Genomic DNA, 72,089 nt, shown 5'->3' with positions numbered 1-72,089 from the left:
GCTGCATTCTCCCACAGGGAAGACAGTTTTCCTAACAGGGGTCTGTCTTCAAACAGCAGCAATCTGCTCACACTCCACCTACCACCTCCTACTGCTCTCACCAGCCCCTCGTTACATAGGCTGTGTGCACCTGGGCACCCACCCTGCTGGCTGTCCACAACCGGGACACAGGGTTGGAGATCCCGTGCCACCCAAGACTCTTAGGCCTTGTACACACGAGCAGACATGTCCGAAGGAAACGGTCCGCGGACCGTTTTCATCGGACATGTCTGCTGGGATCTTTTGGTCTGATGTGTGTACACACCATCAGACCAAAATCCCCGCGGACAGAGAACGCGGTGACGTAGAAGACACCGACGTTCTCTGACACAGGAGTTCAATGCTTCCACGCATGCGTCTAATCAATTCGACGCATGCGTGGGATTTCGGGCCAGCGGACATGTCCGATGAGTTGTACTAACCATCGGACATGTCCGACGGACAGGCTTCCAGCGGACAAGTTTCTTAGCATGCTAAGAAACTTTTGTCCGCTGGAAACCTGTCCACTAGGCCGGAAAACTGTCCGGTAGGCCCTACACACAGTCGGACATGTCCGCGGAAACTGGTCCGACAGACCAGTTTCAGCGGACATGTTTGGTCGTGTGTACAAGGCCTTAGGCAACTTTCACACTGAAAGTGCCCAGCGTTAGCGGTAAAGCGCTGCTAGTTTTAGCGATGCTTTACCGTCGTTTTAGCAGCGCTTTGCAGCTGTTAGTGGGGCACTTTTAACCCCTGCTAGTGGCTGAAGAAAGGATTAAAATTGCCCATGTTGTGGCGCTGCCGAAACGCTTTGCTGGCGCTTCAGCAATGCTGCCCATTCATTTTAATGGGCAGGGCGTTTTGGGAGCGGTGTATACACCGCTCCCACACCTCCCCAAAGATGCTGCTTGCAGGAGTTTTCAGAACGTCCTGCAAGCACATCGCCCCACTGTGAAAGCACTCAGCTTTGTGAATCGGCTGTAAACCTGCGGCGGTGTAACGTAAATGGGATACGTTACGCTGCCGCGGAGTAACGTAATTGTCTCTGAATCTGGCCCATAGCGTCTACAAATAGGGGATAGATTTATGGCATTTTTATTAATATTTTTTATTTTTACTAGTAATGGCGGAAATCTGCAATTTTTATCGTGACTGTGACTTTATGGCGTACACATCGGACACTTTTGACGCTATTTTGGGACCATTGTCATTTATACAGCGATCAGTGCTATTAAAATGCACTGATTACTGTGTAAATGACACTGGCAGGGAAGGGGTTAACCACTAGGGGGCCAGGAATGGTTTAAGTGTGTCCTAGGGAGTGATTCTAACTGTGTGGGGGCTGGGCTACCAGTGACACAACATTGATCACTGCTCCCAATGACAGGGAGCAGTAGACTGCCACTGTCCAGACACAAGGCAGAACAGGGAAATGCCTTTTTACACAGGCATCTCCCTGTTCTGCAGCTCCGTGGCATGATTGCGGGACACCGAGTCCGCGGGTCCCAGGGGCACGGTCACGGAGCTCGTGGCAGGGTCACGCGTGCCCGCACAGTGGAAAATTCAAAGCAACATACCTGTACATTGCTTTGCGTAGCTGTGCTATTCTGCCGACGTATATGTGCAGGAGGCGGTCGGCAAGCGGTAAGATATTTGTAATGAAATTTAAAAAAAACACTCAATAAAAATTGACAGAGATGGAGGGGTCTGCACGGAGCTGAAAGTTTTTCCATTATAAGTGCCGTTACATGAAAGAGGAAAAGATGCAATTTTTCCTAGATAAACACATTACAAATTTCATGCCTAGATATTTGAAATCTATTCAAAATGGTGATTTTATTTTAAAAGTTATGCAGTGAGACTAAAAAAAATAAAACAGAGTATAAAACATTAGGAAATCTTAAAGGAGTTCTCCAAGCTAAAACTTTTAACCCCCGCTGTGCCCGGGCTGTAAAACTATACAAAATAAACTTTCACTTACCTGCCTACGATCCCCCGTTGTTCCGATATCGCCGTCCCGTTCTCCGGTCCCGGTCTGTTCCACTTCCTGCGGGTCGGTGACTCACAGTGCGCTCAGCCTATCAGCGGCCGCAGCAATGTCCCGTCGCGGCCGCTGATAGGCTGAGCGCACTGTGAGTCACCGACCCGCAGGAAGTGGAACAGACCGGGACCGGAGAACGGGACGGCGATATCGGAACAACGGGGGATCGTAGGCAGGTAAGTGAAAGTTTATTTTGTATAGTTTTACAGCCCGGGCACAGCGGGGGTTAAAAGTTTTAGCTTGGAGAACTCCTTTAATAGCAGCTATCACAACTATAAACACATTTTTAGTTCAAAATATATAAAGTAAAACCTTGGTTTGAGAGTAAAGCCCTGTACACACGATTGGTCCATCCGATGAGAACGGTCTGATGGACCGTTTTCCTCGGTTAACCAATGAAGCTGACTGATGGTCCGTCGCGCCCACACACCATCGGTTAAAAAAACGATCGTGTCAGAACGCGGTGACGTAAAATACAACGACGTGCTGAAAAAAACGAAGTTCAATGCTTCCAAGCATGCGTCGACTTGATTCTGAGCATGCGTGAATTTTTAACCGATGGTCGTGCCTACTAACGATCATTTTTTAACTATCGGTGAGGAATTCATCGGTTAAATTTATTGCTACACTAATGCCTCGTACACACGGACAAACATGTACGATGAAAACGGTCTGCCGGACCGTTTTCAGCGGACATGCCCGCCCGAGGATTTCTGTATGATGGCTGTACACACCATCATACAGAAATGAGAGACAATCCGCGCGGACAGACAGCGCGGCGACGTGCGCGACGCTGAAAGGTCAATGCTTCCATGCATGCGTCGAAGTCATTCGACGCATGCGAGGGATGTCGGCCGCTCGGACATGTACGGTAAGTCTGTACAGACGACCGAACATGTCCGACGGACAGGATTCCAGTGGGCATGTTTCTAAGCAAGTTTAGAAACTTTTGCCCGCTCGAAAACGGTCTGGCGGGCAAATGTACGCTGGAATCCTGTCCGATCGGCCGTACACACGACCAAACATGTCTGCTGAAACTGGTCCGCGGACCAGTTTCAGCAGACATGTTCGGTCGTGTGTATGGGGCCTTAGAGGTTCCTCTCTTCACTTCTATACCCTGTAAAAAAAAATGCTTTGATATACAAGTGCTTTGGATTACAAGCATGTTTCTGGAACAAATTATGCTTGCAAACCAAGGTTTTACTGTAATTGACTTTGGTGATACATCAGGGTTGCTTTCACTCTCCCCTTTTTACCACTGTTTTATGCTTATATAATGAGGAAAAGCTTCAACGCTGGATATACGGCATGTAAAATGGTTACACATAAAAATACAGGCTGTAGGCGATTAGAAAACATTTTTATGTTGCTCAGTCCTGGTAGCTGGCTTTATATTGCCCTGGAGACCACTAGCAATGTATCACAGTTTATAGAAGCAAGCGGTTTCTGGCACTTTAATGTTAAGCTTAGCGTTTTCTTAGAAAGTCAGCAATAGTGCTTACATAAGATTCATCTATCAGCAGTGTTTGCCCACGACCCATGAAGAGTCATAAAGTCTGACACCAGGGAGATCGGGACTGAAATTGTTTTTTTTTTACAGTGTCTTATTCACCGTGCTGGAAAGGTGTTCATAACTTTGTGCAACCAAACATGTCTCAGCTTTTATTAATCTGTCCTGGACTGTGCTCTAAATGGTTAAATTCTGACTGGTTATTTGAACATTTTATGCTTTGTTGCTATACACACTGACTCACCCTATTATCATGTACCACAATGCTGTACAACAGGGATGTCCAATCTATGGCCCACAGGCCGCATGTGGACCAAGATGGCTATGATTGCAGCCCAACACAAAATCATAAACTTACATAAAAATGTTTTTTTTTTGTAAAAATGTGTTTACACTTAGCGAACACATGCAGCCGAATTAAAATTTGACAGTGTAAATTTACTAGATTTGTATCAGTTATATCTTCCCAAAGAAAAATGTCCCACTCTTCACAATCACACCTTATTCATCTCATGTGTTTTTGCTAGTACCTATACAGTAAAACCTTGGTTTGAGGGTAACTTGGTTTGAGAGCGTTTTGCAGGACGGGCAGCTTTTTTTTATAAATTTTGTCTTGATATACAAGCGATGTCTTGATATACAAGTAGCGTCATGTCACAACCGAGTATGAAAGAGAAGAGAGAAGCCTCTAAGTGTAGCAATATGGTTACATTTAATGAAGGTACAACATTTAGCAACATATTGCTACACTTAGGCCTCGTACACACCACCCAACATGTCCGATGAAAACGGTCCGCGGACCGTATTCATCGGACATGTCCGCTGGGATCATTTGGTCTGATGTGTGTACACACCATCAGACCAAATTCCCCGCGGACAGAATACGCAGTGACGTGGCGGCGACGATGACGCCGCGACGTGCGCGCACCAGGAAGTTCAATGCTTCCACGCATGCGTTGAATCACTTCGACGCATGCGTGGGATTTCAGGCCAGCGGACATGTCCGATGAGTCGTACTGACCATCGGACATGTCCGACGGACAGGCTTCCAGCGGACAAATTTCTTAGCATGCTAAGAAACTTTTGTCCACTGGGAACCTGTCCGCTAGGCCGGGAAACTGTCCTGTCGGCCCTACACACGACCGAACATATCCGGGGAAACTGGTCCGACGGACCAGTTTCAGCGGACATGTTCAGTCGTGTGTACAAGGCCTGAGAGGCGCCTCTCTTCTCTTTTAGGGCCCTTTCACACGTACGGACCGTATGTCCGCATTTTCATCCGTCCGTTGTGGATGAAAACGGGACATACATGGGTCCCTATGTGATTACGGGTGTCAGCGGATGACCATCCACTGACACCCGTAATTTGTCCGCCTCGGCAAAGATCCGCATTTTCGGACGGAAGAAAACCCTATTTTTCTTCCATCTGCCGGATCAGATGAACACGGACATATGGGGAAATTTGCTTTGATATAATGCCTTGGAACGATACATGCTCTCAATCCAAGGTTTTACTGTATTTGTGAGCAACTATTTTCAAGAATGAAGCACATGAAGAGCAAAATTAGAACCAAAATATCTGATGAGCAGCTTGAGAATTCATTGAGAATTGCTACTACATCGATTGAACCACTCACATAGCAAGGCTAACTTGCCACAAATTTGTTGCAGTATTAAATTGCAAGTCTGTTAACTTGCTGCACATTTTCACAGGCAAGTTGTACACTTGCAGAGCACTTGAAGCACAAGTTCTAGTTGACACTTCCAATTTGTAGCAAATTTGCATGGCAAGTCTCTAGCAAGAGCAAAGTTGCAGTGGTGAGTCTGCATCAAGAGCTCTGCAGGTCTACAGCATGAAAATTGAGAAACAGTGACCCCTGTGGTGGGATGACTATTGCACAAAATAACTGAACCAGAACTTGCAGCAGACACGCATAATTTTTGCAAGGAAAGTTGACCTGGAGTCATCGAATGCAGACCTGCTGCAATTGTGCAACAAACTTGTGAAGCCTGGCAAGTCTAGCAATAGCTTAGCACGGGGATATGCAATTAGCGGACCTCCAGCTGTTGCAGAACTACGATTCCCATGAGGCATAGCAAGACTCAGCCACAAGCATAACACCCAGAGTCAGAGGCATGATGGGACTTGTAGTTTTGCAACAGCTGGAGGTCCGCTAATTGCATATCCCTGGCTTAGAAAGGCTTTTTCAAACTTGCAGCACAATTGCTTGCTATCTGGGCAGACACGGATGTATTCGTTTATCAAAAACCGTGTCAAATATTGCACTATTTTAATGCTGCTCTCTTTTACTTTTATAATTAAATATATATATATATAAAAAAAAAAGTTTTATTACTCAGATAGGTACATTATCTATATTAGTAATTGTTAACTTGTGATCTGCTCGACTTTTTCTACTCATTAGCTATCCTTATTATTAGTGTATTTTATGTGGCCCAAGACCATTCCTCTTTTTCCAATGTGGCCCAGGAAGGTCAAAAGTTTGGACACCCTTGCTGTACAGCTTTGCACCCCTTGAAGGAAAAGACTGTGCTCCTTTCTGTAATGTAACTAGCAACATAAAACGTTTTAATGTGCTTGACAAAGGAAACCTACCTCTGAGCAGACTATTACAGACTTAAAAAGTTAGGGTACTTCTATGTTTTGCTTCTATTTTTAATTATCTTGCAAAAGCAAACAAAAAAATTATGACAGATTCAATATTTCATGGTACTACCAGTGCTTTAAGTGGGCCGGAACGCGGCGGTACTCAGTACCGCCACTTCCAAAAATGGCCCTGGAGAGTACCAGCACCTCTCTGTGCGCCCAGTACGTGGGTTTCCGGTACCGGAACGCAGCGGAGAGCTAGCTATAGCATTGTAGTCAGGGCGTCTCCAGGGTGGGGCCTGAGCGGGCCACGTCCCCCCCAATTTTACTGTGTGCCCCCCAAGTAATTTTGTCTGTCTGCATTGCAGACAGACCGCGAAACAATAGCCGCCGCGGCTGTCCGCGATCCGTCTGCGGCGCTGAATGACGGAATCATGACTGTTATTGTCATGTGACGTCGCCACAGTGACGCTAATTATCATGGGAGTTGTAGTCTCTGCGGCCGTGCGGGCGGCATCGGCTACGTGCTTGAGTCAAGCTCAGCCTGCTCCCGGGGGGTGGAGACGAGTCAGTCAGTTACTGTGAGAGCAGCGGAGCCAGGCCGCGTGGTAGACCAGACCTCCCATTTGCCCGCCGACTTCAGTGCCTGCCTCGCTCTGCTGCCACAAGGTAGGTCAGGAAAAAACGTAATTTGATGGCAATTGGAAATACCATTTTATTGGTGGTGATGGACAATTTTCATTTCTGTTAGCTCCCTCCCTCCATGTTACCTCCATGAGAGCTCATTATATATATATATATATATCAGTATTGGGGGGGGGGAGCACCGGCGCCTAATAGAGTACCGACACCTCTTTTGGCCCACTTAAAGCACTGGGTACTACTTTATGTATTTGTACACTAAATGAAGTTGATGATAAAAACATTTTTTTATATAGGGCATCACAAAATAAGCAAATTAAATTGACCCTACTTGTATTCTTCATCCCCTGTTATCTAATTAGTATGACACTCCAATGTGTCTATTACGATTTGTTTTTGCACCCCGTGTCCCTGCTGCTGCTCTGCCCTTTTCCCTTAGAGGGGATTTCTTGAGCATACTGTAACTTCCAACTAGAAGATCAAGCCCAAACATTCACTTGAAATGGCCATTCCCATAAAGTAATAATACATTAGTCTTCATAGTTTTTAGTGAAGTAGTCAAGTTTTTTTTTCCATTTCCAGGAACATTATCAATCTTGTAAATCTCTAAAACAAGATCTATCCCTGAAAATCAGAGGCACCTAGACATCTTTCTGCTTGGTATGTTCCAAATTCCACCAGAGAATAATGTGTAAATCTGATACATTCTTAGGGGTAACAATTTGTCATTTTAAGGACAAGTTCAGAAAGAAAAGCAGGAAAGAAAAAAAAAAAAAGGGGTAAGAGAATGATTCTGAGAAAACAGTGACTAAGTAATTCTCAATACTTATGAAAATCTGCTATTGCATAGCATTCAATCAATGGTGCCCATATCTTTCTAAAAGCCAAAATGTACATTCCCCTTCCCTCCCATGCCAATGCATGGGCCTGGCAAATGGCTGATTAGGACACTAAATGCAGATTTTTAAGTAAGGTCAAGAGTGCCCCATACTTGGACTTATTTTTTACTCTGAATAATTCTTGGGGCTCCAACAGAAAATTGGGCCAACAGGAAATGTACGAAAAGTAGGGTTGGTACTTGCTATGCAACAAAACTGTTGCTTTGTTTAGTATGGACAATGTACACATTTGTGTATGGGTGCCCAAAGACACTATCAGGTCATCAGATAGGGAGGCATAACTGGATTGCAGTCTGGCACTTGGTGGAATCATAAGCATAACTGCCCAGTTTGGCAAAGCATTTATGTTTTTTGTCATGGATGGGAAAGCAGCAACAAAATGTCATCAAGAAACAAATACAAATAGTTAAAGTATATGAAAATACTATATTTGTACTTTTATGAAAGAATATGGTAAATTACAGAATTCTCATTGCAGGAATATGAAATCATCAGCAATAGCGCAACAAAGGTGCCCCTAACAAATAACTTTGTGGAGCTGAAACACATGGAACTGTTTTACTTGCCAAATGGTATTGAAAGAATTGATGTTGTCTTATGCCCTGTACACATGATCGGTTAGTCTGATGAAAACAAACCGATGGATTTTTTTCATCAGATATCCGATGAAGCTGACTTTGTGATGTCAGACTGTAAATCTCGCCCCTACATGTTTTGTCATCCACCAGACGTCCTCAGGAAGCAAATTTTTAGCCATGCATCTCTACTATTTAGATCTTTATTCTTAATTTGGTGGGTTTTCTTTTAGAGTTCTATAAATACATAAAAAGTGAAGTTCATGCACTAAAAAATATTAGTATTGGTTATATACACTTGAAATTATTCCCTCTAAACTCCTATTGATTAAAGCGGTTGTATACTCCACTTTCACATTTTTACCTACAGGTAAGCATGTATAGGAGTGGCGCCATTGCGGCTCCGGCCACTTACAGAAACACAGAGGATATATGTCAGCTTCCTCAGTGGTGACCGGGAGGCGATGCCGGTGCTTTGTTCTAAGGTATTTTTTTTTTGTTTAGTTTTTTGGGTATACAACTGCTTTAAAACACCCTTATCCTTGGTCTCTAGTGACCGGAGCCATTATAGATATTTACTATAGGCTTCGGAAAAAAAGTTCCTATGACATCTAGTGGTCAATTCCTAAAGGTTTATACTGTACTATACTAAATCCAATTTAAAACTATAGGTTATTAGTAAAATGACCTTTAAACTGATGAATATTTATACAAACTCACTCTGTATATGCCTGCTGTTTTTGATTCATTTGGATAAACAAAGGGGAACTGAAAATTTGGATAAGCAAAGGGGGAACTAAAAATTTGCAATGAAACAATTTCGATTCATTTTGCATATTTATTCCTTGTAGTTGTTTCATTGCAAATTTTTCGTTCCCCTTTGCTTATCCAAATATTATTTCCCCCTTTTTATCCAAATGTTATCTTAATTTTCCGCTTCTGGTGGACATTTGGTGAATGACAAAATGCGTAGGAGTTGTCCGGTCTGATGTCACCTGCGCTGTTTGGAGCGCACGCTGGTTCCAGGAAGAGAGGGGAGCTACCACATTTACACTCGGGTGGCTGGTTTAACCAGTGCTGGTTTAGGCACATATAATGTAAGTGCATTTTGTTTTCTTATAGGCATAGGTTTCAATAAAGGGTTACGTGATGATGTCATTTCTGGCTTGTGTTTCCTACAACTCCTGAACAATCGATAGGCATTAAAAGCCCACTGGGGGGCATAGATTCAAGTTTCCTGTGGCAAGTGGAGGAGGATCCTGGAGAAACTTGTTCTATTATAAAGCATGGATGACTTTCTTTTTAAATTATAACAGGTAAAAAAAAATAGTTGAGTGAACACTTTGAGGGGCGAGCAGGAGCATGTGTGCAGTGCTAAATAATTGAATACGGTTTTTGATCACAAGAAGTGAATGCCTATGTCAAGGGTGTCAAACTCAATTTCATTGTGGGCCACATCAGAGAGAGAGAGAGAGAGAGACGTGTAAAGCGCAACACATGCGAACTGAATCGCCTCTGGGCGCTGTATCCATTTCATGGGTAAGGAACCCCTTGACCTCAGAAGAGATGGGTTTTAATCTTTCTCCTGAAGGCCAAGTGGTCCGACTCCAGTCGGATGGTGGTTGGTAGTGCATTCCACAGGCGAGGTCCCGTACTGCAAATCTTCGATCTCCTTTGGAATTGTATCTGGCTTTGGGTATCTGGAGGAGGTTTTGATTGGTGGATCGCAGAATCCGATTGGGTTTATGGGCTTTTATTTTTTCACATAGATATTGGGGGGCGTTGCCTTGAATACACTTATGTATTAGGCAGAGTGCCTTGAAAGTGATTCTGTCTTTTACTGGCAACCAATGAAGGGATCTCAGTGAAGGTGAGATTGATTCCCATGTTTTTTTCCCAGTCACTAGTCGAGCGGCCGTATTTCGAACGACTTGCAGACGAGTGATTTGGTATTTGGGGAGTCCTAGATAGAGGGCATTTGCGTAGTCGAGTCAGCATTATGATTGCCCTCAAAAGGGTCGGTTGTATCTGTAAAGCCTCGTACACACGCTCGGTTTACTTGCCAAGAACCAGCAAGAAAACTGCTGGCAGAGCTTTCTTGCCGAGTATACCGTGCATGTGTACAAGGCTTTTAGGTTTCTCGTGAAGAAAACTGCCTATAATCTCGACGAGAAAAATAGAGAACATGTTTTCTATTTTCTCGTCTTGATTCTCGGCAGTGTTTTCCTGCCAAGAAACCAGAGAGTGTGTATACTTACCTGTTGCCGTGGAAACCTGTGCATGCTCAAAATGACTTTGACGCATGCGCCGTAGCTTCCTAGGCATAGGTAGGGTGCAGCAAGATGGCGGCGATGGCATTGAATGATTGAATGTAACGAGCACATGCTTACGTACGTGATGATGTCACCGCGTTCTTGCAGAGTGTCTGTACACTCGGGCAGCAACAACGTTTTTTTCCTGACGAGATTCTGGCCCATGTGTACAGGGCTTTAGATTAGATGTCCAGCGCATCCCCTCCCCTTACATTAGATGTCAAGAGCCACCCCACCATCATAAGTTGAGTCTCCCACTCTCCCTTACATCACAGTGCACCCCCTTACCTTATGCTGCTGCTGGGAAGAAGCTGGATGCATTGCTTGAAAGCAAAAAGTTAGGGCCTGGAAGAGGACCAGAGGAGGGCTGGAGCTGCAAAAGAGGTGCGAGGGCCACATGAAATGGCCTGGAGGGCCGGATTCGGCCCGCGGGCCTTGTGTTTGACACCTGTGGCCTATGTTGCCACTTTGAATGTGGACATTGTGGAAACTTGTGTTTTTAACAGTGTATATAATCATTTTCATGCGCACAGTATAATATTGAAATTTGTTTGCGTTTTGGTGAAGCACTTTTTATGTAAATATATGTATATCTGACTACAGATGTTGCTTTGATTACTTGTATGGCACATTGATGTGTTTTAACACCAAAGAGAATAGCTCAAGCACTTTTCTTATCTTTAGAAAAAAACATTAAAAAAATTGCCAGGACTTCTCCCTCTGTCATCTTACTGCAATACTAGTGTTTACAACCACACTGGTGATGCCAACCCTGAGTTCTTGCCCTCCTGCAACCCACCATGACCTGAGTTTAACCACTCGCCGACTGCTTCACGACTATATACGTCGGCAGAATGGCACGGGCAGGCAAAGCAACGTACCTGTACATTGCTTTGAATCTGTCGCCTAGCAGGCGTGCGGGCGCCACCGCAAACTATGTAACTGTGCCCGCGGGACCTGCAGACGCGATGTCTGCCGGTGTTCCGCGATCGTGTCATGGAGCTGCAGCAGTGATCACTGTCGTGTCACTTGTAGCCCAACCCCCTCACAGTTAGAATCACTCCCTAGGGCACACTTAACCCCTTCATCGCCCCTTAGTGTTTAATCCCTTCCCTGCCAGTGTCATTTACACAGTAATCAGTGCATTTTTATAGCACTGATCACTGCATAAATGACAATGGTTTCAAAATAGTGTGTGATGTGTCCGCCACAATATCGCAGTCACGATAAAATTTGCAGATCTCCGCCATTACTAGTAATAATTTATAATAAAAATGCCATAAAACTATCCCTTATTTTGTAGACAATATTAGCTAGATTCAGGTAGCCGGGCGCATCTTTGAGGCGGCGTAGCATATCATATTTACGCTACGCCGCAGTAAGTCAGAGAGGCAAGTACTGTATTCACAAAGCACTTGCCTCCTAAGTTACGGCGGCGTAGCGTAAATGGGGCCGGCGTAAGCGCGCCTAATTCAAATGAGGATGAGGGGGGCGTGTTTTATGTAAATGATTGGTGACCCGCCGTCCGTGTACATATCCCAGTGTGCATTGCTCCAAAGTACGCCGCAAGGACGTATTGGTTTCGACGTGAACGTAAATTACGTCCAGCCCCATTCACGGACGACTTACGCAAACAACGTAAAACTTACGACGGTGTAGATTCAGAGTTACGTCGGCGTATCTACTGATACGCCGGCGTAAAGCTATCTGAATCTAGCTATAAAACTTTTGCGCAAACCAATCAATATATACGCTTATTGTGATTTTTTTTACCAAATATATGTAGAAGAATACATATCAGCCTAAACCGAGGAATTTTTATATATATTGGGGATATTATAGCAAAAAGTAAAAAATATTGCTTTTTTTTTTTCAAATTTACGCTTTTTTTGTTTACAGCGCAAAAAATAAAAACCGCAGAGGTGATCAAATACCACCAAAAGAAAGCTCTATTTGTGGGGAAAAAGGACGTCAATTTTGTTTGGGTGCAACATCGCACGACCGCGCAATTGTCAGTTAAAGCGACGCAGTGCCAAATTGCAAAAAATGGCCCAGCCATTAGGCAGCCAATTCCTTCTGGGGCTGAAGTGGTTAAAACGTTCTTCTTAGTATGACGACAGAACTACGGTAATACCACTGATTGAGTTGAAAAAATTATTTTAGAACTTATTTCATAAAAGCCACATCTTAAGGCATACATAAGTACACCAGTGACTGTGTTTTTTTCTTTTAAAATCCCCAGCTTACTTTCAATTTTGTCACTCCTGGGATCAATATTACTTAATAATTATGTCCCCAGCATTATTACATACGAAAAGTGACTGTGGTGGAGCTGTGTCTGCACAAACCTCTTTCAAGTTTCTACTGACCAGCTTCAAAGTAAAGCTGCTGTCTTTGAGTGAAGAGAATGTGAAATCAATAGCTGCCTTCAAGTTGTAAAATCCTCTGCGACTACTACTGCAACATTGTCCCTCCGATAAGGAAGTTTTAGCACAGTATATTTCATAGCATGGTTTTATATCAAGGCTTTATGTTCCCTGGCTGATTATTAAAGCTGAACAGCTAAATACACAAATGAAATACACATGGGTAGATTCACGTAGGGGCGCCTAAAATTAGGACGGCCTAGCCTACTCTTTTTAGGCTACACCGCCGTAAATTATTTAGGTTAGAAGTGATTCTCAAACCACTTACCTTCAAATTTTTGGCGGCGTAGCCTAAAACGAGCAGGCGTAAGCGCACCTAATTCAAATGACTGGGAGGGGGGCGTGTAGTATGGAAATGAGGCTTGACCTCACGTTTTTTGACATTTTTTACACTGCGCATGCGCCGGGCGACTACATTTCCCAGTGCGCATTGCGGCTAAGTAGGCCGTACGGGCCTATTGATTTCGATGCGTACGTAAACGACGTAAATCCCGATTCGCGGACGACTTGCGCAAACGACATAAAAAATTCGAACCTCGCCACGGGAACGGCGGCCATACTTAACATTGTTATTCCACCTCATAGGTGGAATAACTTTAGGCGGCCTATCGCGTACGGAAACAACGTAATGCGACGGTGTAGGCCCGCGTACGCTCGTGAATCGTCGTGAATCGTCGTATCCCCTCATTTCCATAATCTAGGCCGGCCGCAATGTAAGCTCCACCTATCGGCCAAAAGAAACATTGCAACCTAAGATAGAATGGCGCAAGCCAGCCTATCTTAGATATGTTTAAGTGTATCTCTGTTTGAGAATACACTTAAACATAGGCCGGCTTAGATTCAGAGTTAGGTCGGCTTATCTGTAGATCTCCTCTCTGCTACAACCCAGTGACTGGACAGCGAAAGGAAAAGCAAGAGAATCTACTCTCTCCTTCTATCAACATGCTCCTAGCACTGCAGAGCACCTGACTGGCTTATTGTACTGTTTCTTCCTCCCACAGGGGTGATACCAGGTCAAATTCAGACACTTCTTGTAATAAAAAAAAAAAAAAGCATTCCATTATGTATTTATGAATGCAGGTCTGAATTATCAGGCAGGTCTAAACCTGCCCGAAGATTCGCTTTAAAGAGGAATACCCTAGAAATCAGTGCGCATGTTGTAAAGCGCTGCGCAGACTGTTGGTGCTATAAAAGTCCTGTATAATAATAATATTAATAGAAAGACAAAAAAAAAAAAAAAAAAGCTAAAGGACTATCAGCTTCCTGATGACGCACTAGTTGTGAAATGCATAGAGGCTGCAGCACCATTGTCAGCTCGTCTTTTTTACATTTTTTTGGTGGCCAAATTTATACATAAATGGAACTGTGGATTGCATATTTTCAGTTTTTCACTTGGTTGATGGATGTAATGAATCATATGACAGTTTCTTGCACATTGCACTTTTGTTGTATTTTTTGCATTTTTTATGCACATTATATTTTGTAGTAAGAAGGCATGTATTATTTAATTGATAATTTATAGGGGATTGTAGATATACTATCTTATCTTTAGAGCACAAAGTTCACAAGATTTGCAGGGGTGATATATATACGTATATATTTATATTCATTTAAAGCGGGAGTTCACCCATTTTTTTTTTCTCTTTTCCCCTTAGATTGATGCTCGTTTTGTCTAGGGGAATCGGCTAGTTGTTTTAAAATATGAGCCGTACTTACCGTTTTCGAGATGCATCTTCTCCGTCGCTTCCGGGGTATGGGTCTTCGGGAGCGGGCGTTCCTTCTTGATTGACAGTCTTCCGAGAGGCTTCCGACGGTCGCATCCATCGCGTCACTAGTAGCCGAAAGAAGCCGAACGTCGGTGCGGCTCTATACTGCGCCTGCGCACCGACATTCGGCTTCTTTCGGAAAATCGTGACGCGATGGATGCGACCGTCGGAAGCCTCTCGGAAGACTGTCAATCAACATAGGAACGCCCAGTCCCGCAGCCCATACCCGGAAGTGGCGGAGAAGATGCATCTCGTAAACGGTAAGTATGGATCATATTTTAAAACAAACTAGCCGATTCCCCTAGACAAAACGAGCATCCAGCTATGGGGAAAAAGTGTAATGTGCGGGTGAACCTCCGCTTTAATTAGTTAGCGCAATTCACTTCATAATACACCATATACAGTGTGTGGGACTGACCAAAATGCAAATCAAGTTCATGCTCATTGTATTGAGAATAACCACTGGTGACCAATACCAATCACAAAATTTGTCATAATGCTTTGACCTATCTATTAGCTAGATTCACATAGAGTTAGGTCGTAACTTTAAGTGTATTCTCAAACAGAGATACACTTAAACCTATCTAAGATACGACGGCTTGCGCCGTCCTATCTTAGGGTGCAATATTTAGGCTGGCCGCTAGGTGGCGCTTCCATTGCGGTCAGCGTAGAATATGTAAATCACTAGATACGCCTATTCACGAATGTACGCCCGGCCGACGCAGTACAGATACACCGTTTCAGTAAGAGATAGGCCGCCTAAAGATAGGCATCCCCCTAGGTGGCATAGCCAATGTTAAAGTATGGCCGCCGTTCCCTCTTCGAAATTCGAAAATTTTACGTTGTTTGCGTAAGTCGTCCGTGAATAGGGATTTACATCATTTACGTCCACGTCGAAATCAATAGGACCGTGCGGCGTACTTAGCCGCAATGCACACTGGGAAATGTAGGCGGACGGCGCATGCGCCGTTCCAAAAAAACGTCAATCACGTCAGGTCAAAGCCTATTAACATAAAACACGCCCCCTCAGCCTATTTTGAATTAGGCGCGCTTGCGCCCGCCGCATTTACGCTACGCCGCCGTAAGTTAGGAGGCAAGTACTTTGAGAATACAGTACTTGCCTCTCTGACTTAAGGCGGCGTAGCGTAAATACGATATGCTACGCAGCCTTAAAGTTGTGGCGCTCTCTGTGAATCTACTTATATGTGTGTAATTGGAACTTGCAACATATGCTTTAAAAACGATTGTGGGTCACTACGACTCATGCAAAAAAACGGGGAGCAGTGTTACAGAGACTTTCAGGCCAATAGTGGGGTCTCACTAAAATAAGCCTACAAGCCATTTACCTCTTACACCCTGATAAGTATTGGAAAATCTCAACTGCCTCCCAGCTCCCACAGTAGTGATGCCCGACCCAGATTCATTGGTAGTTAAAGTGGAGAGTTGAACCTGGTGAAAATGTTTTGCAGATCACAATGCAAATAGCTCAGAAGCTAGCTTCAGAAGTTTGTAATTTACATGATACAGCAGATAGTAGATTGTAATATGTGAAAAGAACATTAAACAAACTGTCGTTAGTATGACATAAAACGAAAAACAATCATGCTAAATTACAATTTATTTTGTGAAGTTTGACAGAATGCTTTGCATGAGTGCCATTTGTTTCCTGCTGTGAACAACGACTGTGTGACTTTATAATGTCCTGTTCAGATAAATAAAGATACATTTACAGTAGCAATATAGCACTCCACCTCTAAATGTGGTTCCGAATAACTAAAGTAGTGTAGCAGGTGGTGTTGCGGCCAGCCAACTTACCACATGCTGGGGTGAGCAGGTGACCAGGCTTTCATGAAACTGTTGCAAACATCCTTAAACAGTTCCATTCACGCTACTGGCATGGTGGTACTGCAGCATAAATCTTGTAAGGTCCCACATTGAGCACCAAAGATGTAGCATTCTTCCTTTCAGGTTGGTGTATGACAGGGATATGCAATTAGCGGACCTCCAGATGTTGCAAAACTACAAGTCCCATCATGCCTCTGCCTCTGGGTGTCATTCTTGTGGCTGTCTGAGTTTTGCTATGCCTCATGGGACTTGTAGTTCTGCAACAGCTGGAGGTCCGCTAATTGCCTATCCCTGGTGTATGATGACTCCCGAAGTAGTATGGCAAGCTAACATTTCAATATTTGTCCTTGGCTTATAATTTGGTGAAAGAAAAGTGCAGCACCATTCACTTCAGTCTTTTTTTTTCACAAATATATAGCTGAATAACTTCTAGGAGAAAGGGTTAGGGATGCACAATATCCCTTTTAAAAAGTATATATAAAAAATTAGATAGCTCAAGTTTTCTAGTAGTAGCCATTGTTGGCAATAGCCAGGTAAATCCCAATGATTATGTGGGAGCAGTCACTGTTCTTTTTAAAATCTTTCTCTTAAAGCGGAGGTTCAACGGCCGTTCCTTTTTTAAACCATGCAAACAATAAAATCATCGCAATGTTACACTCACTGATCTGGTGATTCATCTCCCCCGATGTCAGGTTCCCATTAAAAAACAAAGTTATAAAATAAGGGTACTGCCGGTTTCATCTTGCTTGTGGGCATGTGAAGCCCACAAGCATTAACTTCCTGGTTCCAGTGAATGCTGAGCGCCGTAAACTGAGCAGGTTGCAACTAGAAATATACACAGGTCAGTACGGGGAAGCAGACGATCTCGCGAGATTTTCGCAGCGGCGATCCTCACTGACTCCTGGGAATGCTGACACTTAGCTCCCAGGAGACAGTGCGCCGCCGAGGAAAAGGAATGACCACGCCTACTCCCGCGGGAGTAACAGACAGGAAGTCCAACAATGAAGACAAATTAGAAGGTATACAGCACTTAAAAAAAAAAAAATTGTCATTTGCGCATATATGCAATGCTCGGAAGGGAATAGCATTAAGTCAGTAATTTGGGTGAACTTCCACTTTAAGACCTTGCCCCTTTGTGAGCAGCCACTGGTATTTCAATCTGTTAGTAGCGAGTCCTTCTTGAAATGTTCAGCCTAGTGGCTTCTACCCAGCTTTTCCATGGACACTTCTCAGCATAAAGACATTTGTCAGGGATACCAACTACGGGCATTTCGCAGTAGGGATGACCAGATCTGTGTAGCTGCACTCAGGAAACTGAAACCAGAGACGATGTATAATTAAAGTAGCTTTATTAACAGTGAAACAAAATACATCCAAACAAGTAAACAGAATACATGAAGATAAAAGTAAACCATAAACCAAGTGGCAAAATACCTAATTAGCAACCTAACTAGTGAAAGAAAATCAAACTGATAAGCTAACTATAATACAATATAGTGTACAGTATACAGACAAAAAGTGAAACTGGAGGTGCATCAGGAACAAGGGGAGCAGATACAAGGCAGGAAGATACAAGGTACGGATACAAGGCAGGAGCAGGATCTAGGTTCAGCGTAAATCAGCAAGCATAATCTGGCTATCAGGAAAAACACTGAAGGAAGAAATAAATGTAGAGGAGGGACTAAATACCCTCCCAGCAGCTACCATCAGGCTGGTGGGAGACACCCACTAGTAGACACAGGAAGTACAACCTTCTGCTCTGGGAACTACAGTGACACCAGCAGGTGATTCAGGTCCTGACAACTTCTTTGAAGATGCTGCATGCAGTTTGCCATCTTCCTTCTCAGTTCCATCAGAATATATCCTTCAGAACATCAGCTAATATTCCACTGAGCTTTAAAGTGGTAATAAAGGCTAAACAATTTTTTACCTTAATGCATTCTCTGCATTAAGGCAAAAAAAAAATGGCCAACTACCTGTCCTACCAACCCCTTTCTGTAAACACTTATCTGATGCCAAATCACTACTCAAGTACTGTCTCTGGCTCCAGCAGCCCTCCATTCACTTCCTGCTTTCACCAGAGAAACTGAGGGTAGTGGAGCCATAGGATCCAGCTGCTGTCAGTCAAACTACTGTGAGCGGGGACATGGTTATGCACGCACACAGGCTGGCTGAGGAGCATGCTCGCACAGATGCCACCATACTAACAAGCTTACTACAGGAAGCCCCCAGAGAAGAAAGAAGCTGGCAGGGGACTTCCAAAAGAGGAGGAAGGCGAGCTTTCTGTGCAATATTTTTGTACAGAACAGATAAGTATTACTTATTTTTTATTAATTAAAAAGTCTTTACTATCACTTTAAGCACTGCCCCCCTGGCTGGGGAAAGGCCTAGAAGAGAAAGAATCCTCTGGAAGATTTTCTTCAAACATTTATTATACCCTCAGCCCACACCACTGGACAAAACCCTCAGTGAATGGCTAGGGTGGATAAATATTAATAACTCATGTACTGATACCCCTCACACTAATTTCTGAAGACCAGTGCCTGGTCATCCCGCAACAGCCAATCAAGATGGGCAAAGACTAACACATGGAAGAAGCAAGGGAGAACTAAACCCTCCCATTCTTTACTGTGAAGGAAGCTGCCATCTTAGCCACCATTTGATCTGCAGTCACCATGATGCTGCACATGTAAACATTTATGACACCAGCTATTAAATGGCTTGACAGTTTGGTTGACAGCACAAGTAAATGTGACAAATATCATTCACGACATGCCTTGATTGTAACTGTTTTGGGAAATGGGTACATTTATGGATTTAATTCCGCTCTACGTCTGAGCTCCACCAGCTGATATTCCCTTGTCTAATAAAAAGTGCATTTACTAGCCAAGGAAGAGCAGTCTTATTAGTCAGTGCAATGGCAATTGGCAGGGCTTAGCCATGAACTCAGAGAAAATCAGGCCCAGTAACAAATTCAAAGTAAATGGAGTGGCGCTAAAAAGGCTTTTCAAGTTAATAATGTTCACATAGCTAGTTAGGTTAAGAAAAGACTTGTCAATTGAGTTTAACTAAAAAATAAATAAAAAAAATGGTGAACAATAAAAAAAATAAAAAATAATAATAATTCACTGGAACCCTTTACTCCTAGTTGATACAAAGGAAGACAAAAATCTTTATAAAGCATGGTCCAATTAACTTCAATAAGAGAGACGTTTCTTCCTGACCTTTAAAATGAATACGCTTACTTCCTGGATCAGCATTCTGCTGTGTACTATGTATACATATACATTGAGGTAGCTGTGTAATTTTTACTATTTTAGAAATGCAAACAGGCTATTCCACATTTTCACCCACTGCTTATGTAATGGTTTAAGTCTATCAACACAGCATTTTAGTTTTGGATAATGTGAGAAAGACGTAGAACTTTTCACTTATTTTTGTTAGCATACTTACATTTTTTACAGGCGTCTACCATCTGGTCCCATGGGTCTTGTTCTCTACCTCCAGGTATAGACGGGTCAATAGATCAACTAAAAAAAGAATAAATAATCAACATAAAAAACTGCTTTAAATTGTTATGCAAATATATATTTGAAAACAAATCTTTATTATTTTTTGGCAATAACATGGTGTGCGCGGATTTCTGACAGTCACAGGCTGTGTCACGCCCCTCCAGCCTGTGTCTTTGAATAACAGGGAGGTGAAGCCTCCGTCAATCTACATGAAATATCCCACCCCCCATTGTGTTTAGCTGGTTAGTGGATAAGGAGGAGGAGAGAGGGAGTGGGCTGTCATTTTCCACTGGGTCCATGCCCACATGTGTGACTCTATAGTCATATGGGCTGTTCAGATGTGATAGGGTGGAAATTCTCAGCATAGAAACTCACTGAAAACTGAGCATGTGCAGAGTTGTTAACACTGATCTGCAAAATCCCTAGCTGAATTGGAGACTGAACAGAAGGTGGCGATAGAGAGCGGCAGGGTCAACCAGGTTTTTTGCAGAATACAGAAAACAAATCTCATAGTGAGTATGGACAGCTACACTACCCCCATAGGAGTTTTAGATGAAAGGGATCCCCCACTCCTGCACAGCCAGGCACATCGAATATTCACAAGCAACCAGAGTCAGAGAACAGTCCATTACTTGGTTATGGGCTGCCCACTTGAGTTTAACAAATATAGGGACAACGTCCTATATACATCTATATACAGTCTCTTCTCCTCTTTCCTCCACAGACACTTGCTTGCTCCAGCTGAATCACTCTAGAGATGATCTGACAGCTCCCAGTCAGATTTAGCAACTGCACATTACAGGCATAAACTCGCAGCTCCTTTGAGTTTAGCTCAGTTAAAGTGAAACAGCATGTAACTTCTCTGTGGCCACTGATTCCAGCACCACCTCTTCAGGCACTGCCAACCCACCTGGCTGCAGCTGCCCCTTTTACCAGCCCTCCTGGCTGTCGCTCTCTCTCTCTACACCAGGGATATGCAATTAGTGGACCTCCAGCTGTTGCCAAACTACAAGTCCCATCATGCCTCTGCCTCTGGGTGTCATGCTTGATGCTGTCAGAGTCTCGCTATGCCTCATGGGACTTGTAGTTTGGCAACATCTGGAGGTCCGCTGATTGCATTTCCCTGCTCTACACCATTCCACCTGACTGACTCTTCAGCAGGCCACCCAGCTGACTCTCAGGAGATTTCTCAGAGAAGGATTAAAGACTTAAACACACCGCTGTCTTCAAAGGAAGCCCGTCTCCCCCCTTTGGTAATCCCCAACAGTGTTGCACTATTCACTCTGTCCTCTCTTGTTCCTCCAGGAAGACCTCCTCCTGTGTGTTTTAGCAGTATTCTACCAGCATCAAGGCAGGTCACCCCCCCAGACTAGGGGGCACCCCTGAGGGCCACCGACAGCCTCCTCAACACTGTACCTTTATCTTCCACCCGACTGCCCCTTCTGGCATGACACAACAATATTTAAAGGTTCCCTGCCAGGTCCATTACCAGGGATTGGCCAGGGACCTCCCAATATTCTAAGCAGCCCCCCTAGTCTCCACCCACTATCTTCTAGAAAATTCTCCAACAATCTGGAAACAGGGGGATGCCATCAGAGAGCCGCTGAGATGAGTCACCTGCCCCTGACCTCAAATAAACCCTGACCCAATTAAGGCTCACCAGCTTAAATATGAGTAAGAGTATGGTTTGCCTACACTCACTTCTAGCACATACTAGAGGGTGCTAAAATAGTTTTTTATGATGTGGGTTTAGTGACACATTCATTCTAAAAAGATGCTTTGCAAACATTGTTTATAATGAAATCTTTCTGCACTTTTCAAATAAAAATTTTATTTAAAATAACGTATCTAAATACCTGGTATTACTGCCAGTGTGCCTGTTCAATCCTTTCCCCAGTAGGATGACAACACATCATGCCCTTTTGTCCTTCATTAATTCATTGCAGTATGGTCAGTTCCATAGCCACTGTGTCACCGCACACACATTTAAGAGGAGAGGTTTTAGCATTATCACCACTGATAACCCTCCTCCTTTTTGTCACTCATGGCTGGTGACTCTACCCTGTCCCACGACATTGTGTGAATGTAATCCTACCGGCATCTGTCAGAAGTGACACAGAGTTTCCTACTCTAGGTCCTGGTGGATTAAAGCGGAGTTCCGCCCAATTTTTTTTTTTTAAGTCAGCAGCTACAAATATTGCAGCTGCTGACTTTTAAAATAAGGACACTTACCTGTCCAGGGCACCCGCGATGTAGGCACACAAAGCCGATCTGTCCCTTAGCTCTTGGGTGAAGGCGCCACCAGCTTTCGGTAAGGGAATCAGGAAGTGAAGCCTTGCGGCTTCACAGCCTGGTTCCCTACTGCCCATGCATGACTCGCGTTGTGCATCCCCACTGATCCCTGCTATCTTCTGGGACCTGTGTGTCTCCCAGAAGACAGGGGGGTGGAGGAGGTGCCACCCGTGGGTGGCTCGGCTATCTATGCCCTGAAGTGGGAGAAAAATACCTGTATTAGACTGCTCTCCTTCCCCCTGAAAGATGCCAAATTTGACACCGGGAGGGGTGGAGGATTCTGAAAAGTGGATGTTCCATTTTTGGGTGGAACTCCACTTTAAAGACTGAGGAGGGTAGAGAAAAAAAATAAGTACATTTCTTTTTTTTAATGACTTTCCAGGGGAGAGAAAGTAGATTAAATTAAAACAAAATGTAACTAGAGACTAACTTCAATGCGTAGGTACTTGTTTCATATGAGAACTGTCTGCAAACATAAATGAATTGCAATAAAAAAAATGTATCCTCTGACATTTTTCAGTGTACGGTTGAATCTGATTGGTTGCTGTGGGGCAACACAACTCTTATGAGGAATAATAGTTATTATTTTTGTTCAACATTATTCCTGTTAAGAGACTGAAAGAAAGAAAATATAATCAAGGCCATGCATGGAAAATTCTTTGTAGGCCATGACAAAAGCTGATTTGCATTGTTCGCAGTTGCTTTATAAAATGCCACTGAGTATTACAGCTGAGAGCTGTGAAGCATCGCACGTTTTATGTAATCATCACAGCAATGTGCGAATGTCAGAGGGTATGACAGCCTCTGTCTGTTTATGTAAAGAAGTTCTCCAATGTAATAAAATTGAAGGATATCACTTCATTGCATTAGGGAACTGAGCTTATAATTCTTGGTACAGAGATATAGGAAAATGAGATACAGCAACAATCACACCTACCATATTTTTTAACCTCCCTGTCGGTATTATTGGGTAAAATTTTTGAATCTCAAAGCGGTACAATTGTTTTGCATAGAAATTTGGCGTTTTATATTGTAGACTTGAAATTCTTAGGAATAACTCATTTAAATCTGTCCAAACAAAAGTCTAGTAGACATCCCGGGTATGATAAAGTTTCAAAGACAAAATCATAAGTTATAATAAAATAAATAACTATAAATAATTATAAAAGAAAATAATAAAATAATAATAATAAAATGAATTTCCCAATCACTGCATGTGGCTACATCAATGCACGATCAGCAATAAAACACGCTTTGGAAATTGCCGATACTATCACCCATAAGGACCTTCATTTTTTGGGGTTATCTGAGACATGGTTTCAATCTGGCTTTGAGGCCTGCCTCATAGACTTAGTCCCTGATAATTATAAAATTATATTTTAAAACCGCCTTCATAAAAAAGGGGGGGGCTTAGGCTTCATATATGATGATTCATTAAAATGTTCTAAACTATATATACAGGAATCTATGTTGTAAAAATGTTGTATCAATCCTACATCCTCACTTTTTGTTTTATTTATTTACTGTCCGCCAGGCTATAATGCATCATTTAATGATGAATTTTTTAATTTTATTTTAAAAACCTCTCTGGACTCCTCTAACATTCTCGTCCTGGGAGATGTTAATCTTTGGCTTGACGATCCTAAGGATCAGAAAGCCATAGAATTTTTGAATGACATATCAAATGCAAATTTTGTTCAACGCCTTAGGCCCTGTACACACGAGAGGATATCCGATGGAAACGGTCCGCCGGACTGTTTTCATCGGACATTTCTCCTCCGGATTTTGATCTGATGGCTTGTACACACCATCAGATCAAAATCCCCGCGGAAAACATCCGCGGTGACGTGCGCGACCCTGGAAGGTAAATACTTCCAACGCATGCGTCGAATCATTTCGACGCATGCCAGGGATGGGGATCGGACGGACTTATCCGGTGAGTCTGTACAGACGACCCGGATAAGTCCGAAAGACAGGTTTCCAGCGGATAGATTTCTTAGCATGCTAAGAAATTTTTATCCGCTAGAAAACCGTCGGCTGGACAAATGTCTGCTGGAAAATGTCCGCTCGGGCCTACACACGACCGGATCTGTCCGCTGGAACTGATCCGCGGATAAATCCCAGCGGACAGATCCGGTCGTGTGTACGGGGCCTTAAGGTACCCACACATCAAAAAGGACATACACTTGATATTTTACTCACTAATACATTGTCTACTGACAATATCTTAGCAACAGAGGTTATTTGGACGGATCTCTTTTTAATTACTTTTACCCTCCCAGATTTTTCACCCCGGAAAGTAGTAATTGGACACTCTATGACTATGTCAAATCCATATAGAAAACTAAAGGATGTCACCTTGGAAAATTTCAATACAGTATATCAATTAACACCTTTACAAATAGCTGCATTTTCTAGTGTCCATCAACAACTAGACAATCCAGAAATTGAGATTCTACAAGTAGAGGAAGCCTTGAATCAATTTGATTTAAAAATAAAACTATGCCTTAATAGTGTTGCCCCATTACAAACATCAAATAACCGGCCACGCCTGACTAAATCTCGTCCTTGGCATACAGGAAAACTTTCGTCTTTAAAAACAAAAAGACAATTAAAACGTAGGTGGCTAAAGACGAAACTTGATTCTGACAAGAAAATATATAGAATTTTCTGTCATGCATACTCAAAACAAATACAATTATGTAAACGGACATATTATAACCATCTAATTAACAATGCACCTAATAAAGACAGTGCACTGTTTAAAATTGTACGCTCCATTACAACACCTAGTCAGTGTGTACCATCCATATTGGCCTCATTAAAACTTTGTACAGATTTACACTAAACATTTATTGGAAAAATTGTGATACATCAGCCTCATCTAGTTATCAACCATTACATGATCCTACCAACATCAATATGCCTCTATTGGACACATTTAAACTTGTATCTATATTAGACATTTTAAAGATCATGAACAGCCTAAAAGCCTCCACATATTTAGATGATACATGCCCAGCATGGTTTTATAAAAAACATGCTGTGACCTTGGTGGCTGATATCACAATGCTAGTTAATAAATGCCTTGCAATTGGCCTTATGCCTACTCAATTGAAACATGCCATCATTTCACCGCTGTTGAAGAAAGCAGGCTTAGATCCTGCCGACCTAAATAATTTTAGACCGATAACCTCGATACCATTCCTTGCCAAGATCCTCGAGCGTGTGGTCTTCGATCAGCTACAATATCACATGGAAATAAACAATCTTTTCCACGACACCCAATCAGGATTTAGGCCGGGTCGAGGCACAGAAGTATGTGCGTTAGCTATGCATGAAAGACTCCTTATGATTAAGGATGCTGGAGGATCAGCCGCATTGGTGTTACTAGACGATACGATCGACCACGACATCTTGACGAATCGCATGGAATTCCTGTTCGGAATAAAGGGCAAAGTGCTGAACTGGTTAAAGTCCTTTCTCTCAAATCGCACACACGTAGTTCGCTTAGGAGATTATAGATCTCTCCCTCGCCATCTACATTGTGGAGTTCCTCAAGGCAGTGCCATCTCACCACTGGCCTTTAACTGTTACATGCGGCCATTGCAAGACATTATACTGAAATATGGCTTGGAGGCTCAAATATACGCAGATGACACACAAATACTGGTAGATATGGCTAGTGGTACAGATATGCAATTGAAACTCCAACTTTGTTTAGAGAAAATTCCTGTAACAGGATGGGATGTGGAATTTTAAATGTTGCAAAATGGATGTATATAACAAATATATGTTTAAGCCTGGTCAAACCCCAAACAAATGGAATATACAAGCACAATTGATTAAGTAAAAAAGATTTATTACAAACACATAGAAAAAATATAGAAACTGACATATGTTTAAAATATTCAGACAAGGAATAGAAAAAGTACTAGTGGTGCAAATAACTGCACATAGTCTTCTTCGGACCCCACGTAGAGAGGTTCTACTAGTTTCGCCGTTACGGCTTCATCAGGAACCCGTGGAGGGTGATAGTCTATAATAATTAAATGACATATTACAATATAATTGAGAAAAGAAAGAAATAACATCACATAAATCTGTTGCAAGATAAAATAATCAATAATAAATATACAGAGTGGATATGCTGTATTGCGTACAGATAGATTAAGGTAGCCATATTGGGCTACAATATATCAAACATTAAAAACCATATGATGAAAGTGGACTAAGATGCCGCCCCTACCTGATAAGAATGAGATGAGGTCACATAAGACAGCGATCGCGACAAACCCATTAACTGGATGCAGACACCCCCTATTGGTGGAAGGTAACCCTGTATCACAGAGATATACCTGAGAAATACTGCAGACCCATGAATAAACCTATTAAGAGGAAAGGAAGATAGAAAATGTCCAAAGACAAATAGGGTAAAATGCATAAGTTTAGCAATTGAAAAACATAGCAACAAAATGCGCTAAAAATTGATGCATAGAAAAATACCACATATGGATAGATAATAGCAAATAACTTACTGCTATAGCCTACTGAATATTTCAGAGGTAGAATAAACAAAGGGAGTTATGGATGTCAGAGGAGTAGATGTTTTAATTGATACGTGGTTCCAAGAAGGTATGCTGGGTGGTCAGTCAAATCTGCAAAGACCCTTACTGCGAAGCAGAAATGAGCCTAGAAGCAGATTAAATCAATTAATTCATCACAATCATTAGTTCAGAATGAGTAAAGAAATGGAATTTTCTGAAGAGACAAATTGTAAAAGAGAAATGTTTAAGTTAAATCAGGAATACCTAGTCAGTGTGGCCACCTTAATTGCTTGAAGGTAACAAGGACCTCAGCGCTGAGTATACTAGAAGCTCACAAGTGTAAATACACCAGATGAGTCTGCAGAGTTAAAGATGGAAATTACAAACAATAAATAATTAAAAAGAAAAAGATTTTTTTAAAAAGTAGAAAAAGGTATTCATGTTGCAGAAATATACCAGAAAAAGAAAGGGGGGAAGAGAGTAATTGACCAACAGCATACCTGATGAGACTGGAAAGCCACAGATATATTTTTTTGTTACTATCTTCATAGACACAGCAAGCTCACACTGAAGCTGGTAGCTGTGTGAGCCGCATATGTAATGTCCTCAATCAGGCTGAAACAGCACCACCTGAGTGTGGGCTGTCAGCCTGATGTGGGTGGGGGGAGAAGGGCGGCTGGCGTCACTGGGAGATTCCCCGGTAACCCCGCCCAACCTGGTCACACAGGGAAAGCCTGTGACGCCCAAAGGGGGCGGCGCCGAGCAGGGAACAGCGGCGGGCGTGGTCAGAGATATGACCAGCATGCCGTATCCAATGACACGAGCCGTAGGGCGGACCTGTGCTGACATTCATGCCTCCGCATGAATTCAGCGATATATATGATAGCGCTGGCACAGGCCCCCAACCGCCCACATAGGCAGTCATGTAGCAATATCATAGGGGGTGCTGCAAACCGGGAAAAGGGGCTGCGATGCGAGTGCTGTATGCGGCATCTATATTCCCATTCTTTGGATAAAGAGTATTAAAAGAAAAAAGGTAGAAATGCAAGGGAATGGAGAAAAGAGGCATGAAAGGAAGAAAAACGAGTGTGAAAAAGGGGGGAAAGTAAAAAAAGGGAAAAGGAAAAGAGGAAAAAGGAAAAGGGGAAGGAAAAAAGAGAAAAGAAAAAAGGGGGAAAAAAAAATTACACTAAAAATAGGAAACATAGGAAAAATGCAAACTGGCACAGAGAAGAGAGGGGAAGGGAGAGAAGAGACAGGGGAAGAAGCAGGGGCGGCTGACCAAAAGTCCACAGCTTTCAAGGTTCACAACATGCATATTGGTGTTGCCGTGCGGCAAACCGCACGGATGACATAAGAGAAAATATTTTACAATAGTATGTCAAATCATAATACTGTCATGCTGAGGGCGTACTGTCAGGGTATTGAAAGAAAATGGTTTGAGTCCAAATTCTCCCCTAGTGGCAGCACAGCAATCAGACAAGACAGAAACGATACCTAATCTCTAAGCCAGAGGGTATAAAGCACTGGAATAGCTGGGAATAGATTCCCAGCTATTTAAACATTTGGGAAGGGTACATGAAAACATAATGTAGGGGTATTGGGCAAAAGGTATCAGGGACATTTAGGAGAGGGGAAAATATCAATTAATATACATCAATCTGAATAGTACACGCAGTGACTTATCCAAGACCTTGGTCTCCATCGGAGTATGTAGCAAGCGTATCTATTAGAGGTATCTTAAATTCTACACCTCAAATTACCTTTAAGCGTTCGTTATCGATTAAAGATAAAGCAGTCTCAAGCCACTATGCGGTTCAAACTATTCCTAAACCTACTCAATTGGGCACTTTCCCCTGTGGCAAATGCAACTTTTGTCGCTACATTCTGAGGGGTACTAGCATTACCCTCCCGAATGGAGACACATGGTCACCAAAATTTCGTGCAACCTGTCAAACAGTGGGGATAATATATCTAATGAAGTGCAATTGTGGGTCTTTTTATGTGGGAAAGACGTAACGCAATTTCTTTTGTAGGATTAGAGATCACGTCCTATCAGTATCCAAAAAGCTAATGGAAACACCCATTAGCCGGCACATAGGATTATTCCACAATCACAACCGTGCAATGCTAGGTTTCTATGCTTTAGCACATATACCATTGAATGAACGTGGCGGGGATGCTGATAAGCGTCTGCTACAGACTGAAGCCAGATGGATATATACGTTGCGGGCCACTCAGCACCCCGGATCTAATGAGAATATCAGTTATAAACCTTTTCTCTAATGATCTCACTGTACCATCCAGTTCTACATTTTTGATAGGTTTGATATGGACCACACCGCAGGGTCCGTGAGGCTCTGACTATCGGATCCCGTTTTGGCTTTGATTGCACCATCAGCATTTAAGATACCTCTAATTGATACGCTTGCTACATACTCCGATGGAGACCAAGGTCTTGGATAAGTCACTGCGTGTACTATTCAGATTGATGTATATTAATATAATCAATGATATTTTCCCCTCTCCTAAATGTCCCTGATACCTTTTGCCCAATACCCCTACATTCTGTTTTCATGTACCCTTCCCAAATGTTTAAATAGCTGGGAATCTATTCCCAGCTATTCCAGTGCTTTATACCCTCTGGCTTAGAGATTATGTATCGTTTCTGTCTTGTCTGATTGCTGTGCTGCCACTAGGGGAGAATTTGGACTCAAACCATTTTCTTTCAATACCCTGACAGTACGCCCTCAGCATGACAGTATTATGATTTGACATACTATTGTAAAATATTTTCTCTTATGTCATCCGTGCGGTTTGCCGCACGGCAACACCAATATGCATGTTGTGAACCTTGAAAGCTGTGGACTTTTGGTCAGCCGCCCCTGCTTCTTCCCCTGTCTCTTCTCTCCCTTCCCCTCTCTTCTCTGTGCCAGTTTGCATTTTTCCTATGTTTCCTATTTTTAGTGTAATTTTTTCCCCCCTTTTTTCTTTTCTCTTTTCTCTTTTTTCCTTCCCCTTTTCCTTTTTCCTCTTTTCCTTTTCCCTTTTTTTACTTTCCCCCCTTTTTCACACTCGTTTTTCTTCCTTTCATGCCTCTTTTCTCCATTCCCTTGCATTTCTACCTTTTTTCTTTCGATACTCTTTATCCAAAGAATGGGAATATAGCTGCCGCATACAGCACTCGCATCGCAGCCTCTTTTCCCGGTTTGCAGCACCCCCTATGATATTGCTACATGACTGCCTATGTGGGCGGTTGGGGGCCTGTGCCAGCGCTATCATATATATCGCTGAATTCATGCGGAGGCATGAATGTCAGCACAGGTCCGCCCTACGGCTCGTGTCATTGGATACGGCATGCTGGTCATATCTCTGACCACGCCCGCCGCTGTTCCCCGCTCGGCGCCGCCCCCTTTGGGCGTCACAGGCTTTCCCTGTGTGACCAGGTTGGGCGGGGTTACCGGGGAATCTCCCAGTGACGCCAGCCGCCCTTCTCCGCCCACCCACATCAGGCTGACAGCCCACACTCAGGTGGTGCTGTTTCAGCCTGATTGAGGACATTACATATGCGGCTCACACAGCTACCAGCTTCAGTGTGAGCTTGCTGTGTCTATGAAGATAGTAACAAAAAAATATATCCGTGGCTTTCCAGTCTCATCAGGTATGCTGTTGGTCAATTACTCTTTTCCCCCCTTTCTTTTTCTGGTATATTTCTGCAACATGAATACCTTTTTCTCCTTTTTAAAAAAATGTTTCTTTTTAATTATTTATTGTTTGTAATTTCCATCTTTAACTCTGCAGACTCATCTGGTGTATTTACACTTGTGAGCTTCTAGTATACTCAGCGCTGAGGTCCTTGTTACCTTCAAGCAATTAAGGTGGCCACACTGACTAGGTATTCCTGATTTAACTTAAACATTTCTCTTTTACAATTTGTCTCTTCAGAAAATTCCATTTCTTTACTCATTCTGAACTAATGATTGTGATGAATTAATTGATTTAATCTGCTTCTAGGCTCATTTCTGCTTCGCAGTAAGGGTCTTTGCAGATTTGACTGACCACCCAGCATACCTTCTTGGAACCACGTATCAATTAAAACATCTACTCCTCTGACATCCATAACTCCCTTTGTTTATTCTACCTCTGAAATATTCAGTAGGCTATAGCAGTAAGTTATTTGCTATTATCTATCCATATGTGGTATTTTTCTATGCATCAATTTTTAGCGCATTTTGTTGCTATGTTTTTCAATTGCTAAACTTATGCATTTTACCCTATTTGTCTTTGGACATTTTCTATCTTCCTTTCCTCTTAATAGGTTTATTCATGGGTCTGCAGTATTTCTCAGGTATATCTCTGTGATACAGGGTTACCTTCCACCAATAGGGGGTGTCTGCATCCAGTTAATGGGTTTGTCGCGATCGCTGTCTTATGTGACCTCATCTCATTCTTATCAGGTAGGGGCGGCATCTTAGTCCACTTTCATCATATGGTTTTTAATGTTTGATATATTGTAGCCCAATATGGCTACCTTAATCTATCTGTACGCAATACAGCATATCCACTCTGTATATTTATTATTGATTATTTTATCTTGCAACAGATTTATGTGATGTTATTTCTTTCTTTTCTCAATTATATTGTAATATGTCATTTAATTATTATAGACTATCACCCTCCACGGGTTCCTGATGAAGCCGTAACGGCGAAACTAGTAGAACCTCTCTACGTGGGGTCCGAAGAAGACTATGTGCAGTTATTTGCACCACTAGTACTTTTTCTATTCCTTGTCTGAATATTTTAAACATATGTCAGTTTCTATATTTTTTCTATGTGTTTGTAATAAATCTTTTTTACTTAATCAATTGTGCTTGTATATTCCATTTGTTTGGGGTTTGACCAGGCTTAAACATATATTTGTTATATACATCCATTTTGCAACATTTAAAATTCCACATCCCATCCTGTTACAGGAATTTTCTCTAAACAAAGTTGGAGTTTCAATTGCATATCTGTACCACTAGCCATATCTACCAGTATTTGTGTGTCATCTGCGTATATTTGAGCCTCCAAGCCATATTTCAGTATAATGTCTTGCAATGGCCGCATGTAACAGTTAAAGGCCAGTGGTGAGATGGCACTGCCTTGAGGAACTCCACAATGTAGATGGCGAGGGAGAGATCTATAATCTCCTAAGCGAACTACGTGTGTGCGATTTGAGAGAAAGGACTTTAACCAGTTCAGCACTTTGCCCTTTATTCCGAACAGGAATTCCATGCGATTCGTCAAGATGTCGTGGTCGATCGTATCGTCTAGTAACACCAATGCGGCTGATCCTCCAGCATCCTTAATCATAAGGAGTCTTTCATGCATAGCTAACGCACATACTTCTGTGCCTCGACCCGGCCTAAATCCTGATTGGGTGTCGTGGAAAAGATTGTTTATTTCCATGTGATATTGTAGCTGATCGAAGACCACACGCTCGAGGATCTTGGCAAGGAATGGTATCGAGGTTATCGGTCTAAAATTATTTAGGTCGGCAGGATCTAAGCCTGCTTTCTTCAACAGCGGTGAAATGATGGCATGTTTCAATTGAGTAGGCATAAGGCCAATTGCAAGGCATTTATTAACTAGCATTGTGATATCAGCCACCAAGGTCACAGCATGTTTTTTATAAAACCATGCTGGGCATGTATCATCTAAATATGTGGAGGCTTTTAGGCTGTTCATGATCTTTAAAATGTCTAATATAGATACAAGTTTAAATGTGTCCAATAGAGGCATATTGATGTTGGTAGGATCATGTAATGGTTGATAACTAGATGAGGCTGATGTATCACAATTTTTCCAATAAATGTTTAGTGTAAATCTGTACAAAGTTTTAATGAGGCCAATATGGATGGTACACACTGACTAGGTGTTGTAATGGAGCGTACAATTTTAAACAGTGCACTGTCTTTATTAGGTGCATTGTTAATTAGATGGTTATAATATGTCCGTTTACATAATTGTATTTGTTTTGAGTATGCATGACAGAAAATTCTATATATTTTCTTGTCAGAATCAAGTTTCGTCTTTAGCCACCTACGTTTTAATTGTCTTTTTGTTTTTAAAGACGAAAGTTTTCCTGTATGCCAAGGACGAGATTTAGTCAGGCGTGGCCGGTTATTTGATGTTTGTAATGGGGCAACACTATTAAGGCATAGTTTTATTTTTAAATCAAATTGATTCAAGGCTTCCTCTACTTGTAGAATCTCAATTTCTGGATTGTCTAGTTGTTGATGGACACTGTATTTCTCAGGTATATCTCTGTGATACAGGGTTACCTTCCACCAATAGGGGGTGTCTGCATCCAGTTAATGGGTTTGTCGCGATCGCTGTCTTATGTGACCTCATCTCATTCTTATCAGGTAGGGGCGGCATCTTAGTCCACTTTCATCATATGGTTTTTAATGTTTGATATATTGTAGCCCAATATGGCTACCTTAATCTATCTGTACGCAATACAGCATATCCACTCTGTTTGTATATTTATTATTGATTATTTTATCTTGCAACAGATTTATGTGATGTTATTTCTTTCTTTTCTCAATTATATTGTAATATGTCATTTAATTATTATAGACTATCACCCTCCACGGGTTCCTGATGAAGCCGTAACGGCGAAACTAGTAGAACCTCTCTACGTGGGGTCCGAAGAAGACTATGTGCAGTTATTTGCACCACTAGTACTTTTTCTATTCCTTGTCTGAATATTTTAAACATATGTCAAAGTTTCTATATTTTTTCTATGTGTTTGTAATAAATCTTTTTTACTTAATCAATTGTGCTTGTATATTCCATTTGTTTGGGGTTTGACCAGGCTTAAACATATATTTGTTATGTACATCCATTTTGCAACATTTAAAATTCCACATCCCATCCTGTTACAGGAATTTTCTCTAAACCATATTCTAAGTGGAATTATGTTGCAGATGGCCTTTCACCTTTAATCAGTGTGCGCTCTATAATCTAATCTATATCCAACTTTGTTTAGCTGAAATACATCAATGGATGCTTTCTAGTAGACTTGGTATTAACACTGCTAAGACCGAAGTTCTTTTAATTGGAAAAATTACACCTGTATCACCAATTTCTAACTGGCCCGAATCAATTGGCACTACTCCAACGCCTGCCAAAAAGATTAAGAACTTAGGGGTCTGGTTCGACTCGGAACTCACATTTATACCACATGTCTTAAATATTGTGAAAAATGCAAGCTACTATCTATATTTCCTTCAGGAGGCTGAAAAATCTGTTTACCGAAGTGAATCGGAAAAAACTTGTACAAGCACTCATACTTTCTAGGTTGGATTACTCAAATGTTTTCTTATTAAATCTCCCAAAGAAATGGATTGCTAAGTTGCAGTTAGTTCAAAACCATGCCGCTCGCCTGATCAAAGGACTGAATCACAGAGAACATGTTACAAGCTCCCTTCGAAAGCATCACTGACTACCCATTGCCAAAAGGGCTGAATTCAAGGCCCTCTGCCTTGTTTTTAAGGCATATTGGAGTCAAGGTCCAATCTATTTATCGAGTATAGTTTCCCACTATACCCCAAAAAGATCTTTACGGTCGGCGAATCAAAACCGTCTTATGCCGAAACCATATCATTTTGCGGCAGCTGGTGGAAAAACTCTCCAAGTCTTTGGCTATGGAATAATCTTCCTGAGAGTATGCGGAAAATTAACTCGCTAACTCATTTTCGCAAGGTACTGAAGACTCACTTACTTTCCAATGTATATGAATAAGGAACATGTGTTATTTACTACTAACCAGCTCATCAGCCTGCCCTGACTTGTTGCTGCCTATTTAAATGTGGACTGGTATTCTGCTTCTTCAACCTTTCTTTTTTTTTTTTTTTTCCCCTCTGTTTAGATGATCCTCCTTGTGCAATTTAAGTTGTTATTTATTACCAATCTATTTTGTATGTGATATTTGCTATGCTTATTTCTTTGATTATCAGTATATGTATTTGGTCTGTCTATCGCTTAGGCGCAGTTCTTGAACAGTATTTGGCACTTAACAAATAATCAAATCAAATCAAATCAATCACTATCGCTCAATTCTGCAAGTGTTCTAATTTTCTATCGCTGTTTTCTAGCTGGTCTAAAACCGCTTTTGATGTAAAAAGGACACTTTTTGGATGCCATGGAAATTCTCAGGTTTCCAGGCAGAAAGAACAGTATATATAATATAAAAGTGCAGGCAGGGCACTGGACAAAGCATTAAGGGACAAAACTGAAATAATTTGATACAGTAATGTAATTATATTTTTTTAATTTGCCACCGGGCTCCGCCCCCACGTGTCACAACGCTCGTAGGGAATAGAGCCCAGAACAGTAATGAATTGGGCGGAGGATCCGGCGGAGGACACAGCGGGGGGACTTTGCAGGATCCTGGGGACAAGGTACGTAACCTCTACCAGGATTCTGCAATGCAATGCAATCCCGAGTGTGGCTCGGGGGTTACTGCTAATGGTAATGAAAATTCACTCCGTGCCTCACTTGGGAATACAGCAAGGGAGGTTAAAGTGGTTTTAAACCCAAAATCGAAAATGTAATATATTGCAGCTTACCTGTCCTTAGATTTGGTGGCAGCATTAGTTGTCTTTTTTAGGCTTTTTATCTCTGTTTTCACCTGGCGATCTGGCCAATAACACACCTCTTGTATTAGCTTGCCCACACTCTGGATAAATGAACAAAGGGGGCACCTTTGGACAGTAGCATTGTCAGTCTGGGGGGAGGAGAGTGTTACAGTGCCTTGAAAAATTATTCATACCCCTTGAAATTTGTTACAACCAAAAACGTAAATGTATTTCTTTGGAATCTTATGTGATAGACCAACACCATGTGGCACATAATTGCGAAGTGAAAAGAAAATGATAAATGGTTTTCAATTTTCCTCAGCATAGGCTTGGCTGAGGATCTTGGACTTGGAGGAATTAGCTGGAGAACACTACCTTAGGAAGCTGGGCTGGAGAAGAATCCCCTTTGCTGAAAAATGTCACAGGAATCTGGTTGGGGAACTGTGAGTAGGACCTTTTTCCTGGAGCTCCAGGTGTGCTTGTGCTTTGAGGGTTAACGCCAAAGGTTGTTACAAGGACTGTGACTGCTCTTACAGAGTCTCAGACTAGCTGACTGTCCCTTCTACTTCTAGCAAAATGTAAGGTGTCCTGTCTGAGGCTATCTCATCTGCCCACCCGCTTAACGACAGGCTTGGTATACTTCCGTTATCTTGGGTAACCACTTGTATCTGCACACTACATTAACTTTGTTGCTGACGTCTTCATATCCCAGTGTGTCTAGTGACACAAACTACAAACCAGGTGTGCCAAGTTACTTGCATTACACCCCTTGAGTAACTTCAGTCCAGGCAGGAACAAAGTTTTAAAGCTTTACTTAGAAAATTGCAAAATGAACATCTCAAAGTCCAACATGCAAGAACAAGATTTTTTCTACATCTCTACTCCTAAGTCGTGTCCTGCTCCACCATCCATATACAAAGAATAGTGGCACTTCCCAGTGCTGGAATCTTCGGGGGCGCACCGCAGGTCTTGATGATCTTGTTCTATATCATGACAGTTGCAAGCGATATTTAATCGCTCTTAGTGGGTGTGGCTCTCGATCTTATCCCGTACGGAGTTCTCTTATGAACACTGTGGCTCTCTGCTCGGGGCTCTCTTTCTCCATCCACGTGCCCTCTCCCCAGGCTCCAGACCACTGTCCCTCTTTTATATCACAGTGCCAGTGGGTCGGACCTAAAGATAACTAGACATGTGCATACTGAAATATTTAGTTTCGGGACTTTGTTTTCGTCCGAAAAATATATTTATTTAGTTACTCCCAAAATTAGTTTTTATTTTTATTGCTTTTCGTAAAAAAAATGCATTCTTCCCAAAATCCAAATTAATTAAGGTCGAATCTGTCATTGAAGGCTTATGGTGTCTGTCGAATGTTCTAAGAAGATTCAACGTAATCTTTAAAAAAAAAAAAAAGATTTCACGGAATCTTAACCACTTAAGCCCCGGACCAAAATGCTGCCTAAAGACCCAAGGGGTTTTTACAGTTCGGGACTGCGTCGCTTTAACAGACAATTGCGCGGTCGTGCGACGTGGCTCCCAAACAAAATTAGCGTCTTTTTTTCCCCACAAATAGAGCTTTCTTTTGGTGGTATTTGATCACCTCTGCGTTTTTTTTTTTTGCGCTATAAACAAAAATAAAGCGACAATTTTGAAAAAAATGCTATATTTTTTAATTTTTTGCTATAATAAATATCCCCCAAAAACATATATAACATTTTTTTTTCCTCAGTTTAGGCCGATACGTATTCTTCTACCTATTTTTGGTAAAAAAAATCGCAATAATCGTTTATCGGTTGGTTTGCGCAAAATTTATAGTGTTTACAAAATAGGGGATAGTTTTTTTGCATTTTTTTTTTTTACTACTAATGGCGGCGATCAGCGATTTTTTTCGTGACTGCGACATTATGGCGGACACTTCGGACAATTTTGACACATTTTTGGGACAATTGTCATTTTCACAGCAAAAAATGCATTTAAATTGCATTCTTTATTGTGAAAATGACAGTTTGCAGTTTGGGAGTTAACCACAGGGGGCGCTGTAGGAGTTAGGGTTTACTTTGTGTGTTTTTACTAGTGTAGGGGGGTGTGGCTGTAGGAATGACGTCATCGATCGTGTCTTCCCTATAAAGGGAATGACGCGATCGATGCGCCGACACAGTGAAGCACGGGGAAGCCGTGTTTACACACGGCTCTCCCCGTTCTTCAGCTCCGGGGAGCGATCGCGACGGAGCGGCTATAAACGAATAGCCGCGCCGTCGTCCCGGATCGCTCCTGAAGCCACGGGGACCGCCGCATGTACGGGGGGGGGGTCCCGATCGGACCCCCGACCCACGTCAAGCAGGGCACGTATATATACGTACATGTGCCTGCCTGTGCCATTCTGCTGACGTATATGTACATGAGGCGGTCCTTAAGTGGTTAAAAAAAAAGAAGATTCGACGGAGCAACAATACTGTACGATGCCGCAATCATACATTTCCATTTGAATGTTCCGCCTACAAGCTATAGAAGAATTCTAATGTTGTATGACTAATAATAATTATATTAATTAATTATTATTACTAGTCAACCAACATTAGAATTCTTCTATAGCCTATGGGCAGAGCAGTTCACCATAAATGTCCGCTTGCTTCGATCGTATGTTTTTAGCTACTTCGTTGAATTTTCATTTTTTTTCTATGTCGAATATTTTCTCTCTATGTTAAATCTTTTCTCTCTATGTCGACTCTTCTTCATGTCTCTATAATGTCGAATCTTTTCTCAATATGTCGAATCTTTTCTCTTTATGTAGAATAATATTGGACTAATAGAGTTAAGGTTAGGCACATTCGACCACAACGAAAACGAAAATAAAGCATTTGTTTATGTCGGATCTTTCGGTTTTCGTTTTCTGTGCTTTCGTTATCGTTTGTTAAAACGATAACGAAAATACCTATAATTCAGACGAAAATGCATTCGGACGAAAACAAATGCACACGTCTAAAGATAACCCTCCAAAACCAAAGAACCTGGAAAGGCATTAAATCTTACCCTCCCATCTGGGACTTCGTCTAACTAATTTAACTTTAACCTGCTTGCAAGTTAGCCAGAGATTTATTGTCCTGTCTAATTCCAAAGTCACAAAAATTTTAAAGCCCAACTCCAGTTTCAGGGGACAGTGGCAGAGATGCATATTACATCAGCTGCAGTACTGCGGAGTTATTAATATTTAAAAACAATATACCAAGCTGAAGTGAGCCTTAAACAAAACACTCCATTAACTCAAAATCCTTTTTTTCTCAAAGGACTTAATCACACAGGCACCCTGGCTCATACAGTTTATCTATCTGTTCAGTGCCATGTGGAGCTGCGTACAGACAGCCTTCTTTTGCTAATGAAGAGTAATTAGGTGTACGGACTCACCCGCAGCTCCTGATTTTGATAGGTACCCAGGGACCAGTGTTACCAACCTACCAGATTGAAATTTGCTGGCACAACATCCAAAATTTACTAGCAAAGCCAAGTTTTTACTGGCATTTCCAAAAGTTACAAAATTACAGTTTTAATTACAAATTTCAGTATTTCGGCTTATTCTTATTATTTTTTCAATTATAGTAAGTATGTAGCTCAGGGACCGGACTCAGGGGGGCAAGAAATTAGAATGGGCAGTACACAAACATGAAATTGAGTCTCACAGTGACACTGACAGCAGTCTGCAGCAGCAAAGTTCCCCAACACAACATGTCCCTTCCGAAGTCACAGTGACAGTCTCTCTCCACACCAGATGGTCCCTCCACTCCAAAGAGCATTGACAGTCCTGCTCCTGGCTTACCTTGCTACCGTCCCTCAGATCCGCAAACGAGGCTCCGGCCACTCCACTTGCACCCTTGCACTATGACATCACACGACACTCTCAGGCACCACCTCCACCAGTCCCATCCCCTGCCGCACTGACTGAACACACTGTAGAAGGCACTTAGACGGTCTCAGTCGCCTCCGGACAAGAACTGCACATGCACAGTTCCGAGCCGAGTGTTGCATCCATATTTTTTACTGGCAACCTTTTCCTCTTACTGGCATTTACTGGCAGAAGAAAAGTGCCTATTTTTTACTGGCTGCCAGTAAAAATACTGACGGTTGGCAACACTGGCCCAGATTCAAAGAGATCTGCGCTATATTTGCGGAGGCGCAGGGCAACGATTTTGCCCTGCGCCCACGCAAATATTTTGCGCTGCCCTTGATTCAAATTGCGAGGGCACGCCGGCAAAATTGCCCGGCGTAAGCGCGCGCAATGTAAATGATCCCGCCGGGGGCGGGAATCATTTAAATTAGGCGCGCTCCCGCGCCGAGCGTAGAGCGCATGCTCCGTCGGGAAACTTTCCTGACGTGCATTGCAGCAAATGACGTCGCAAGGATGTCATTTGCTTCAAAGTGAACGTCCAGCGCCATTCACGAATCACTTACGCAAACGACGTGAAATTCAAATTTCACGTCGCGGTAACGGCGGCTATACTTTAGCATTGGCTGCCCCTACTATTAGAAGGGGCAGCCTTACGCTAAAGATGCCGTACGGAAACTCCGTACCTTGCGTACGCAGGGCCCGCGCAACATTGTGAATCGGCGTAAGTATGCAATTTGCATACTATACGCTGACCACAATGGGAGCGCCCCCTAGCGGTCAACGCAAGAATGCAGCCTAAAATCTGCGTGGCATAAGAGCCTTATGCCACGCAGATTTTAGGCTGCAGTCGGCGTAATGAGTTCTCTGAATCAGGAGAACTCGTTACGCCGGCGCAAGTCAGCAATTGCGCTGCGTAACCTATGGTTATGCAGGCGCAATTGCTTACTGAATCTGGGCCACTGTCAGAGACAGGTACACGGACATGGTTGCAGAGTGCCTGAGTCTGGGTCCTTGCACCTGTTCCCATCCCAATGACAAAAACAATATGCCTGCACCTTGGAACGGATAAACAAATTGCTCTTCACGCTGTACAAGCCAATGCGCCCAGGGAAATTAGCCCTATGATGTATTTTTTTTAGCCAAAGGATAGCATTTTTAAAGTGGTGCCGAGAGGCCCTACAAGAAAAGAAAAAGACCCAAATCTCTGGCAAACGTTGTCTAAAAATGCCAAACTACACGTCACTGCTTTATTAGCGGGATTGTATCTTTCACAAATTAAAGGTAACATTTCCATTCATGTCTTTATAAACAATGACACACCAGAAAATGTCAGGACATATTTTTCTGCTGGCTGAGAATGTACAAATGGGAGCACCCGCTAGCAAATTCATCACATATTAGCATTTAATTTAAGCAGCACACCATGCTAAGTAGGATAAGTGATATTATACCTCCAAACATGAATTTGTCACACTGTTTTCTTATCGTATTAAAAGACTTCAGATATAACCAGACTTGCTATTCCTGCCCTCCATCACCTTTTCTTCCTGATGCATGTTTCTAAATCCTGTCTTCACAGATACATCACAAGGCGTGACAGCAAGCGGCATCTGTTAGGGAAGAGCAGAAATATGAACAATGAGTGCAGAAAATAGCCATTCAATTTATTTCTTCCTTATTAACTTTTAGATTCCTTGACATAACAAATTAAATATTTGCTGGATGTCATAACTTTTTTTTATTCAAATACAGTATAATGATCTAGCCAAGGAACATACAACCCCACAGCCAGGGCTAGTCCTGCTTCTGTGAGTAAGACATTCTACAACACAATAGGGATGATTTACTAAAAGCAATGCGCTGCGCCGGTTCATGGCTTAATTGGCACGCCGGATGAATCCTTAATTAGGCGCATAAACCGGCCTAGTAGCGGGCGCAATGCAATTAATATGTAAAGCCGCCGCCGAACTCCCTTTAGAAGTCTATGGGAGAAATCAAAAGTGTTAATTTTAAAGGTTAATATGCTAGTTTTTGTCCTAAAAACTGTTTGGGGACCTGAGTCCTGCCCAGGGGACATGTATCAATGCTTTTTTTATTTTTTAAAACGGACGTTTTTTCGGGAGCAGTGAATTTAATAATGCTTAAAGTGCAACAATAAAAATGAAATCTTCCTTTAAATTTCGTACCTAGGGGGGGTGTAAAATAAGCATTTGAAAAAGCGCATGTTTCCCGTACTTAGAACTGTCCCTGCACAAAATGACATTCTGAAGGAAAAAAAGTCATTTAAAAAATCAATTGCGGCTATAATGAATTGTCGGCTCCTGGCAATTCTGAGCAAATTCACTCATAAAAAAAAAAAGCGTGGGGCCCCCCCAAATTCCATTACCAGGCCCTTCAGGTCTGGTATGGATATTGGGGGAACCCCCACGCCGTATTTTCGGCGTAGGTTTTCCCCCTTACAGTCCATACCAAACCTAAGAGCCTGGTATGCCCCTGGAGGGGAACCCACGCCGTTTTTTTGTTTGAAATTTGGCGCGGAGTTCCCCTTCATGGTCAGCGTAAGCTGAAAACGATTCGGGAATTCACGTGCGCCGCTTCAAGCCGTGCAAAGGCAGCTACGCCGCTTGGTATTTACCAAGATTTTGCCGATGTAGTGGAGCGGCGTGCCTGAATGTCCCAAATTGCCGCTCACGCATGCGCAGTACACAAATAAACCTCCCGCAGGTTTACATGTATTTGCCGGCGCATGCGCTCTTTTTCAGAAAAATCACTTTCACTTTCAATTCGGCTCGTAAATGTTAAACAAACACATGTCACTACACTTCCCAACATCACCCCACATCCCCCTCCCCCTAATAAACACACTCACATACACCTTCATTTTACATTTCTAAATGCCGTGCGCCAGGTCCATAGAGGCACACCATGCGCCCCCTCCTGGGCGCACTCGGCATTATAGTAAATAAAGAAATGTGCTGCTTTGCCAGCGCATTTCTTTAGTAAATGTAAAAACGGCTGCTACTCCAGCCTTTGCTCCATGAATCATGGAGCAAAGGCTTGGTAAATCAGCCCCTAAGTGCTGATTTCTAAATTTGATCATATAAGTAGGTTCCCCTGCCAGACAACACAACCAAGTCATGGACCTCTCTGGAGTCTATACAGCAGTTAAATTGAACCTGAGAGAGAATCTTACTTTTTTATGCCATACAATAGGCCATTCCACGTGTCTGCTATCTCAATTTTTCTTGAGTGAATGAGTATTCTTCAAACCCAGGAGTTATGTTATGCAGATACAAGGTAGAGCTTTCATAGCTCACCATCTCACATGTCTGTATTTTCTTTTTAGCCATATTTTTTCAACCAGACTAACAATTTAACTATGCATTCCTTGCATTAAGGTAAAAAATGTTTAGGCATCCTTTTTGGCCCATTACACAGAGCAGGTACTATAAGTATAGAGATGTTTGTTATTTAATGCAAAAAATTAAAAATAATTACCTTTATAATCGCTTTAAAACGCAGATAAGATCATGTCATTGCTGCCCCTCATATAAGCATTTTAGACTGACATCACTGTGCCAAGCATTGGAGACATGTTTGGTTCAAGAGTGTTTCTCAATAAACCAGATTTTGTTTTAAAGGGAATATGTAGTGGCGTTGCACATCATTTTCAAGTGAAGCCAACTGGAAGCTTAGCAGCAGGTATCATACACTACCTATACTTACATCACTCACTGCCCCCACTATCCTTTGGTTCATTAATGAATGTGCAGAAAATTCTGTACTTCTCAACTCCAGAGAAAGCAATTTTATAGTTTCTTTTTTCATGCTTTGCCTTTTTTTTAACTTGGCATGTGGGTGGGGTGTTATGGCAATAACACACACAGTCCATGTGCGATCTAGAGAACTTGTAATAAAGTAACGCAAAGACAGTTTACAATAAACCCGATGGTAAGACAGGCTAACTGGGAATACTCATGGGTCCCAACAGGGTGTAGAGAACGGGTCTCAGCTGAATTAACAGCATCTGCTAGGAGGGGCAGAATGCAAGCTTGGCCATTGCGTGCCCAAGTGGGAATATGTCCAGAGAAGTTTCAATGCCTATGCTTTCCCTCCTTGTCAGGGTCCGCTCCCTAGATCTATCCCTAGCAGATAGGGTACTTGTCCCTGCTCGACACATTTGCAAAATGTGCGCAAAGCCTAGGAGCCAGGGCCTTAACTAGGCTCTGCCTGACCAAAGATGGCTGCTAGAGTCACATGGGGCAGCAGCATCCAATTGGATAGCCTCCCCAGTGACCCAAGAAACCATAGAGGAACCATGTTCCCCTTGACTTCCTCTCCAACTGTAATGCCGCTGATAAAGAGCACCACCTGCAGTGGAGAGAGTAGACTGCCCAAACTTGACCATTTAAGTGACATTGAAGCATATCCTTATTCCCCAAAAAATAATCAATACACATCCACTACTCATTTTCGTTTGTTTGCAATTAGCAGTGCATGTTGCTCTCATGTGCATTTCTGTATGCACACTACAAATGGAATTTTGGGGCGACTTGGAGTAGGATGGGAGCAATAGAAGGTATGTTTTTTAACCACTTGCTGACCATGTAACGCACATATACGTTGGTCAGAATGGCTCCTGTGGGCAAAGCAACGTACCTGTACGTTGCTTTAAAAAACCCACTGTGCGGGCGCGCGGACTCGATGTCCGTTGGTGTCTCGCGATCATGTCACGAAGCGGCATTAATGGGGAGATTATGCCGCTGGCGAGACGAAAGAAAATATTGCTTAAGAATGTATATTTTGTACTTTTTCAATGTATTTTATTGTATGTATTTTTTGTAATTAAATGTATATATTTTTCTAAATTTCAATGTCCCTGTGATTGCCTTAGAAAGTCCGCCCTGTCACTACCTCGAATAGTATTTTTTCTTGATTCAATATTTCAGATGTTGGCAAATGTTAGTGCTTTTTTGTTTCCCCCTCCCTACCTTTTGAACATGCCTTTGTAAACAAGGCATTTCCCTGGTCCTGTCAGGTCACCTGAGGCCAGGTGACAGATGCACCCCATTGGGGTCAGGAGTGCACCGCTAAGGTAGTGGACCCTACGGCTGACTGCTGTGGATGGAACTTTGGGTTGTTCAGAAAGGCAGGTCCACTGGAGCACCAACACGGATCCCACAGGTAGCTAGAGCATAAGAGTCCCCAAGGCGTGGAATCTAAGAGCCTCTAGTGGTGAGGATGGACTGCGCTGCAACTGACTCCAGGTCGCGGCCCCCAGGGTTAACCAGCTCACGCTCACGGAAGGCTACAGAAGGATGGAGAGGAAGCAGCAGTCCAGGACAACAAGGGATTGTAAGGAGATAAGCCAAAGGTCGGGTTGACTAGCAGACAAGGATAAACAGAGAACATGCCAAAGGTCAGGGCCACAAGCAGGCAGGGATAGTCGAGAACACGCCAAGATTAGTAACAGAGACAAATGTAGAGCACACGGCAAGCAGGAAACCAAACACACAATATTGCACGACAAAGCATGCTTGGAGAACACAGTGTTAAATAGTGGTTCCTGTTGAGGCTGGGGTAGAGCCACACTGAGGGAATATTACTAAACCATGCAGGTGTGAGAGTACAAGCCCTAAGGCTGATACAAAGACCAGGTAAGTAAGACAGACAGGTCATGAAACTATTACTGCAAGGTCATGACAGTTCTGCCTAGTGACAGGACACTGATTTACTGCGCCCTGTGATCGGGAACAGTGATCGCTGTCGTGTCATTTGTAGCACAGCCCCCACACAGTTAGAATCACTCCCTAGGACACGCTTAACCCCTTCACTGTCAGTGTCATTTACATAGTAATCAATGCATTTTTATAGCACTAATCACTGTATAAATGATAATGGTCCCAAAATAGTGTCAAAAGTGTCCGATGTGTCGGCCATAATGTTGCAGTCACGATAAAAATCGCAGATCGCTGCCATTACTAATATAAAAAAAATAATAATATTAAAAATGCCATAAAACGCTACCCTATTTTGTAGATGCTATAACTTATGCGCAAAAAAATCAATATACACTTATTGTGATTTTTTTACCAAAAATATGAAGAAGAATACTATGGAAGAGCCCTGGGGCCATCATAAAAAAAAAAAAAAACGAAATTCTGAGTTTCAAAGTCAGAATTCTGAGATTAAAAAGACAGAATTCTGTGTTTCAAAGTCAGAATTCTGAGATTAAATGTCAGAATTCTGTGTTTCAAAGTCAGAATTCTGAGATTAAATGTCAGAATTCTGAGATTAAATGTCAGAATTCTGTGTTTCAAAGTCAGAATTCTGAGATTAAATGTCAGAATTCTGTGTTTCAAAGTCAGAATTCTGAGATTAAATGTCAGAATTCTGAGATTAAAAAGACAGAATTCTGAGTTTCAAAGTCAGAATTCTGAGATTAAATGTCAGAATTCTGAGATTCTAAATATAGCAGTCTCTATTAGGAGGATTTTAGGAGCAATTAGCAATAATGTAGTAACACCCATAGACCATCATTCTGCAGACATACAAGTCTGGTGCTCTAGATATAGATCTGTAAATCTATTTTAGTTACAGCATACAGTATGGGGAAGCAGGCAATGCTGGGCTCTCTGGTTCCTCTACTGTATTAATAGTTCCTCAGTTTGCTGTCATCTGCTCTAACATAAAGAGGGATGCTGAAAACGAGTGTATTGTGTGTGTGAGTGGGGGGGAGGGGGGGGGGTGACACAGCTTCCATAGATAACAGAACACAATGCACCCCAACTTTGTGGAAACATTGCACTGTTGCCCCAACAAGAGGGAATTGTGAGCACAATGTGTGTCTTTGTTCAGAACGGCTTGATCATAGCAATTACATGTCTGGACTAATTCTTACAGAAAATGGACCCCATATTACACATAAAAATCAACACAGGTATATAACTTGAGAATTAGCTCAATGCATAGGGTGACAGACTTGTGATTGATATTTTGTGGGTTCGAATCCAGGAGAGAGCACAATTTGTTTTTAAGTTATATGTATATATACATATTATTTTATACATTGCTCTTAGATTAAAATAGAGATGTCCCAATACCAATATTAGTAAATCAATATATTGAAAATGTATATGTCTTCAAAAAATTAAGCTCTGAGCTGGATTCGAACCCAAAACTTAGAAACACAGTAGTCTATTACTCTAACCATTGAGCTATAACCCAAGTCATAAATCTCTACTGTTTTTATAGGTTTAATATGGGGTTCATTCTCTGTAAGAATTAGTCCAGACATGTAATTGCTATGATTAAGCCGTTCTGACCATAGACACACATTGTCCTTCTGCCTTCTAGCCATTCACAATTCTCTCATGTTGGGGCCACATTGCAATGTTTTCCACAAAGTTGGGGTGCATTGTGTTCTGTTATCTATGGAAGCTGTGTCATCAACCCACCCCCCCCCCCCCCCCCCCCCACTCACACACAGAATACACTTGTTTTCAGCATGACTCTTTATGTTAGAGCAGATGACAGCAAATGGAGGAACCAGAGAGCCCAGCACTGCCTGCTTCCCCATACTGTATGCTGTAACTAAGATAGATTTACAGATCAATATCTAGAGCACAAAACTTGTATGTCTGCAGAATCATGGTCTATGGGCAGGCCCGGATTGGCCATAGGGCAAACCGGGCATTTGCCCGGTGGGCCGCGGCCGCCGGGCCACTGTTCTGACTTGCGGGGCCAAGGCAGGCTGCTCTTTAAGCAAGCGCCGGTCCTCCGACCTTTCCGCGGCCGCCCGGCTGCCAGTTCAGCCTCAGGCTCAGGCTTCGGCGTCGGCATCAGCAGCTCCTGAAGGGGGAGGGACTAGAGGAGACACCGCTCCACGGCCGCCAATGAAGTTCAGCCGTTGGTGCCGGGGGGCGTGACCAGGAAGGGAGAGGAGCCTGCTACAGCATGTGTTCTGCCGATGGGATCTCTCAGCAAAAACGTAAGTGCCGGCCCTGTAACCTGAATAGGAGGAGCGGTGGCTGCATATAGAAGAATAATTCTCTCCACCGTCCCCCCGCGGTCTCTGAATGCCTGCTTTTGCTCCTCTCCCTCTCGCAGGCATTCAGGTACTGCGGGAAGAAGATGGAGAGAATTATTCTTCTATATGCAGCCACCCCACCGCTCCTCCTATCCTGCTTATCTCTGCTGCCCCCCCCCCAGTGCTCTCTAGTCTCTACCCCCCACAGTGCTCTCCACCTCCCTCCTGTGTTCTTCACCTCCCCCCTGTGCCCTCTGCCTCTCCCTATGCTCTACACTTCCCCCTGTGCTCTTCACCTCCCCCCAATGCTCTCCAACACCCCCAGTGCTCTCTAGCCCCCCCCCAGTGCTCTCCAGCCTCACCTTCTCTCCACCTCCGTCCTGTGTTCTCCACCTCCCCCCATGCTCTATGCTGCCCCCCTGTGCCCTCCATCTCTCTCCCTGTGCCCTTTATCTCTCCCCCTGTGCTCTCCACCTCCCCCCTGTGCCCTCCGTCTCTTCCCCTGTGCCCTCCGTCTCTCCCCCTATGCTCTCCACCTCCCCCCATGCTCTACGCTGCCCCCTGTGCCCTCCGTCTCTCCCCCTGTGCTCTCCACCTCCCCCCATGCTCTGCGCTGCCCCCTGTGCCCTCCGTCTCTCCCCCTGTGCTCTCCACCTCCCCCATGCTCTACGCTGCCCCCTGTGCCCTCTGCCTCTCCCCCTGTGCTCTCCACCTCCCCCCATGCTCTACGCTGCCCCCTGTGCCCTCCGTCTCTCCCCCTGTGCTCTCCACCTCCCCCCATGCTCTACGCTGCCCCCTGTGCCCTCCGCCTCTCCCCCTGTGCTCTCCACCTCCCCCCATGCTCTACGCTGCCCCCTGTGCCCTCCGTCTCTCCCCCTGTGCTCTCCACCTCCCCCCATGCTCTACGCTGCCCCCTGTGCCCTCCACCTCTCCCCCTGTGCTCTCCACCTCCCCCCATGCTCTATGCTGCCCCCCTGTGCCCCCCATCTCTCTCCCTGTGCCCTTTATCTCTCCCCCTGTGCTCTCCACCTCCCCCCATGCTCTACGCTGCCCCCTGTGCCCTCCGCCTCTCCCCCTGTGCTCTCCACCCCCCCCCCATGCTCTACGCTGCCCCCTGTGCCCTCCACCTCTCCCCCTGTGCTCTCCACCTCCCCCTGTGCTCTTTTCAATTCCCCCTAATTCTCTACAGAATTCCCCCTCCTCCATCTCTCTCCCTGTGCTCTCCACCTTCCCAATGCTCTACGCTGCCCCCCTGTGCCCTCCGCCTCTCGCCCTGTGCTTTTCACTGCCCCCTGTGCTCTCTACCTCCCCCATGCTCTACACTGCCCCCTGTACCCTCTGCCTCTCCCCCTGTGCTCTCCACCTCCCCCTGTGCTCTTTTCAATTCCCCCTAATTCTCTCCAGTCCCCCCCCAGTGCTCTCCAGCCCCCCCAGTGCTCTCCAGCCCCCCCAGTGCTCTCTATCCCCCCCAGTGCTCTCCAGCTTCTCTCCACCTCCCTCCTGTGCTCTCCACCTCCCCCCATGCTCTAGGCTGCCCCCTATGACCTCCATATTTCCCCCTGTGCTCTCCACCTTCCCAATGCTCTACGCTGCCCCCCCCTGCGCCCTCTGCCTCTCCCCCAGTGCTTTCTAGCCCCCCAGTGCCCTCTAGCCTCCCCTGTGCTCTCTAGCCTCCCCTGTGCTCTCCAGCCCCCAGTGCTCTTTAACACCCCAGCCCAGTGCTTTCCACCTCCCACATGCTCTACGCTGCCCCCCTGTGCCCTCCGTCTCTCCCCCTTTCCAATGCTCTACGCTGCCCCCCCCCCTGTGCCCTCCGCCTCTCCCCCTGTGCTTTTCACTGCCCCCTGTGCTCTCCACCTCCCCCATGCTCTACACTGCCCCCTGTGCCCTCTGCCTCTCCACCTCCCCCTGTGCTCTTTTCAATTTCCCCTAATTCTCTCCAACCCCCCCCCCCCCCCGTGCTTTCCAGCCACCCCAGTGCTCTCCACCTCCCCCCATGCTCTATGCTGCCCCCTGTGCCCTCTGCCTCTCCCCCAGTGCTTTTTAGCCCCCCCTGTGCTCTCCACCTCCCCCATGCTCTACGCTGCCCCCTGTACCCTCTGCCTCTCCCCCAGTGCTCTCTAGCCCCCCAGTGCTCTCCACCTCCTCCCATGCTCTACGTTGCCCCCCTGTGCCCTACGCCTCTCCCCCAGTACTCTCCAGCCCCCCATTGATCTTCACCTACCCCCTGTGCTCTCCACCTCCTCCCGTGCTCTCTGCTGCCCCCCCTGTGCCCTTCGCCTCCCCCCAGTGATCTTCGCTTCCCCCAGTGATCTTCGCCTCCCCCAATGATCTCCACCTCCCCCATGTGCTCTTCGCCCCCGTGCTCTCCTGCCCTCCCTGTACTCTCTGCCCCACCCTGTGTTTTTGCTTCCCCCTGTGCTCTCCAACCCCCCACTCCCTGTGCTCTCCAGGCCCCCATGCTCTCCAGCCCCCTTGTGCTCTCCTCTTCCTCCCTGTGTTCTCTGCCTCTCCCCCGTGCTCTCACCCCACCCCATGTTCTCAAGGTTCTTCCCGGTGCTCTCTGCCCCCCCCCTGCTCTTTCCCTGTCCCCTTGCCCCCTGCACCTTTGCAGGGTTTCCCCCTCCCCTCTCCCGGGGGATCCCTCAGGATGAAAAGTGGAGAAGGAGCCGGTTAAGATGTCATGGGCTGCTCATTCCAAAATGCCCGGGCCTATTTTTTGTGCCAGTCCGGGCCTGTCTATGGGTGTTACTACATTATTGCTAATTGCTCCTAAAATCCTCCTAATAGAGACTACTATATTTAGAATCTCAGAATTCTGACTTTGAAACACAGAATTCTGTCTTTTTAATCTCAGAATTCTGACTTTGAAACTCAGAATTTAGTTTTTTTTTTTTTCATGATGGCCCCAGGGCTCTTCCATAGAATACATATCGGCCTAAACTTAGAAAGAAATATTTTTTTAATATATTTTTGGGGGATATTTATTATAGCAAAAAGTATTTTTTTGTCGCTCTTTTTTGTTTATAGCGCAAAAAAATAAAAACCGCAGAGGTGATCAAATACCAACAAAAGAAAGCTCTATTTGTGGGGGGAAAAGGCTGTCAATTTAGTTTGGGTACAACGTCGCACGACGGCGCAATTGCCAGTTAAAGCGACACAGTGCCGAATCACAAAAAGTGCTCTGGTCAGGAAGAGGGTAAATTCTTCCGGGGCTGAAGTGGTTAAATAAAGAATACATAATTGAATAGAATTTTCTTTTTGAAAGCCAGAGTTTAGTGTCACTTTAAGGTCAAAAGGCTGCAACCGCATGCCAAGTGTTACGACATGGTAGTTCAAAGTAAAATTCCCACTGGGGTAGAAAAATCCACCTAGGGAATTGAAGAACAGGTGTGCAGGAGGTGGCAAAAGGAACACTTTAAAAAAACTTTCGCTTTTCGGAACCCCCCCCCCCCTCCGGTGTCACATTTTACACCTTTCAGGGGGGAGGGGGGTGCAGATACCTGTATAAAGCTCCATGCACACTGAAGCTGATAAACTTTTTATTGACGTTTTTAAAAGGCCCATAAACTGAACTCTATGTTAGCCTATGTGCCCATGCACACATGGGCGTTTTTTAGTGTAAATGAGCTTTGGAGTTTATTGGCTTTTTTCTGAACGCCCGAAATTTGCGTTCAAAGTACAGTTTTTCGGCGGAAAAAAAAAGCTAAAAACGCAGAAAAACGCTCAAAACCGCTGGCACCAGCGTTTTTTTTTCATTTTTTTATCCAGAAAAAAAAGAAAAAACAAACGCTATTGCAAAAACGCTAAAAAACGTTGAAAGGCATATACGTACATACAGGTATATGTACCACTTCCGGGTATCGACTTTGCGTCACCCCCGCTGTCTTCTGGGAAACACATTGTTCCCTGGAGAGAGCGGGAACCAGTGACGGCGTGCCTCTCTACTCGCGCATGCACAGTAGGGAACCGGGCAGTGCAGCCGCAAGGCTTCACTTCCTTATTCCCTCACCGAGCATGGCGGCGGGAGCATCCGAGGACCGAGCGTTTGCTCGTCCTTGTCTGCCGAATTCGCAGGCGCGCTGGACAGGTAAGTGTTCATTTTTTAAAAGTCAGCAGCTGCAGCATTTGTAGCTGCTGGCTTTAAAAAAAAAAAAAAATCGGGGGGTCCTCCGCTTTGAGTAAAGACATATGGAAACATGCGGTATTCTTTGTTCTGCCTTGACAATGTATTCACACAGAAATACTGACGTAATAAAACCTTATTATAAACAGCATGCAAGACTATATCAAGGTTTTCCTATGGATTCTGCAATAGATTCTCAATGACTAACGATCCCTACAGATGTTGACTGTAGACTACACTGTGTCAGGTAAGTCTTTCTGTATTCATCAGATGAATATGGATGCACATATTATATATAAATAAGCAATAAAACCAAAATTCAGATCCTGAACACGCAGCTACATTTCTGTTAATTTACGGCCTATCTGCTTTTGGGAGCAATAAATAAAATATTGGAGACAGAACAATATCTAACTGACAAGTACAATCCATTAGTCTGTTATATTAAGATCTGGATTTTTTTCTTCTTTGTTGCGTTAAATGTATAATGAACCAGCGTCCTTATAATGCTCATTACTAAAATATGAACTTGGAGCTTCCATTCTGTCTCAAGGCTACATCCTGTTAGTCGGACTTATATTTAATTGAGCAAACACTAATAAGTACAGACTTCCTTCAGGAAGGTCGGGGATCTAGATCTAGTCAAGGATAAAGACATCCCCAAAGTCAGTCTAGGGCAGCTGGGATAGAAGGTAAAGACAGCTGTGAAGTTACCCGATTTTTTTTTTGGGACTCGGGAGGGGGGGGTTCTACAATTTGAGCCCTTTTTCAGGGAATGCCATAGTCATATCCCAGGTGAAACAGTGACATATACCGTATTTATCGGCGTATATCACACACTTTTTCCCCCTTAAAATAAGGGGGAAATCGTGGGTGCGCGATATACGCCGATAGCTGCTTCCCGCGCTCAGTTTGAATTCCTGCGCCGACATATACCGAGTGCAGTACACTCGGGTACATTCGGCAAGGCTCGGCTTAGATCGTGCTCACGCATAAACGTCACAGAGCGTGAGCGCGAGCAAAGCCGAGCCTTGCCGAATGCACCCGAGTGTACTGCACTCGGTATATGTCGGCGGAGGCGTTCGAACTGAGCGCGGGAAGCGGGGACTCGACTTGAGGCGCGCGCTGGAGAAGCCGGGAGGACACCACCGAGGCCGCAGACAGACGCCGGACCAGACGATGGACGCTGGGAAGACACCAAAACTGTAAGTAATAAAATCATATAACATTTTTTTTACAGGAATTTCGGGGGCAACTTTAGGGGTGCGCGGTATACGCGGGAGCGCACTATACCGCGATAAATACGGTACCTTCATATAGAGCTGTACATTGCAGATTGTGTAAGGTCATCTGACTTGTCATATCACTTATTGAACCCTAGAGGGCACATAAGAAGACATTCTTATACAGTGGAACCTTGGATCGCGAGTAACGTGGTTAATGAGCGTTTCGCAATAAAAGCTTTTTTTTTTCAAAATCCTGACTCAGTTTGCAAGTGTTGTCTTGCAAAACTAGCAAGATTCAAGCCTCTCGTGTGGAGGCCCTGGTGACACACGGAGCTGTTTGGAAATATTCAGGAAACACTCGGAAATAATCAGTTCCTGAGCCTTTCTGAGGGTTTCTGACTTCATCCGAACGGTCTCTGAGTATTTCCAAGTCTCCCCAGGTTTCTCTGGTGCCCCCCATCTCTGGCCATATGTGGTATTGCATGCAATAGGAGTCAATGCGGAACAAACATTTCGCATTCCTTGCATTAAGGTAAAAAATGTTTAGGCATCAGTATCCCCCCTCACCCCTTCTTTTACTTACCTAAGTCCTCATTTGATCCAGCGCCATGCACGTCTGTGGCTCTTCTCTCCCCTCACTTCCAGGTCTCACTGGCTTTGCTGGGGCACTGGGAGCCATTGGCTCCCAGTGCTGTAAATCAAAGCCAGCGACGAGGGAGAGGGGGGTGAGCAGGGGCATCATTAGGGGTGGGCTGGGGAGGTTGGAGCCCCGAATGGGTCGCTGAAAAGCCCAGAGTCTCGGCCATGAAGTACTTAATAACTAGTCGAGCAGGGACCATTTTGTTGCCAAGCGCCGCCGAGTGACACAGCAGGTCCCGCCTTCTGGAGCCTGCAGCGCCTATGATGGACGTCCCACTGTTCCAATCCAGGACCGCGGGACGTCCATCATAGGCGCCGCAAGCTTAGAAGGCGGGAATTATAATGCCGTTCGGCGCACCATGCGACATCCCTGCTCGGTTCGGCGGCTCTCCATGGCTCCTGAGCCTCCTCTGGCTGACTGGCTGCAGTGGCTGCATATGTATGACGGGCAAACCACGGCTGCCCGCGGAGCCACACCACATCCCCGCTCCCTGCTCGGCGGCTCTCCTCTCCTCCTTGGCTCCAAAGCCTCCCTGGCTGCATCGCTATTAAGGGCACATTGGGCGTGCCGGTGCCGCACACCACGGCTGAGGTAGGTCAGTGATTGTGTATGTATGTAGGATAGGACAAGTCGGTGTATGTAGGACAGGACAGGTCAGTGTATGTAGGGCAGGTCAGTGTATGTAGGGCAGGTCAGTGTATGTAAGGTAGGTCAGTGTATGCAGAGCAGGTCAGTGTATGCAGGGCAGGTCATGTCAGTGGATGTAGGACAGGTCATGTCAGTGGATGTAGGACAGGTCATGTCAGTGGATGTAGGTCAGGTCAGTGGTGTATGTAGGTCATGTGTCAGAAACAACCCTGAAAGACATGCTAGTGTCCCTAAGAGCTTCCCTACATGCTGATCTCATGGAATGTGTAACTGACATACATACACACACTGACTTACACGTCTGTGTGTGTGTGTGTGTGTATCGACACACACACGCATGCGCGTAGGTCAGGGTATGTGTGTCAGGTAGGTCACTGCACCCCCCCGGTGCCGGATTCGGGCTGAAGCCCCTGGTCTTTTTGCCACCTAGCAATGCCCCTGGGGGTGAGTCCCACTGTCTGTGTCAATGGACTCAGCAGCAGGGCTCAGGAGCGAACACGCACAAGTGCCCCCATGGGCTGCAATGGAGGACCTCAGAAGAGGAGGTTTGCGGTCACTATGTGCAACTCCATTGCACAGAGCAGGTAGGCATAGACATGCTTGTTATTATTTTTATCTTTTTACCTTTACAATCGCTTTAAGTATACTGCACATATATATACTCTATAAAAACAGTACACCGATCCTCCATAACATTAAGATCATTGACAGGTTAAGTGAATTAACATTGATTATCTCTTTACTATGGCATCTGAAAGTTGCTAGGATATATTAGGCGGCAAGTAAACATGTTGTCCACAATGTTAATGTGTTGAAAGCAGAACCAATGGGCATTGCAGTTTGTTGTGTATAGGGTGATTTTCAGCAGACCTGTCAAGGTGCCCATGCTGTCTCATGTCCACAGGAAATGAGCCTACAATGGGCATGTGAACATTGGAACTGGGCCATGGAGAAATTGAAGAAGGTGGCATGGGCTGATAAATCACATTTTCTTTTACATCATGTGGATGGTTGGGTGCGTGTGTCAATTACCTATCTACCTATCTGCTGTTTGTTGTCTGCAGAGTGAATCTGAATAGGAGTCAATTTTTCATCATTAATCAGCCAATGCATTTGCAGTGTTCTAATGAGGAAAACTGAAGAATCTGCCTCCCTTAAGAAATGATTAACCCTTTTGGAATATCTCATCAGATGCCTACAATCTGACTTGAATCTTGGTGCAGACTTCAGGGAAAATCAGTGGGCCAATTACATAAGCAAAAAAATTACAATTCTAAGGAGGTTCTGTACACCAATTTTTCTCAACTCATTACCCCCAACAGGTCATGTTTTCAGACTTGCCATTATTTTGCACAGGGGATTCGATCAGTTTCACTGCCTTAGTAATTACCACAGCTGTTTCATCTGAGGGAAATCCTGAAAACATGACCTGTTGGGGGTACTTGAGGACTGGAGTTGAGAAACATTGCTGTACACCGACTCTGTACAGAAGTCCTCCAGTTTGCCATATTATATATAAGTTTACAGAAAATTATAGCACTGCAGGTGGAAAGGAACAGTAATTTATAATACCATTAATGCAATTTTTTTTATAATAATATATATATATATATATATTTTTTATTATATAACATCTATATTAATACCATTTATTTACAATATGGCATGCAAAGCAATTGTATATTCTACTGTACATATATATTTTTTTAATTTCTTGTATTCTTCTCTTCCAACACCATGGGATAGCAAACACAAAATTGTTTCAGTATTTATATATATATGTATATGTATATACACACACACTGTATATAAAACAAGGCGCATAATTCATATGAAGTTAGGAGCTTCAGTCTGTTCCGCAGCGAAATGTCAGGCTCACCTTAGACATCCAATTGTGTCTCTCACATGCTGCATTTTGCCGTAGAAAGGACCCCGTGCTAATAGCAGTCACAGGTTTGATTGATAAAAAGAGTAATCATTTCTGAAGGATGAATGCATAAATTCCTGTTCACATACACTGTGTAGTATATACTGGATGGATTTTTTTCTCATTGTATTTTTAGAGAACTCTAGGCAAAAATGACAACAGTAAGTAACAAATATAAAAGTTACTGTTTTCGTTTTGAATTCACCATTTGAAAGAAAAAATAATGCAAGAAAGATGACTTGTACTAGAAAATGAAACCTGCTTTAGGCCCCTTTCACACTTGTACGACACTACAGTCATACGACTGTGGATCTGTCTTTGCCCTGCAACTTGCAGTCCGACTTTGATCCCCGACAATACCAGGCCTTTCGGTTTGGTATGGATTTTAAGGGGAACCCCCACGCCGAAAGAACTCTGTGGGGGTTCCCCCCAAAATCCATACCAGACCCTTATCCGAGCACACAGCTCGACAGGTCAGGAAAGGTGGCGGAGAGGAGCGGGCCCTCCCCTTGAGCCGTACCAAGCTGCATGCCCTCTACATGGAAAGGTGGGTGCTTTGGGGCAGGGGGGCCCTGCACCCCCCACCCCAAAGCACATTGTCCCCATGTTGATGAGGACAAGAGCCTCTGACAACCCTGCCTGTTGGTTGTCGGGGTCTGTGGGCGGGGAGCTTATTGGAATCTGGAAGCCCCCTTTAACAAGGGTGCCCCCAGATCCCAGGCCCCCATGCTATGTGAATGACCATCAGGTACATTATACCCCTACCCATTCTCCTAAAAAAAAGTGTCAAAAATAAAATACAGTACACAGGTTTTTAAAGTAAGTTATTAAGCAGCTCCGGGGTCTTTCAACTTCTTCTCCCTCTTCTGGTGATGTCTACTGCCCCCCTCGCTGAGGTCTTCTGCCTCTGCCGGTTCTTCCCCCCTCCCCGGGTCTTCTCCGCTCTGCGCTGATGTCTTCTAGCCCTCTCCAGTTCTTCTCCCTATGGCAGCACAGTGGTGTAGTGGTTAGCACCTTCACCTAGCAGCAAAAGGGTCACTGGTTCCCGACCACGACACCATCTACCTGGAGTTTGCATTCTCTCCCTGTGAGTTTACTCTGGTTTCCTCACACACTCCAAAGACATGCTGGTAGATTAATTGGATTTGTCCAAATTGGCCCAGTGACCGCACCAGCAAGCAAGACACTGGCTGCAAAAAGCGTCTTGAGGGGATTCAGTTCACATCTGTAGCGCTTAGCAAGTCATTCACTGCATCCTGGCCAGTAAAGGAGCTAGATTAAGAACATCAGAATCTCCCTGCTCACTATGGTCATACGCATCGAGGCCCACAGGTAAGACTGTTTTTCTAAGCATTGTTTAATAATAATATGTCTCTGCCAGGTCTTCTCCGCTGTCTTCTCCCTCTGTACCTTCTTCCGATGTTGACACAACGCTCTCTCCCGCTCTAATGATGGATGCGTGGTGTGCCACTACTTATATTGGCATGGGGTGGGGGTCACCGGGTGACGTCATCCAGAAGCCTGCCCCTTATGATGCCACCTTATGATGGGAGGTGATGTCATAAGAGGCGGGCCTCCGGTGACCCCGCCCCATGCCAATATAAGTAGTGGCACACCGCGCACCCAGCAATAGAGCGGGAGAGAGCGTTGAGTTAACATTGGAAGAAGAACAGAGGGAGAAGACAGTGGAGAAGACCCAGCAAAAGAGAGCGAATACAGTGGAGAAGACCCAGCAAAAGAGAGAGAAGACAGCGGACAGAGCCAGAAGAACCGGGAAGGGATAGAAGACATTAGCGGAGAGCAGAGAAGACCCAGGGAGGGGAGAAGAACCGGCAGAGGCAGAAGACATCAGAGGAGGAGGCTGAACATGTTGCCAGAAGAGGGAGAAGAATTGGAGAGGGGCGAAGATGTCGTAAGAGCTGCCTAATAAATTACTTTAAAAACCTGTGTACTGTGTTTTATTTTTTACACTTTTTTTAGGTGAATGGGTAGGGGTACAATGTACCCGCTACTCATTCACATAGGGTGGGGGGGCTGGGATCTGGGGCCTCCACTGTTGTTCCTTAGAGCCTGCACTGGCCCAGCAATTGTGTATCAGTTGCATCTCAGTGTATCGCAGAGCTTTTGTGTTGTTTCTTTTTAGTTTTTTTTTTACTTTATTTGAATTATCACATAGTAAAACTTCATTCATACTACTAGCCACTAGTGTCGTGGTGTGAACATGTGCCGTAGCGGTGATCTGTGTTTATCGAATGTGGAGAAATGCAGGTCACCTCACATAGTGTGAGCAAGTCTTAAATGCTACTGGTCACCCCAAGCAGACACTTGTGTAAAAGAGATGTGTACTTGTGTACAGCTCTTAATGACCCCGGCCCCCTCTGACGCACCCGTCACGTCACTTGGGAAGCCTGGGCTCTCCCTTGCGTCAAAGGGGGACGGGTCACGTAACGGGTGGCCCCGCCCTCACTACATAAGAGCTGTCACTGGCTGAAGCCACGTCATTCGCCAGGCTGCCTCCAGTGGAAACAGGCGGCGATGCGTGCGCTGGATCCCGGACCTGGATGAAGAGATCTTCTCATCGATGGACCCCGGCGGAGAGGAGATCACCCGTCGCAGGATACCGACAGCATTGGAGCAGGAACGGAGAGTGGATTACCACCGCTGGATTTATTTAATTTTTTTAATAAAGGACTTTCTCCATGGTGTGTGTGTTTTTTTAACAATTCTTTACACTTCCTTAGTGAAATGGTAGAGGTACAATGTACCCCATTACCAATTAACATAGGGGGGGCGGGATCTGGGGGTCCCCTTTGTTAAAGGGGTCTTCCAGATTCCGATAAGCCTCCCGCCCGCAGACCCCCACAACCACCGGGCAAGGGTTGTGGGGATAAGGCCCTTGTCCCCATCACAAACCCCCCAAAGCATCCTCCCAATGTTGAGGGCATGTGGCCTGGTACGGTTAAGGAGGGGGGGCGCTCTCTCGTCCCCCCATCTTTTCCTTCGGCCTGCATGCTCGGATAAGGGGTCTGGAATGGATATTTGGGGGGAACCCCACGTCATTTTTTTTTATTTGACGGTGGAGTTCCCCTTAATACCCATACCAGACCTGAAGGCCTGGTAATTGAATTTGGGGGGACCCCCACGCTTTTTTTTTATTTTATATGAATGACTTTTCTCTGAATAGCCGGGAGCCGACAATTAATTTTATTGTTTCACTTATTAAATTCACTGCTCCTAAAAAAACGTCTGTTTTTAAAACTTTTTTTTGCATTGATACATGTCCCCTGGAGTAGGACCCAGGTCCCCAAACACTTTTTAGGACAATAACTTGCATATTAGCCTTTAAAATTAGCACTTTCGTTTTCAAACATTCGAGTCCTATAGACTTTAACAGGATTCTAAAGTTCACACAAACTTTTGGTCTGTTCGCAGGTTCTGGTGCGAACCGAACAGGGGGGTGTTCGGCTCATCCCTATGCACAAACTTATTTAGGCAAGCCAGAGAATAGATGGCAAGCTATTTACTGGTGCAAAGGTGGTGCATCTGGTTGGGTTGCCTCAAGGTTCCTCCTTTTTTGGAGTTCCTCAACTGCATTTGTAGTACCTCAGCTGAAGCCTGATTGTCAAAGGACCCCTGTTATGAGGTCTTAAAAAGTTAAAAGAAAGCTCCTAATGATCCAAGACGTCCGGTCAGCAATACTTAAGGAAGGTTCTAGGCTTTTCCTTGTGGTTTATGCACACATCTAATGATGCTGCACAAATTTAGATTTATTTAATGTGCCACAAAAAAAGAGTCTAACATGTCTCAGCACAATCATTTGTAAAAAATGGATGTTCTGGGACAAATATGGACACCCCCCCCCCCCCAAACATCTTCGAATTCTTTAAATTTTTCAGCATATTATGGACTCTTGTAAACATGCATTAAACAGCCTCCACATCAGCCAGCTCTTCTCACACAATGATTCTTCTTCAATTACAAAAATCTGTTGTGTTTTCAAGGTGCCTGCAGAGTGCAGAGAAGAAAACATGTCAAAGGTTCATCAGCCATAGAAAGGATGTGGGTGATTGTATGAGAACACATCTCTACACTGGGGAAAATGACAAATAAAAAAACAGAATCACAGAAATGGCAGTGTCAAGGAAAAGTACAGAGAGGAGAGAAAGATACAGATAAATAAAAAATATTGGAAAACAATAGCTGTAAAGATACGGCTTGCTGCTATAGTTTAATCTTTCAAGGTCGCTACAAGCCAGGTTCTGCAGAGTTATTAAGCAAAAGAAAAAAAAGATGACGAAAACGAAGGGCAAAAGTTTTTTTATTTTTGATAAAGTACAGGAGGGTTAAAAACCTTGTTAAGGTTTTGTTTTTGCCATATGTGTTCCATTGGGGAGATTTCCTTTCACTTCCTGTCCCCCAGGAAATGAGAGTGAGGGAAATGCCTAGTAGTCACCAGGGTGCCCATTTGAAGATTTCCCCCTTATTCTGTTCTGGTGACCACATCTGACAGGTGTTCGTTTTGCACAGAGTGTCCTCGAACCTGGTCTTCTGGTGTCCCTTGGTGGCTGTCTCGGCTCCCCCCCCCCCGCAAGAGCTTTCCACCTTCATGCGAGCGAGCAAGCTCTTGCGGGCGCACTCCTGTGATACAGCGGCGGCCATAGCCGCCAACTGTATCACTCGGCCCGCCCCCCGTCATAGGATGCATTAAGGTGAAAAAACATTTACCTTTACAACCCCTTTAAGGCTGGGTTCACACCGCAGCACAGAGCGTCTCACAACAGGAGTCCAGTGCGTCCTTATTCACCACTGCAGGTCCAATGTCAGCCCAAATTGCTGGCCAAATTTGGACCTAAACTGGACCAGAAGAAACACAGGACTCCTGTGCAATTCGTACTGGAGCCGATCCAGGGATGTGTGAACCAGCTCCATAGAGAGCCTTTTTCAATCTCCTGGCATGCAAATTGGGTGTGGGGAAACACTGCATTGCAAAACATCCCTTCCCAGCTATGCTAGCTGGGAACACTGAGAGGCTGACCTGGAAGTGACTTCATAGACGTCGCTTTACGGGGTCACAGCAAGAAGAGGAGTACTACAAACAGAAATTCAAGCGCTAATATCGTTGACAATAAATAACAAATATTTGGGCATATGTATATAACAAAATCCACCCGCAGCTGTGAGGAACACATGGACACCGGGGATGGTGTCGAGGCAGAACTAACAAACACAAAAAAATCTCAATGTGTAGGGCTGGGGGATGTCAGTCTATGCAGCCAAAACTGTGTATTGTTGAATAAGCTGGCTATTACTTGTTGTAGTCCCACAGGGATAGACAGATGACTCCAGAGGATTATTGTCACCAGAATTTGAGTAAACATGAAGTTTATTAAAAGTGCCAGTTAAAAACAATCATGAAAACCAAACTGGTCGGTAAAACTGACAAATATCACATCATCCCAAAGTCAAAAGCAAAAAGGAGGGTTCCACATACCATACAGGGAACGCTGCTGAAGAGGAGAAGGGAAGTGGTCTGCACGGGTAAAGATTGCTCCATCCCAAGTGGGTCAGCTCAAACCAATTCAGGCATGGAAGGAACTTGTGGGAAGCCCTGCTGTGCTGCCACAGTTTAGAAAAGCTTCATGACTTGAAGAAGGGCCTCGCCCGAAACACGTCGTCAACCTTGTGACAGACTGTCTCACACCACATCCTTCATCCCCCTGCTATTTGCATACTGACAGCGCTGGCGCTACTCCCAGCCTCTGATGTCATCCTGGCGCACCATCTGTCCGTCTTGGCTGGACACACTGAGTTTGTGGCTCATCCCCTATCTTTAGGGAAAACAATGGGCCCACCACTTCACACTGCAGCAGACGTCTTCACTAATGTACTGACAGCATTTCCCAGCCATCCTTCCACCTGCACCTTACGTTGGCAGCACGGCAGGGCTTCCCACAAATTCCTTCCATGCCTGAATTGGTTTCAGTTGACCCCCTTGGGATGGAGTGATCTTTACCCGGGCAGATCACTTCCCTTCTCTTTAGCAGGGTTCTCTGTATGGTATGTGGAGCCCTCCTTGTTGCTTATGACTTTGGGATGATGTGATATTTGTCAGTTTTACTGACCAGTCTGGTTTTTATGATTGTTTTCAACCAGCACTTTTAATAAACTTCATATGTTTACTCACATTCTGGTGTCAATAATCCTCTGGAGTCATCTGTCTATCCCTGTGGGTCTACAGACAGGCAATCGGAGCCCGGAAACATGGTATAGGCACACGCGCAAGGAGGGGGGGCACACCAGGAGACAGGGGGTGTGCGAATGCACCCACCCCAGACTGCCTCCTCCCAGTCTTCTCAGGTGTGCCTCCCAGTCCTCCTAACTATGCATGTCACTCACCAGGCCTCCTGGCTACAACCGTTGGTTCCCTCCCTAAGACCTGAATGGCAGTACTAGCTCCTGCTGTGCTCTCTGACTCCTCCTGTGCCTCCTGTCCAGATCCTTCATTCTTTCCTGAAAGGCTCTGTCCTTCACCCGAGTCCCCAGGCCCAAGGTCATCCCCCCAGACTGGGGAGCTCCCTCAAAGGCCCTGACAGCCTAGCACTTCATCCTCAGTTCTTCCACCTGTCAACTCCTCCCCAACTGGACTGACTCTGGGTATTTCAAGGAGGCCTGCCAATCCTAGCTGGAGATTGGTTAGGGCACCCTGAGACACCCCCAGCAGCTCCACCTCTCTTCCCCTCCTCCTCTTCTAGAATCCTCTAGAAGAAATTAGGGGGGCGACAGAGAAGTGATGCTGTCTGCCAGTCATCAGCTACTACTCTGAGCCACTCCCAGCCTGCACAATAACAAACAGGCCTAGCTTGGAGCTAGGCTTGATTCAATTTGCCTGCACTATCAAAAAATCTTAACCTCTAGCACCTACCTATGTAGAGGGTGCTACACAAGGAAATGAAAACTCTAACTCTAGAAAAAAGGGCTTTTAAGGAGATGGAAGCTTGAAAAAGTATTTCTGAGAGTGACTGAAAGGGTTTGTTAACCCATATAACTCAAACTCTGCCAGACTCTCTATTAGAGCCTGACAGAGCACACTGTACATTTCTTATTGAAAAAAGAGCTTTGAAAATACTGCTTTTTAGCTGTCTTCAGGCCGGTCACATGACTCGCAGCCGCTGTACTGCTCTGATGGAAGCATACTGTAGGGGGGGGACGAGGGGCGGAGACGGAGACACAGACACGAGCTGACATGCAGGAAGGAGGGGGTGAGGGGAGAGACAGGAAAGCAAAAGGGGACAGTAGCGTATGATGGAGGGCAGCAATTAGACCACGGTGTTTAGGGCGGAGCTGCCCTGATTTTTCGTGGTCTGTTTAGAGAGGGGATACAGGAAGTGACAGATTCGGGGGGGGGGGGGGGGGCGGATTACAGTTATGAGGGAGGCCGATTACACAGCACAAGCACTGTGCTGTTTAATCTGCTTTAAGGGACCAGAAAATCAATTTTTTTCTTTTGGGTTAACAAACGCTTGAAGTGTTACATTAATTCATTAGTTTACTGCTGCTGTTTAATAACAAAATATATATTTTTTCTCAGTGTTTGCCGCAGTTGATTGACTAATATAGTCTGGATCTGAGTAAAGGCAACTATCTGACTTTTCCCAGAAAATTCCTTCCAACCCAAATACTTTAATACCGCAGAAGAACATATTTTGTTCACGCTGCTAGAGGTGTCGCTACGAGGCCACTGCGTGGTACATTAGAAGCCTGACAAGTTATGATGTCTGCATTGCAATAAACGTGTAAGTCTGGCTGTGCCTGGCAGTGGAGAGAAAATATTAGATGTGGAAAGAAAAGTTCAGTAATCATGTAACCAAATGCAGGAACACTGTCACCAGAATACTTTTATGTTATAAAAGCTTTTAGGCTGATTTGATGGAATGTCAGAAAAGGGGGGAAGTTTCAATAACCCCTTTTCCTATGGGACAGCGGCAGGGCAGTTAGTTTCAAGGCTCCCCTTGCAGAGGCATGCTATGGCTCTGCAAGGGTTGCCTGTCACGAGGCCTGGGAGAGCGATAAACGTGACTTTCCCGGGCTTTCCTTCAAACACCTGCTGTCCACGAGGCCTGCACGTGATTTTCCCGGGCTTTTAGGGCTCCTTGAGCCCAGTACTGGTTCTGTCCAGTTTTATCCAGTAGCGATTCGGGCTATAAAAGGAAGGGTTCCGTGGAGCTGATCAGTCGTCTCAGAGAACAGGATTGTGGTGTCCCCCCCCCCCCCCTCCCTTGTTTATTATTTTTGTCGCGGCTGCAATTATGTGGCAATGTCACCTTCAAAAAAAATATATATATATAATAATAAAAAAATATATATATATATATATATATATATATATATATATATAATGAATAAATAAAGTTATGTACATATTATATTAAATTATTAATAAAAGTGTATGATGTTTGAAGGTGGACAAAATCTGTTATAACTCTATATATTTGGTATGGGTTAATTTTACAAAGCTGAAGTTTATACAGCCTGGGCCGTAGTGGCTGGGTTTGTTTTTAGTGTTATTTAAAATATTTATGAAGTTAATTGTATTTAAACCAATAATAAAGCAGCTGCGGCCGATTCATTCCATGCAAGTGTCAATTTTAATTATTATAGTATTTTAAGTATTTATTGGTTTTAAGGGGTCCTGCCTGCTGTCCCATGACTAGGCTGTTTTATATTTATTTGTAGCATATTACATATGCTGAAAAAATGTGATGACGGCTTAAAGGGTCACTAAAGGAATTTTTTTTTTTAGCTAAATAGCTTCCTTTACCTTACTGCAGTCCTGTTTTCATGTCCTCATTGTTCGTTTTTGCTCTGATGTTGCTGTAATTCTCCTCTGTTCTGGACACTTCCTGGTTGTCTGTTTCCTGATCACCACAGTACTGGGAGCTTCTAGTTTCGTTTTCAAACCAATACTGCTCTATGGCACTGTCCAGCACAGATACAGCATAACATGCTAAAACGAAAATAAATGCAAAAACGAAACTAAAAAAACTACAGGTACATTATATGATTGATTTGTATCTATTTTTTATTGTTTTTAAAAGGAATCAGTTAACTATTATGTCTCTATACCCTGTAAACAGTCATTTCACCCCCCACATCTACTACCCTCTGTTCCACTTCACCCTCCCTTCTAGATTGTAAGCTCTAACGAGCAGGGCCCTCTGATCATTCCTGTATTAAATTGTATTGTAACTATAATGTCTTCCCTGATGTTGTAAAGCGCTGCGTAAACTGTTGGCGCTATATAAATCCTGTATAATAATAATAATAATAATAATTTCAGCAAAAATATTTTTGTTCCTTTAGTGACCCTTTAAGGATAGTTTACTTACTGTTGAAAAAAAGTAAATGTTTGTAAGACAAATCTGTTTTATTGAATGCAATAAACGTACTTCTTGGAACTCACCGTGAATCTCTTCATAAGGATGTAGAAAGACAAATCTCACAACCATTCAGAGGGCTCCCGGCTTGAATGAGGCAACCTCATTTAAAGGAACACTAAAGGTTCGTTTTTTATTTGATCAATTGATTGCTGTAAGCTAGAGCATTTAAATATCACTTACCTCGTTTTTCCTTTTGACCTCCAAAATACAGTAATCCAGGTTTGAAAATGCCATTTCCTGTCACTCCTCTTCTTGCTTTCCACCAGCATCTGAGCCGTTTTGCATGGTGGAAGGCTGAATGTGCTCACCCCCTCCCTATGACTACAGCCCTGCGTGAAGATGCTCTCTTATCCCTCACAGGCATGGAGGCTAATGCCCCGTACACACCATCACTTTATGTGATGAAAAAAAACGACACTTTCTGTGAAGTAAAAAATGACGTTTTTGAAACTTCAATTTTCTAAGACGAAGTTGCCTACACACCATCGTTTTCTCACAATGTTCTTGCAAAGTGAGGTTACGTTCCACCACGTTTTACCATTGAAGCTTGCTTCATAAGTAGCTTCTGGGCATGCGTGGATGAAAAAACGTCTTAGAAAACAACGTTTTTTGCTACACACGGTCAATTTCTGTGAAGTAAAAAGTGCACTTTTGAAAAACGACACATAAAATTGAAGCATGCTTCAATTTTTTTTGGTCGTTTTTTACAAGACATAAAACGACGTTTTCCCCCACACACAGTCAATTAAAGTGACGTTTTTAAAAACGTCATTTTTTTTCATCACATAAAGTGATGGTGTGTACGCGGCATAAGCCTAATGGGAACTGTAGTTCCCATTAGGCCGTGATGTAGCAAGAATGAATGTGCACCGCAAACCAGGAAGTCAGTAAGAATAACGATTCAGGAGTGACGGAGGTGAATAAAACAGCTCGATTTCAACAGGTATCAAACTAGTTATAATGCAAAACATTACTTTTTACTTTATCAGCTACTGTCAGACTTTAAATTTAAGAGGAAAATATTTTTGTCTTTACAACCCCTTTAAGTCCTTCTTACCCAACTAGGACACTATGACCATGCACTATTTTTTTAATCATGTATTTTGAACCAAGTAACATTTTGAACCAAGTAACATTTCTGTGTCATGTACAACTGCTGTTGTCTACTCTGGGTTTTTGATAGGGCTTGGAGATCTATGTATAGACGCATATTTGGGTCTATATCAGGGAAGTAAATAATACAATTTTCCCTCTTGCCCCCCCCCCCCTTTTCCCTTTATTAATATATTTCCGAGTGCTTATAGCAGCAGGGGCCCCATCCCCATCTGGGGGGGGGGTGCGAGGCCCAGCGGAGGAGCCCAGGAGAGTTGGGAGGGAGCTTCATCCTTACACGGAATGAGAAGAGGTATCCTGGAATAGAGGGGCCGGAGAAGCTATTGAAACGGATGTCCGGTTAAAGTTCTCTACCATGGACTCGGGGCAGGTGAAGGTCGGTAAGTGTGACACAGTGGATGTTCTGGAAGAGGCATGCCAGGGGAGCTGGGTGCAAGGCCAGAGGAGAGACTGTGGAATTCGTGTCAAATCGCTGTGGCCTGCAGGCACAGGATTTGCAGGCCGGATTAGCTGGGATCAGTTGTCCTCCAAAGCTTCTAAATTGCTAGGCCCCCGGGAAGAGGTACCTCAGGCCTCTGACCTAGTAACTATGCAACCAACTATAACCAAGTACAACTAATTAAAACCAGCAAGCTTGGATAATTCAGAGTGATCCCCTTTTGTCAGTATGAAGATGATGGAACAGAGAAACTTATGGAATTCTATTGGAGTAAAAGAGAACATGTTCTCTATCTAAACTCCGACGGGATTCCTCAGAATTTCCGATGAAAAAAGTCAGATGGGGCATCCTCAGAATTTCCGATGGGAGAGAAAGATCCTGGGAGCAATAGTCTGCAGGAGCTGTGCAGAGGAGGAAGCAATAGTCTGCATGGTTGATGCAGGAAATAGGTTAACCAGAGGACAACGGTCTGATGGACCGTTTTCATCGGTCAAAACCGATCGTGTGTGAGCCCCATAGGTTATTTAACCATAGGTTAAAAAAAAAGCCAACTTGCTTGAAATTTAACCTATGGATTCCTAACCGATAGGTCAAAATCAATCGTTAGTAGGCACGACCATCGGTTAAAAATCCACACATGCTCAGAATCAAGTCGACGCATGCTTGGAAACATTGAACTTGTTTTTTTCAGCACGTCGTTGTGTTTTACGTCACTGCGTTCTGACACAAATGGTTATTTAACCTATGGTGTGTAGGCGCGACGGACCATCAGTCAGCTTCATCGGTTAACCTATGACAATGGTCCTTCAGATCATTTAATCATTTAATCATTATCATTTAACCTATCGTGTGTACGAGGCCTTAGGGTTCATCGAATCTTTATGGCTTAACCTTTTTTGTTCTAATTCTTTAATATGATGGCAAAAGCATCTTGTTCTATGGGCATCCCATATTTCCTTTCCCCCAACCAAGTTATATCCCCCAATAAACAAAAACAAAACAATGCAAATGACTGTTCATTGTCTCTGAAGTGCTGTCTCTGAAGTGATAGATGAAGGTCTGGCAGCAGGGTGATATGGTGGATGTTACCAAGCACTACACTGATATTTAATATGTGTTTTTCTTTTTTCTGTATTAACTGTTGTTTTTAAATGTTTGTTAAATAAATCATTTATACTTTTTACTCAAGGTGTGCTCCTGAATAGTCCCAATGGCATTTTTGTTTTTTGTTGTGTGCATACTTACTGGGGACTGAGTACCACCACCTCTACCGATCTTAGGCTAGCTTGACCTCGTCTGTAACTGGTCACACAGTACACTTGCATAGCTCCCAACTGTCCCTGATATGGAACAAAGTCCCTCTATTCCTCTTACCTCCTCATTTGTCCCTCATTTTGGTCTGATTCATATCAGTGGCGGCTAGTGTACTATTTTTTTGTGTGGGGGGGGTGGCAAACACCCCCCCCCCCACCCAGCCAGGTCCACACTTTCCCCATCCAGGACGCGAACAGCTTCCCCACCTTCTCCTTCCGGCCAATCCTGTCTTAGGTCCCGCTTCCTGTCCTGATTGGCTGGGAGGAGAAGCAGGAAGACAATAGCAAGTGTTGATTCACTAATGTCACAAGTTAGTAGAACCTCCGGCTCTAATCATATGCTTTAAAAAAAACAAAAAAAACCTTGAAGAAATCTATGTGTCCTGCGCCCTGCATGGAGATTATGGGGCGACACATGGAGATTAGGGGGCGGTGCCCATGAGCTCCTTTCTGATCCATATAGTTGTATATAAAATTCACTTTTTATCTTTCAAAAAGTGTTCCCCAGTGCTAAACTTTTCATCCTGTTTCTAAATGGCTGTATTTGTAAATTTGAAAAGACAGTAAAAAGCAATAGTAATGGTTAAAAAAGAGCTCTTGTGGGTTTAACTGTTAATTTTTTTAATGTATAATTCTCCTTCATGGGGGCATGGCATTAGCTATATCTTATGCCTAGTCATACTTTCGCAAATAGGTGACCCTCATTCCCATCTCAAAAAGTTGGGAGGCTTGCACTTGTAGTACCCTCTTAGAATAGGTTGCTTGAGAGAGTAAACGTTTAGTCTGTTTAGCTCTTTTTTAAATTAGGGAGAAGTGTGAGTTTTCTTCCTCTCAATGTGCAAGCAGGGGCCAGTGACCGGATCCTCTGCCCAACCTCCTGATTGCACTGCTTTACCCCTCACTCCCAGAGGTAATGGCCAACTTCACCCAGACGGGTGCCATCACTGCAACTGAACTCACTCACTTCATGTGCTGCATTATATGAATAATTCACACAGAGGCCACATGCAGAAAAAAACATCTTCTTTACCGAAGATTCATGGTACATAACTAACAGGTTTCGGGCCAAACACAGTTTCACAACAAGTTCCAAAACACATTGGTTGTTGAATGTCTCTCTCAGGCAAGGGAAGTGCCTTTAGGCTAAGGGGGACCCCCTCCAAGGGTTGCCCAGTATAAAGTAAAGTTCTTAGGTAACAGTTCTCCTCGTGGCAATCCTTTCCATAGCCAGGGCTCTACTCTCTCAGCTAAGTTCTCCCACACTATATAAGTGACCCTGCCAGGCAGTAAGTGGGCTCTCTTTCCTGGAAAGATTTAAAGGGGAAACACTAGATAACTAGAAGGTTTGGTTAAAGTCCAATGCTACAGTTACAGATCAGGCTAGATCTAACTCCATCTAATATCTTGTTTTTCTTGTTTGATCCTCTCTTTGCTCCACACCATCTTTCTGACATTGTATAGACTAGGCGCATTGCTATTTGGAGTATATTTTCTGGTTGTCATTATTAGATCTGTATTACATTTCTGATTGACTGTGCCTTCCGTGTGCAGGAATATCCATACTTTCTACCTCTTTAGCAGCAAACTATGGGAACGTTAGTTTTGGATTGTTAACTTGTCTGTGTTGTGTTCTTTTGAGCCGGGGGAATGCCCAAAAAAAAAAAAAAAAGCGGGAAACACTCTTAAATGGTCAACAAAGTGGTGGACCCACCCTGACCTGCCTACAGCCCCTCTTGGCAGACTAGTTGAAGCCTGCAAAAAGCTCATTGAGGTCCCAGTGGGAACAATGGGCCAGATTCAGGTACAATTGCGGCGGCGCAACGTACCCCGTTTACGTTACACTGCCGCAAGTTTTCAGTCTAAGTGCCCGATCCTCAAAGCACTTACCTGCAAACTTGCGGCGGTGTATCGTAAACACGGGGCGGGTACCATTTAAATTAGGCGCGCTCCCGCGCCGGACATACTGCGCATGCTCCGTTTGCAATTTTCCCGACGTGCTTTGCGCAAAATTACGGCGGCACGACGTGTTTGTGAATCGCGACGTGCGTAACGTACTTACGCCGGGAAAAAAAAAATTCAAAAGCGACGCGGGAACGACGGGCATACTTTAACATGGTGGAGTAATTTTACACCATGTTAATAGCAGCCCTAACTTTGCGACGGGAAACTAAGACTTGCGCCGACGTAACGACGGGAAAAACCTTTGTGGATCGCCGTAACTGCTAATTTGCATACCCGACGCTGGAATACGACGCAAACTCCCCCCAGCGGCGGCCGAGGTACTGCATCCTAAGATCCGACGGTGTAAGTCAATTACACCTGTCGGATCTTAGGGCTATCTATGCGGAACTGATTCTCTGAATCAGCCGCATAGATAGAACAAGAGATACGACGGTGTATCAGGAGATACGCTGTCGTATCTGTTCTGTGAATCTGGCCCTGTGTGCCTATCCCAGAGAATTTATTGAGGTCCCAGTTCACTGGGAACCTATTTTTTCTGGAAGCAGTTTTGAGCCAAGTCAATGGGATGTACTGAGAACCTGACCTGGAGGTTCACGGTACATTGTCTTGCCAATATTGGACACGAGTATCCACGTATCTTGAGACACAGTGAGTAGAGGCCTGGTAGTGGAATCCTAGTGGTTGTCTGCGTCAGATTTGCCCTGCTGGGAGTCCCAGAAGCTCTTGTGTCCATATTCTCTGCTTCTCAGGAGGATATCCCTGAAGAGAGTAGACAGAATAGAAAGTGTCCTCTAAATACTTTGTATACTTAATTCTGGAGTTTCCCAAGGCTAAATGTTCACCCCATCCAAGTTTACCCAACAATAAAGTAAAAAAATACATCCACTGCCTGGTTAATGTGAGAGAGACTGTTCAAGCATTATGTGCCTGGTTACCTTGGGACCCAGATGGGAAGAAGAAGAGATAAAACAGGGCAAGCAGTCAGTGGTCTGTAATACACACTAATAAAACTTTGTTTGAAATGTTATGTTTTATTAACATTAATATGATTTTTTAAATCATTAGTGGGATCAAATTGACGTAAATTTTTTACCTCAGTGACGAGAAAATGCACAGGAGGAGGGTGGAAAATATTTCACAAACAAATACATGTCAAGCAGTGTTGTTGGTTTTCATTTAGGAAATTACCTTCATTTCAAAAACTACGGATGTACAAATATTTTTGTACGAGTATTCGCACAAACATTCATTCAAAATCAAAATCTATCAGTGCATGGCCAGCTTAAGGGTGATACGGCTGTATTTAAGGGGTTAAATATTTCACCTAGGGAGTGATTCTAACTGTAGGGGGAGGGGACTCAGAAGGGGAGGAGAACGATCTGTGTTCCGCTGTACTGGGAACACACCATCTGTGTCCTCTCACCTGACAGGACATGGATCTGTGTGTTTACATACACAGGTCCACGATCCCCCAAAAATAGCATAAAATAAATCAATCAATATGTAATATATAGATATTTACTTCTATGTGTTTACTAAATAGGGCTTGGCAGAGACACGTTATTTCACAATGTTTAGAGGTGTTAAAGCAGAGTTCCACCCAAAAGTGGACCTTCCGCTCATTTGTCTCCTTCCCCCCCTCGGGTGCCACATTTGCCACCTTTTTGGGGGGGGAGCTATGACAGGTATCCTGTCCACACTTCTGGGATTCCAGGCCACAGCCATTGACGTC

General features: G+C 44.0%; 4 long non-coding RNA genes across 4 annotated transcripts; 2 read left to right on the top strand and 2 right to left on the bottom strand.

Moving 5' to 3' along the window:
• Positions 1 to 17,256: 17,256 nt before the first annotated feature.
• On the bottom strand, positions 17,257 to 55,348 carry LOC120929144. The gene is made up of 4 exons (XR_005747346.1): positions 55,207 to 55,348; positions 40,949 to 41,107; positions 20,096 to 20,172; positions 17,257 to 17,956 (listed from the first exon to the last, which is right to left on the bottom strand). It is a non-coding gene; the product is annotated as an uncharacterized LOC120929144 (long non-coding RNA).
• Positions 26,368 to 27,246, bottom strand: LOC120929147. The gene is made up of 3 exons (XR_005747348.1): positions 26,985 to 27,246; positions 26,696 to 26,834; positions 26,368 to 26,485 (listed from the first exon to the last, which is right to left on the bottom strand). It is a non-coding gene; the product is annotated as an uncharacterized LOC120929147 (long non-coding RNA).
• On the top strand, positions 30,901 to 31,778 carry LOC120929145. Its single transcript, XR_005747347.1, has 3 exons — positions 30,901 to 31,161; positions 31,312 to 31,450; positions 31,661 to 31,778. It is a non-coding gene; the product is annotated as an uncharacterized LOC120929145 (long non-coding RNA).
• Positions 33,290 to 33,813, top strand: LOC120929148. The gene is made up of 2 exons (XR_005747349.1): positions 33,290 to 33,403; positions 33,618 to 33,813. It is a non-coding gene; the product is annotated as an uncharacterized LOC120929148 (long non-coding RNA).
• Positions 55,349 to 72,089: the final 16,741 nt, after the last annotated feature.

This window comes from Rana temporaria, chromosome 2 (genome assembly GCF_905171775.1).
Source record: "Rana temporaria chromosome 2, aRanTem1.1, whole genome shotgun sequence".
Taxonomy (NCBI): domain Eukaryota; kingdom Metazoa; phylum Chordata; class Amphibia; order Anura; family Ranidae; genus Rana; species Rana temporaria.
Note: the sequence above shows the minus strand (reverse complement) of the source record. Positions and strands in the feature narration are given on the sequence as shown.